This window comes from Vigna umbellata, chromosome 7 (assembly GCF_029865625.1).
Source record: "Vigna umbellata cultivar VRB3 chromosome 7, Vumbellata_1.0, whole genome shotgun sequence".
In the NCBI taxonomy this organism is placed as follows: domain Eukaryota; kingdom Viridiplantae; phylum Streptophyta; class Magnoliopsida; order Fabales; family Fabaceae; genus Vigna; species Vigna umbellata.
Genome location: NC_142171.1, coordinates 20,570,185 through 20,642,273, shown reverse-complemented (window position 1 = coordinate 20,642,273; position 72,089 = coordinate 20,570,185). Strand labels below are relative to the sequence as shown.

Sequence of the window (72,089 nt, the reverse complement as noted above, 5' to 3'; positions counted from 1 at the left end):
AACTTTTCCCAGAAGATGAATATGTCAATGACTCAACTCTTTACAAGAGCAAATTGTTTTAACGAGAAGTGTTTCTGATTTTTTCAATTAAGGCTACAGTAAGGATGACAGAGAGAGAAAATGTTGGAGTGTGAGATATGAAACAGAAGGGTTGAGAGGAATGAGAAAGGTGAGCAAGAGTTTGGGGGTTTCTTTTATTTTTTTTTAAGTTTTGAGAATGAAAATTATTAAAATACCTTTAACCTTAAAACTTAGAATTCATGATATATAAGGATATTTTTGTCAACTAAAACCCGGTACACATTGCTAAAATGTACTAACTGAAAAATAGGCGTACACGCGTTAGCAAACCCCTATATATATTATCTGTATATTATTTTTAAAAAATTTCCAATGGTAAGAAGATTATATAGGTTGAAAGAAAAATGTGTAATGACATTCAATTATCCAGAAAACAATTTCTCAATAAATACTTATTTTCATCTATAATAGCTTCTGTAATAAATGTGTACAGGTACATTTTCCAAAAGGAACAAATACAATATGACACATTAAATTCATCATTTTTACTTAAAAGACCGTTTGATTTGCACCTCCAAACATTTAGGCTTTGTTCTCTTGAGATGATTTGGGAGAAATGATTTGGGGGAGAATGATTGAATAAATTTGAGTGTAAATTTTTTTGTTGTTTGTTTAAGTGTATTTGGAGGTAATTGAGAGTGGATTTGGAAGTAAAGTTTATAAGAATTAGTGTAAAATTTGATTGATGTAACAGATAAAAAAAATTGTTTAATTGATAAAAATTGAAGATTACCAAAATACCCATAGTCATTAATGTAACGTAAAATAATAATTGTTAATATTATATTTAATTGTAAAAGAGTTTATAAAAAGTAAAAAATTAATATTAGTTATTAAAATTAATTTTAATATTGTACAAAAGTTTTATTTTAGTAAAATTAATTTATTTTTAATTGTAATTTAATAATAGTCAAAACCAACCATTGCCTAAAGCCATTTAAAAGAATTGGAGATTAATGTCACGGGAAATACCTTGTCTTTATAATTGTGGAGATGTTTTTGTTAGTATTTTGAAGGTTGTGAAAGGAGTAGTTGATGTGGTAGAGAAAATGTAGAGATAGTAGAATGTAGAAGTAGTAGTTGAAAGAAGTGTTGTAGTTGTCTTTAGTTGTAGTAGATGTTAGCTCATACAAATGGTAGATGTTGGCTTCATACAAAATGATAGATGTTGGCTACATACATCAAATGGTAGAGTTCATGGGTATTTATAGACCCATAGATTATTCTAGAACATACTAGCCACAACTTATGTGGAATGTTCTAGATTTTTACCTATGTAGAATATTCTTGATTTTTCTTCCTATCTTAGGTTTTCCTAGAATATTCTAGAACTTGTATTACATTTCAATTCTTCTATTTAAGGAGCTTCTACATTCTTCTAGAATTTGCATTACACTTTAATACTCCTCCTTAATGCAAATTCGGTAACTCCAAGCATTGTGTGCAGTAGTTCAAATCTTTGTCTTGGTAACATATCTTCAATTTGATCTTCTTCCTCCATTTCCTTGACCATACTTCTTGCTTTGATGTTTCTTCATAACAGTTAGGCTCAATCATAGCCATATTGCAAGTTTCATATATGTCTACCAAAGATCTTACTCTTCTTGGACTAGATTCAGGTGAAGAATCTTGTTGTGCAGGTGGAGAAAGCGTACCTGAATTTTCTTCCTCTTCTTGAGTTTCTTCTTGAGATTGTTGCACTGGAAGTAAAATGTTACTTTTAACAACTTTTTCTTCTTCCCAATTCCAAGAAGCATTTTCATCAACTTCAACATCGCGACTGATGATGAGCTTTTTAGTTTGTAGGTTGTAAACTCGATAGCCTTTTGACTGTGTGCTATATCCCAAAAATATTCCTCGTATAGTTTTGTCTTCAAGCTTGTGCCTCCTTTGATCAGGAACATGTATGTAGCAGATAGATCCAAATACTCGTAGGTGTTTAGCCGATGGCTTTCTCCCACTCCAAGCTTCAATAGGAGTCTTGTCTTGGACTGCTTTAGTTGGACATCTGTTTAGAATATAAACTGCAGTGTAAACTGCTTCAGCCCAAAAAGTATTAGGCATACTTTTCTCTTTCAGCATTGATCTTGCCATCTCCATAACTGTGCGATTCTTTCTCTCTGACACGCCATTTTGTTGTGGAGTATATGCGACTGTAAGTTGTCGCTCTATGCCTTCATCTTCACAGAATTTGTCAAACTCATGAGATGTGTACTCCTTGCCACGATCACTTCTAAGTACTTTTAGCTGTTTTCCACTTTGCTTCTCAACAAGGGCCTTGAATTTCTTGAATACTCCAAAAACTTCTGACTTTGCCTTTAAGAAATAGACCCATGTCATTCTAGAGAAATCATCGATGAAGAGGATGAAATACCTGTTGTTATGATGTGAAGGTGTTCTCATCGGTCCGCAAACATCGGTATGAATCAACTCCAATAAGTCTTTTGCTCTCCATGCTTTGTCTGTCGAGAATGGTAATCGATGTTGTTTTCCGAGGAGACATCCTTCACATGATTCATTATTCTCCTTCAAGCATGGAAGATCTCTCATCATGTTTTTCGTATATAGAAGCTTTAAGGCATGTGTGTTGAAGTGGCCAAATCTCCTATGCCAAAGCCATGAGTCATCAACTTCTACCTTCATGGCAATATTAGTTCCAGGTTTGAAGCTTATAGGAAAGCTTCTATTTCTCTTCTCCATTTTTACTTGGCCAATTTCTATCATTTTATTGTCATAAATTTTGCATGTATCTTTCTCAAAATGAAGAGAATATCCATTCTCCATCATTTGGCCAATACTTAAAAGATTTTCTTTAAGATTTGGAACTAGTAAAACATCCTTGATGAATTTCGTACCTTTCTTTGTCTCCACCATGACAGTTCCTTTGCCTCGAGACTCCACTGTGGTGCCATTTCCTAGCCGAACTTTGACATTGACAGATTTATCAATGTCTTTGAAGATGCTTTGATCTTTCGCCATGTGATTGCTGCATCCACTATCCAAGTACCAACTTCCTTCTCTACCAGAAGATTCTTGATTGGCGTAGAATAAGAGTTTCTCTTGATTATCTTCTTCCGCAAAGTTTGCTTGATACTTATTTTTATTACGACAATACTTTTCTACGTGACCAAATTTCTTGCAATAGTGGCATTGAGGTTTTCCATGATGCCAACAATCTTTTTCCAAGTGACTTGTCTTTTTACATATGCCACATGGAGGATATTTTTCTTGACGAGTCTTCGAGAAGCTTCTAGGATTTTCTTTATTTCTAGAAATTTCTTCTCTACTTTTATTTCCTTCATATTCTTTATTCTGAGACCGTAATTTTAGTTTTGATTGAAAGGCATTTTCAACCGAGTCTTCTTCATGCCTTTTCAATCTTTGTTCATAAGCTTCAAGAGAGCCCATTAGTTGTGTGACTGACAATGTAGCCAAATCTTTTGTTTGTTCAATCGCGGTTGCGATTGCATCATACTTTTGGGGAATAGAAATTAAAATTTTCTCAACGATCTTTTTGTCAAGAATATTTTCCCCATAGGCTCTCATCTGACTAACTATTTCTTTTATTCTAGAATAGTAGTCTTTAATGGTCTCAGATTCTTTCATTCTTAATAATTCAAACTCTCGTCTTAGAGAATGAAGTTTAATATTGCGTACCTCGTCACTTCCTTGAAACTCCTCTTGTATTGTATTCCAAGCTTGTTTTGCACTTGTGGCACCAATTATTCTTGGAAAAATTGTCTCATCAACTGCTTGTTGAAGAACAAATAAAGCCCTTGAATCCTTCTGCTTGTTTTCTTTCAACTCCTTCTTTTGAGCTGCAGTAAGAGTAGAGGTGTCTTCTGGAATAGTGAATCCCTCTTCTATGATATCCCATAAATCTTGAGAGCGGAAGAATGTCTTCATTTTGACACTCCAAAAATCATAATTTTCTCCTTTGAAAATAGGTACTGGAATTGATGATGTTTGATTAGTAGTAGCCATGTGTTGAGAATATATTTGGAAGTAGTAGAATGAGTTATAGTTTTGTTTGAGGTAGTTGAAAATTTTATCTACGCCCAGTAGATGACCGAACGTAGCTCTGGTACCACTGTTAGTATTTTGAAGGTTGTGAAAGGAGTAGTTGATGTGGTAGAGAAAATGTAGAGATAGTAGAATGTAGAAGTAGTAGTTGAAAGAAGTGTTGTAGTTGTCTTTAGTTGTAGTAGATGTTAGCTCATACAAATGGTAGATGTTGGCTTCATACAAAATGATAGATGTTGGCTACATACATCAAATGGTAGAGTTCATGGGTATTTATAGACCCATAGATTATTCTAGAACATACTAGCCACAACTTATGTGGAATGTTCTAGATTTTTACCTATGTAGAATATTCTTGATTTTTCTTCCTATCTTAGGTTTTCCTAGAATATTCTAGAACTTGTATTACATTTCAATTCTTCTATTTAAGGAGCTTCTACATTCTTCTAGAATTTGCATTACACTTTAATAGTTTTAAAATAGCCTTCCAGTATTCAACCACCTTTGCTGTACCAGAACGCATTTCTGATTCAATGTGAACCTATAAAGCCTCCAATTCTGCACGTGTCTTCCCATGCAAAGGCCTCTTTACATCTGGCTCAACACTGGAATGCAATCCCCTTTCTTCTGCAAGCAGCTCAGCAGGAGGTTCTTCTCCTCTCACTCTAGCTCGCTCAAACGCATCCTTTTTTCGCACTTCTGCTAGCTCCCAATCACACACCAGAAGGAGTGTCTACGTGAAGACGACATTACCTCCAACCAATGAACACCTGCATCTCAAACAAACTGTCAGAGGTGTTCATCTTTCACCCACCTCCATGGACTCCAATGCATGCACTGGAAATGTTTGACTCCTCTCTGCATTCTGTTGCTTTGTCTCGTTCTCCACCTTCGTCGAGTGCTTGAAGGAACATGGGATAAAGCTGCATCCTTCACCTTTGTCAAACATCACGGTGCCTTCACCTCCACGCCAACCTTGCTGCTTGGAACCGAATACACAGCTTGGAACCCAATACACCTGTTCGAAGTTTGGTTCTGCATAAAGGGAACCGAATACCACTGTTGGGTAACCGAATACATTTGTTTTTATCAATTTTTCACAGGCCTGGAACCGGATACCCTGTTAGCGAACCGAATACAACGTGTTTTGTGAATTCTTTGTAGGGGTGGAACGAAATACCACTCTACTGGAACCGAATACGCCTTAGTCAAAGTTCATTCCAAGCACTGTTCATCATCTTCTTTCGCTCTCAAACCCGCGCATTCATCTTCAACCCTTTTCTTCTTCATGCCATCAACCTGCAGAAGCTCCTTCTTTTTCCCCAAAGTGCACTTTCATGAATCTCTGTAAGCACACCAAGCGAAAATAACTCTAGTTACTCGTGAATCCACAGTAAAAGGCTGTTCAAGAATCGATTATGTTTTAATTAGAATCGATTATGTATGTTAAGGTGATATATACATATGGAATTATATAATATGTTAAGGGCACATGAGATTTTTTTCTATAAATCCCTCTGAATCTCTTCACTTTTGCGGGTGCTCCAAAACCTCTCCATCCCGCAAATCCGTCTACGACCTTCTTTCCCTTTCTTTTCAAACGAACACGCAATTCATCACAAATCATTCTTCACAAATTCATTTGAAGAATATCATCCATAGAAGTGAACACATTGACTTGCAATTTCCAAAAAGTAGTTTTATTAGGAGTTGTATTTTTTCATCTAATTTTAAAATTGAATAATTTTTTTTTCTTCATCAAATTTCAATGATAAAAAAATTTTTAAAATTTTTATCAAATTTTAAAATTCAATAAAAAGAATAAAAAAAATTCATCAAATTTTGAAATTTGATGAAACACGACAAGACGAATGTAGAGTTTTTTGAATTATTGAGAAATTTTTTAAATTCAATTTGTTTTTTAAAGATATATAATGAAATGATGGGACAGAGTGAAAAGAACCTTACTTCAAATAACATTAAAGTTATTCGATGAGCTTTCTTGTTACACCTCCAAACATTTGTAAATTCCTGAATTGACCATCTGACTAGAGTAAAAAAAAACATTCTCTCCTATCCACCCACTTTTCTTACTCGCACTTTCTTCTATAGCGTCGCACCATCACTCAAAAACAAGTCTTCTTTCTCTTTCTCAACCCGTGTCCTAGGCACTACATACACAACACACATCCCTCTCACCACAGTGCATCCCACAGTCCACCTTCAAGTAAGTCCTGCTACGAAAACTAAACAAGATACATATTCATTTACTTCGAAATTTGTAAATGTTTAGTAGAAATTCATAGTTGAATGTAAATGTTTAGTCTAAATTTGTAAATACAAAAGAAATTTTGAAATTCTAAATTAAGAATAAAGAAATTGGACGATATCAAATTTCAAAAACCGATTAAAAAAAATATCAAATTTAGATTGAATATCAGATTTTAAAATTCAATATTATAATTCAATAATTCTGGATTTCGAAATCTAATTAATATATATATATATATATATATATATATATATATATATATATATATTTATTGTATTAATTTAAAATTTAAAATTTAATTGTATTTTATTTTTCTTAACTTTTCTTTTAATTTATTTTTAATTGTTTATTGTTTTATTATTATTTTTATTTATATTTTATGATTTTTTTTAGAGTTTAAGGTTTATAGTGTAAGGGTTAGAAATTAAAGTTTATGAGTTAGGATTTAGGGTTTAAATATATATATTTTTTATTTTTTAATTATTAATTTTTTTAAAAAATATTAGTTTTAATTTTTTTAAAATTAGTTTTAATATTTGTAATGACTTATGATTTTGTTAATTTTTTTTTAATTTTATTAATTTTTTGTGTTCTTTATTAGTGTTTATGTTTTACAGTATAGAGTTTATGTGTTGTAGTTTTGTTTATTTGTTTCCTTTAAATTTAGTATTTGTTATGTGTATTAATTTTAATTTTTTTTCAATTTTTTTGTTATAGAAATGGAAAATATATGAGGTGGTCTACATATTGGGTGAAGTCACTGTAAGAAAAAAAAAACGTATATTTTCCTACAACTAAAATCTATACATAAACCCAAAAATTCGTAGGTAATATAATGTTAATCCATGAATTACCTTAGTAATAGGAAAGATTACCTATGAATTTATTTGTATGTAATTACATCGTTTCTCTGACAACAATGGAGATTTAGTTCACCATAGACATGATGAAAATAATGAAAAAAATGAAAGATAAAACCCTAAAAGTTGGAGATCGGAGCTTCCGCATCCAAAATTCGCCTCCGAGGGATGAAAATAATGTTTTTGCTCCTCTTTCTTTCAATAGATGTGAACCCTAGAACGTCCAAGTCCTTAAATAGAACATAAAAATAACATAAAACAGGTCCAAGCCAACGTTGTCGGCGCTCAGCGTCCCAAAAGGGCGTCCAGCGGTATCTACGACACTAAATTAACGCTTGGCGCTCAGCGCCCTTTTTCTGCTCTCAGTGGCCTTTTTCTGCACCCTAGTTGATTTTTTTGCACTCTGGTTGACTTTTAATTGTGATTGACTTTTCTGCACTCTGGTTGACTTGTTTGCATTCTGGTTAACTTTTCTGCATGTCAACTATTTGGTACTTTAACTCTTCTTTCAAATCATTCCAATAGCCTACAAAATCAAGAGAAATTAGTGATAAAATCATCAAGCATAACCTCAACTCTCTTATTCACAAAACTAAAGCAAAAACATGAGTTCAGACAAGTTTCTAAGTCAAAAAGGGTGTTTTTAGTATCAAAATTAAGTAAATTCAACTGTTATCACAACCCCAAACTTAGAACTTTGCTTGTCCTCAAACAAACAAAATGTAGCTTTCAACCAATCCATACAATGGTTTCAACACATTTCAAAACCTTTTCTTTCAAAACAAGTAATTGCTCAAATAAGTTTATCATAAAGAATATCAATCAAGAAGGATAAATGCCTTGATTCAATTAAGCTCATTGTGGTGCTCATATAATCATAGAATATTCAATAGATGCTATGCTCATGAATGATCAACCAAGCAAAGATGAAATCATGCATACATGGAACTATTCCTCACCAAGAAAAGTGTTTCTCTCAAACACACAACTGTATATAGAGGTGACTCATTCATTCTACTATCACAATGTCACATGAATCAACTTTGCCTTTCATTTAACCACAATCAAACACACTCACAAGCAAGTATCATCACAAGGGCTTTTCTATGGCTTGTAATGTGGCTGGGCTAAGAAGAAAGTTGGCTTTTCCGGATCACAAAATCCTTGAGTTAAAAGAGTCATTCATGATTTCACCATTTAAACACAACCTCTCTTTTCAAGAAACCATTCTCACTTATTCCCAACTTTCCCTTGCATTGAGCTTTTCTTTTATTTCTTTTCTTTTCTTTTTCAATTACTTTTTTCATTTGCTCAACACTTAGCTCAATGCTTATTCTTTTCCAAATTTCCCAACAACCCCAAACTTGAACCTTTATCAATACCACACAAAATATTCTCAACTTAGCTCAACGTAAAGATTTTCAAAAAGGGTTTTCTTTCATGATTTAAAGTTAAAGGTTCAAAGGGTAGAACACATTGTGCTCTCTTTTATTGGGCTAAAAATCATGCATTGGCTAGAAAGGGATAACAACAGATGACCTTTATCATATAACACATACAAGCAAGTGATTCAATCATAGAAAACTGGGCAAAGTCATTCATGCTTTCATAGAAATAGCAATCATTCACACAAACTCTAGAGTTCAATCCTTACACAGGCTAATTCAAGTTCCAACATTCAGATAAACATCCTGCTAAGTAACACAATCACAAATCATCATGCATTTGTTTCACAATATTATGAGCAACCACCTGTATCTCAACATCACACATCATCTCAACATCAATCAATGTAATCAACATCATGGAGCAATACTCATCACAAACATCATAGCATCATCAAATCATTACATCACAGATTAAGTTTTAAGCCAAGTAAATCACACAATAAAAGCAAATATAGTTTAGCAAAATGTAAAAGACAAGTTTAGAAAACTGGGTTGTCTCCCAGCAAGTGCTTCTTTAACGTCACTAGCTTGACCCAATAAACTCAAGTTTGATTTTCAATGTTGATGTGCTTCTTCCTTTCATGACACCAACATAATCTCAACATCATTCATGTCACCAACTTGACTCTCCTAAAGTAAGGAGCCCCAATCTTAGGAACTCCATTTGCCTTTATATCCTTGATAACCCATAACTTGTTCTTGAATTTCACTGTTTGCCAAGGTAGGGTTCATTATTTTCCATCACAAAGTCATGGTGAACGAGTTTTTTTTCCTTATCTTCATCATCTTCCTTCAACCTTGGAAAGCAACAACTATGATTCCTCTTGACCGTCTTGGCAATTTTATCAGGTAGACTAGTCACTGATAAAACTTCATCTTTAGCTTTAGGACTAGTATTGTTACTTGTATTGGCTTCCCAGCTTCAAAGACATTGAAAGTCAACTCTTCATCTTGATCTTTCAACATTATAACTCCATCATCCACATGAATGACAACCTTAGTTGTCTTCATGAATGGCCTTCCAATGATGAGCGGTATCTCTACATTCTCCTCCATCACCATCACTACAAAATCCACTAAAAATTTGAGTTTATTAATTTTCACCACCACGTCTTCTACCACACCATAACGATGCTTAATGGACCTATCTACCATTTGCAAGATTGCTTTTGTAGGTTTGACCTTCATACCACCAATCTTCTTAAGCATAAATAAGGGCATTAGATTGATACTAGCTCTTAAGTCAACTAAAGCCTTCCCTATATCATGATTCCCAATGGTGCAAGGGATGATGAAACTCCCTGGATCTTTGAATTTAGGAGGTAGTGTCTTCTGCAATATGGCACTACAATTACCCTCCACTTCAATTTTTTCCTCACCTATATCTTTCTTCTCTTTTAGGAATTGCTTCATGTGCTTCGCATAAGCAGGGATTTGTTCCAGTGCTTCGGTCAAGGGCATAGTAATCTCCAATTGCTTGAAAATCTCCATGAAACGCCCATATTGCTTCTCTTTTTCATTCTTTGAAAAGCTCTTTGGATAAGGAAGGGGCTTCTCAAATATTTTTTCTTTTTTTCTTTCTTCTCTCTCTTTTTCTTTTTCCTTCCCCTCATCTTTCTCTTTTCTTGCCCTTTCTTTTCTCTCTCTATTCTCTTCTTCTACTTCACTCAACTTAGCTTTTTCTTTTCTCTCAACTTTTCTTTCATCTAACATCTTGCCACTTCTAATCATAATGGCATTGCACTCCTCCTTAGTGTTAACTGCAATATTAACCCCAAAACTCCTGTCAAACATCTCCTACAACTTTTTAGCTAGTTGACCAACTTGTATCTTCAAGTTTCTAATGGCATATTCAGTGCTCTTTTGAGTATAGACAAACAATTGCATGAATTTTTGAAGGGTGACTTCTAGTTTTGTCATCCTTTCAAAAGAAGAGGATTGTGGTTGCCATTGCTGTGTTGGTGATCTATTAAATTGCTCAACTTGCCCTTGACCCATGCTTGGATGAGGTTTCCACCCTTGGTTGAAATTACTTGGGTGGTCTTGATTACCCATATAATTTACTTTTTCCTGGGTACTATCTTGCATGGCACACTTTCCATTCACATGATCTCCACCACATATCTCACAAAATTGATGTTGAGCTTGAGAGACACACTGCAACTCCTTCGGTAGTTAAGAGATTTTCCTCATTAGGGTCTTTAATTATTGAGTCATCATCTTGTTTTGAGCCCACAAAGCATCTTGAGATTGTAACTGAAGAACTCCTTTCTGTTAAAATTGAGCTCTTTCGTTCTACATCTCATTATCATTAGTAGCCACGTTTTCAATAAATTCATATGCTTCCTCTAGAGTCTTGTACTTGATATTACCTCCAGTTGAGGCATCTAATTTGGTTTGTGAACCAAGACCTCCAACGAAAGAATGACTACTATGGCTTTATCAAAGCCATGCATGGGCATCTTTCTCAACAAGATTTTGTATCTATCCCATGCTTGACCTAATGTCTCCTCTATGCCCTGTTGAAAAGAAGATATTTCTTGTTTACCATTATTTACCGTTGGCTAAGGGAAGTACTTATTCAAGAATTTTGCTACCACATCTACCCACATAGTGAAACTATTATCAGGGAAAGAATTTACCCATATCTTAGCATTGCCTCCCAAAGAAAGGGGAAACAAACAAAGTTTAATAGCTTCATCTGGTACATCCTGAATCTTCACTATATTGCATATCTTGTCAAATGTGGTCAGAGGCTCATATGGATTTTCATGTACTAATCCATTAAATTGATTCCTCTGCACCAAGTGAATAAGAGCAGGCTTCATCTCCATGTTGGTAGCATTTACCCTTGGCCTGGAAATACTGTTAAAATACAAAGGACCAGTGACTGTTGCGTAATCCTCCAGAGTTCGTCTCACTGGACCCATATTCTGATTGCCAGCCATGTCTCCTATTTCCTGATTTGTAAAGAGAGGTTAGATTTTTCCTTGCTTCTAGTGCGAATTGTATCCTGCATGCACAAAAAAACAAACCCAAGAAAACAATTGGTAGCACAACACAAAAACAAAAACAAAAACAAAATAAAAATAAATATAAAAATTAAAACAATAAAAATTAATAAAATGATAAAAGATGAAAAGATAAAATGATAAAAAGATGAAAAGATGAAAAGATAAAAAGATAAAAAGATAAAAAGATAAAAAAGATAAAAAGATAAAAAAATAAAAAAAAATAAAAATCAAGTCAAAGCTAATCAATAATCACACGAATAGAATAGTTAAACCACGAGTCCCCAGCAACGGCGCTGATGACAAATTTATGAACACCGAAAAACGGCGCCACAAACTTGTTTAACAATCGGCAAGTGTGACCGAATCATATCAAGTAATAAAACAAGGTAAGACCAAGTATCGTTTTCCCAAAGGACTCACGGCCTAGTTTAGCTATATGATTTATTGTTTATTTGAGACTTGAGAACAAATAGATTGTATGTTTAAATGCAAAAGACAGTAATTAAATATGTATGCATGAATTTGATCAATGGAGAAAAACAGAATACAAACACCTCAATGAATTAGATGGATGAGTATGTTGTTGGGGTTATCAATTTCATCTTATCCACTCTCATATACTTTAGGAATTCATCATTCTTTTCATCAATGATAATGCCACTCTCTAAATCACCTTGCAAGAAGGCCTATCCTTAATTACGAGTTCATACAATTCCTAGCATTCCTAGTAATTAATTCTTTAGTGCAGAAGCTTAACGACAACCAATATGCTATTGGGAGAAATTCCCCGAATCTAGATTTCCCCGTATGTTCCCATATCGACAAAATCAATAATCATGGCAATGAATGAGTTAAACAAAGCAAGCTTTACGTAAAGAGGAAAAATCCTAACTAATGATGAAAGAAAGCATAAGTCTTAAAAATAAGATGTTAAAACAAATTCCATATATGAGAGTTTCACAAGACTACATTGATTCCCCAACAACAATACAAGGTTTAGTTCACCATATTCATGGTGAAACTAGATGAACAATAATGAAAGAATGAAAGATAAAACCCTAGAAAGAGGAGGAGGTAGCCTGAGCATCCAAGATCTTCCTTCAAGGGGTGGAAAAGTGAGTGTTTGCTTCGTCTCAGCCAAATATACAAACCCTAGGACGTCCTAAAGCTTATATACTATTCTAAAAATACAGAAAATTAGGCCCAAGCCCATAAAAGTAACAAAATATCGGTCCAAGCCCACTTAGAGTGGAGCTTAGCAGTATTTTACCGCTGAGCGGTAATAGCGCATGATCCATTTTTCCCCCAGCTGTTGTTTTTGCCCCTCAGCGGTGATTTTGGCACCTGAACACCGCTGAGGGGCAAAAACAACAACTGGGGGCAAAATAAATAAGTGTCGCTCAGCGGAACTTTTTCTGTATTCTAGTTGACTTTTCAGCATTCTGGTTGACTGGTTGACTTTTTTGGTTGACTGGTTGACGTTTCTGGTTGACTGGTTGACTTTTCTGGTTTCTGGTTGACTTTTCAGCATCCCAATCATTCGGTACTTCAATTATTCTTTCAAATCATTCAATTCGCCTACAAAATCAAGGGAATCTTGCACAAAACCATTAAATTCACCTTCAACTCTCTTATTCACAAAACTAAAGCAAAAATATGAGTTCAAGCTAATTTCTAAGTCTTAAAGGTTGCTTTTTCAACCGTTATCACAACCCCAAACTTAAAACTTTGCTTGTCCTCATGCAAACAAGATGTAACTCAATCTTCTTCCAATCAATACAATGGTTCACTCAAAATCCTCTTTTCAAGATAAGTAAGTACTCAATTAAGCTCATGACAAAAACTTCAGTCAAGACAAGCACATGCTTTAATGTTCACACAATCACCTAATATCCAACAAATCCTACTTTTCATGAATGATCAATCAACTAAGCATGGATGTTCTTATGTGTTCATGTAATCTTTCCTCACTAGATAAAGTGTTTCACTCGAACACACAAGTGTATAAGAGGTATTCACTCATTCACTCATTCACTCTACTATCACAATGTCACATGAATCAACTTTGCCTTTCATTTAACCACAATAAAAAACACTTACAAGCAAGCATCATCACAATGACTTTTCTATGGCTTATAATGTGGCTGGGCTAACAAGAAAATTGGTTTTTCTGGATCACAAAACCCTTGAGTTAAGAGAATCATCTAAACACAATCATTTTTACACATTCCCAACTTTCCTTTGCATTGAGCTTTGCTTTTTCTTCTCTTTTCTTTCTCTTTCTCTTTTTCTTTTTCTTTTCACATACTTAGATCAATGCTTTTTATTTTCCCTTTTTCTAAATTTCCCAACAACCCTAAACTTGGACATTTATCAATACCACACAATATTTTCTACATAGCTGAAGGTAAAGCTTTTCACAAAGGGTTTTTCAAATCATGTTCAAGGCTAAGGGTTCAAAGGATAGAACACATATTGCTCTCTTTTATTGGGCTAAATTCATGAATTTGGCTAATAAAAAGGTTACCAAGAAATGACCTTGATCATATGATGCAAACAAGCAATTGATTCAATCGTAGAAAACCTGGGCAAAATCATTCATGATTTCAAAGTAATAACATTCAATCACAAAAACTCTGGAACTCAAAACCTCACAAATAAGCTCATTCTCATTCCACATACACATCTTGCTTAGCATCATAATCACAATCACAATATCTTGCATTTGTTCACAAAGCTTGTGAATCACCTGTATAAGCATCTAATGTGCGCATCTCAACATCAATCAATATCAAAGCATCATCAGACATTACTTATCAAACAACAATCATAAGCAAACCATCATAACATACAAACTTTCCAATTGAGTACATTAAATCCTATTCTAAAAACAAAAGTGATTGATAAAACAAATCCTACTCTAATGATTTGAAAAGCTCAGCCCCATTAATGATGCTCTCTCCCAACCCCAAACTTAAATGGAAAACTAGTGAGAAAGTGAGTGGAAGGGAGATTTTCTAAAGAGGAATGAAAGGAAAAATGTGGAGAACCTTTGGAAAGTGTATAGGAGTGTGTGTGCAGAGAAGAATCTGAAAATAGAGGGCAAAGCGTGACTTAGGGTATAAAAATACCCTAATGGGCTCGGGTTCCGCTAAAGGGCAACCTAAGCCCATTCTGCGACACTACCGCTTAGCGACAGTTTGTCGCTCAGAAATTTAATAACACCAGGAACCTGTTGCAGTGTCTCAATCATAGGAACTTTAATCTCCAATTTCTTGAAAATTTCCATAAAGATCTCAAATTCCTTCTTCCTATGATACTTCTTTGGATGAGGATGAGGTTTTTCACATGATTCTTTCTTTTTTTCTCTCGTCCTCTCTTTCTTTTCTCTCACTTTCTTTTTGCTCTTTTTCTTTTTTCTTATTTTCTCAATCTTCACACAAATTTTCTCTTCTTCTTTCTCTTCTCTCTCTTTTCTCTCTTCTCTCTCTTCTTTTTCCAACTCAACTTTTTCAACATTTACACTTACTAGCACTTCACACTCTTCCCTTGGGTTAACCTCAGTATTAGCCCCACAATTCTTGTCAATCCTTTCAGCCAAAGATAAAAACCCTAGGACGTCCTAAAGTTTATATACTATTCTAAAAATACAGAAAATTAGGCCCAAGCCCATAAAAGTAACAGAAAATCGGTTCAAGCCCACTTAGAATGGCGCTCAGCGGTATTTTACTGCTGAGCGGTAATAGCGCATGATCCATTTTGCCCCTAGCTGCTGTTTTTTCCCCTCAGCGGTGATTTTGACACCTGAAAAGTGCCGCTCAGTGGAACTTTTTTTGTATTCTGGTTGACTTTTCACCATTCTGGTTGACTGGTTGACTTTTCTGGTTGACTGGTTGACTTTTCAGCATTCCAATCATTCGGTACTTCAATTCTTCTTTCAAATCATTCAATTAGCCTATAAAATCAATGGAATCTTGCACAAAACCATTAAATTCACCTTCAACTCTCTTATTCACAAAACTAAAGCAAAAATATGTGTTCAAGCTAATTTCTAAGTCTTAAAGGTTGCTTTTGGTATCAATTTTAAGCATAAAAATAACGGTTTTTCAACCGTTATCAAGTCAAAGCTAATCAATAATCACACGAATAGAATATGTAAACCACGAGTCCCCAACAACGGCGCCAAAAACCTTTTAACACTTCGGCAAGTGTACTGAATTCGTATCAAGTAATAATAATTTGTAAGACAAGGTATCGTTTCCCTAGAGACTCACGACCTAGACATTCATACGGTTTCTTGATTAATTAGGACTTGTAAACAAAATCATTGTGTTTATATTGCCAAAAATAAATATGGATGCAAGTGTTGATCAATTGACTTGAAATATGCAAATGTGATTGATATAAAATATGGAATGATTATGTTGTTGGGGTTTCCGACTTATCCTATCCACTCTCATGTATTTATGAATTCATCTTCTTCATTAATGTTAATGCCACTTTCTAATTTACCTTAAACTCGATGTCTCGGTGAAGAAAGCCTACTTTTAATTACTAGTTCACAATGTCTTGTATCCCTAGCAATTAATTATGCATTACATTCACACAGAAGCTTAAAGGCAACCAACCCTCTTATTCCTATGTCTAGGTAATATTGCTTTTGGGAGAATTTCCCTAGTTCTAGATTTTCTCATATCTGTTTATAGTGACAAAATCCATGATCATGCAATTGAATGAGTTAAACAAAGCATGCATAGAGTGTAGAGGAAAAACCCTAACAATTAATTAAGTAAAGCATTTATAATAAGAATCAATTCAATACATGAGAGTTTCAAAGGATTACATCGTTTCTCCAACAACAATGGAGGTTTAGTTCACCATAGACATGGTGAAACTAGATGAAAATAATGAAAAGAATGAAAGATAAAACCCTAAAAGTTAAAGATCGGAGCTTTCGCATCCAAAATCCGCCTATGAGGGATGAAAAGAGTGTTTCTGCGGCTCTTTTCGTCAAAAGATGTGAACCCTAGAACGTCCAAGTTCTTAAATAAAACATAAAAATAACAGAAAACAGGTCCAAGCCCACGTCGTCGGCTCTCAGCGGTGGCGCTCAAGCGTGAGACAGAAGAAATTGGCGCTCAACGCCCCTTTTTTGCTCTCAACACCCTTTTTCTGCACTCTGGTTGACTTTTCTACATCTGGTTGACTTTTCTGTATTCTGGTTGACTTTTCTGCAATCCAACTATTTGGTACTTTAACTCTTCTTCCAAATCATTCCAATAGCCTACAAAATTAAGAGACATTAGTGATAAAATCATCAAGTATACCTCAACTCTCTTATTCACAAAACTTAAGCAAAAGCATGAGTTTAAGCAAGTTTCTAAGTCAAAAAGGGTGTTTTTAGTATCAAAATTAAGTATCAAATAACGGAAAATTCAACCGTTATCATGAACTCACCAAGGTAGTGGTCAGTTTCGTGTCTTTCGGAGATGATTCCATTGTGGCTATAAAAGGACGTAGAAGAATCCAACACATACAAAAAATGGAGAGGTTGGAGAAATTAGAGAAGTTTACTATGTTCTCGAGTTGAAGAGCAATATTTTAAGCATGAGTCAGTTGTCTGAAAAAGGTAACTCAATTTTAATAAAGGATGAGATACTATATTTGTTGGATAAGAATGGTCGTCTTGTAGCCCAGGTAAAAATGAAGAAAAATTGGATTTATAAATTGGAGTTGGAGATTTTGTAGGAAAAGTGTTTGAAGTTGGACATGAAGCAATGATATGACATTTTCAGTTTGGACACCTTAACTTTGGAAGCTTGGTTGAGTTGTCAAGGAGAGAACTAGTACTCAGACTATTCGATATAGAATTTGAGAAGAAATTGTTTGAAGAATGCGTGCTTGGGAAATAGTCAAGAATGAAGTTTCCAAACTCGACCATGTATAAGGAAAAATAACAACTCGAATTGGTACACACTAACCTATGTGGACCTATAACTCCTAGCTCATTTAGTGGTAAGAGGTATTTCATCTCTTTCATAGATGATTTCTCTAGAAAAGCTCGGGTGTATTTTTATAGAAGAAGTCAAAAGCACTAAGCATTTAAGATATTTAAGTTGATGGTAGAAAAGGAAATTGACAAGCAAGTTAAAGCATTATGGTCTGACATGGAATGCGTGAGTTCACACAAGCAAACTTTAAGGACTTTTGTGAAGAGTAGGGGATAAGACATTTTCTTACAGCTCCATATTCACCACAACAGAATGGCGTGGCTCAGAAAGAATAGGACTATCCTTGATATGGTTAGTGTGCAGAAGTTGTGCACTATGCTATATATGTACAAAACAGGTGTCCATGTTTGAAGCTAGACAAAATGATACCATAGAAAGCATGGAGTGGAAGAAAGTCAAGTGTCAAGCATTTTAAAGTCTTTGGAAGCATGACTTATGGACATGTCCCAGGTCAACTCAGAATCAAACTTGACGACAAAAGAAAAATGCACGTTTTCATTTGTTATGACGAACAGACAAAAGCCTACAAGCTATACAACCCAATTTCAAGCAAACATTTTGTAAGCCAGGATGTCTAGGTAGATGAAAACAATGAATGGAACTGGGTTAACTCGCAAGAAAAGTCTTCAAAAAGCATGATTTTAGGGGGAGTGAACAAAAAAATGGTTAACAGAAGCATTGATGACTATATTAAATGCCCAGAGGTCATAGATGGGATGAACTGTGATAACAGTTGAAAAACTGTTATTTTCATGCTTAAAATTGACACAAAAAGCAACCTTTACACTTAGAAACTAGCTTGAAATCATGCTTTTATCCATATTTTCATAAATAAGAGAGCTGGACAAGTTTATGCTTGATTTCAGTGTTTTTGTGCAGGTTTTAAGGTGAATTTAGTGAAAGAAGTGAAGAAGGAGAGAGATGGAATCAGAAAAGTCAACCAGAAACCAGAAAAGTCAACCAGTTAACCAGAAAAGTCAACCAGTCAACCAGTATACGAAAAAAGTCAACCAGACGAGTTTTGGGCCAGTTTTATGCGATTTTATGATCTGTTTGGGCCTGGACCCATTTTCTATTATTTTTATGTCCTATTTAAAGACCTAGATGTCTTAGGGTTGGTATCTTTGGCAAAGACGAAGCAAACACTCTCTCTTCCACCCCTTTGAAGGAGGATCTTGGATGCTCAGGCTACCTCTTCACCTTTCTAGGGTTTTATCTTTCATTCTTTCATTATTGTTCATCTAGGTTCACCATGAATATGGTGAACTAAACCTTGTATGTTTGTTGGGGAATCAATGTAATCTTTTGAAGCTCTCATATATGGAATTTGTGCTTGCATCTTAATCTAAGACTTAGGCTTTCTTTCATCATTAGTTAGGGTTTTTCCTCTTTGCTCAAGGCTTGCTTTGTTTAACTCATTCAATGCATGATTATTGATTTTGTCGATACGGGAACGTACGGGGAAGTCTAGATCCGGGGAATCTCTTCCAATATTATATTGGTTGTTGTTAAGCTCCTGTGCTAAAAGAACTAATTACTAGGAATGCTAGGAATTGTATGAACTCGTAATTGGGGATAGGCCTTCTTGACAAGGTAATTTAGAGAGTGGCATTAACAATGATGATTTGAATGTCGAATTCCTAAAATATATAAGAGTGGATAAGATGAAATTGACCCCCAACAACATATTCATAGATATATTTCATTCAAAGTGCTTGTCTTTTGCTTTTGCCATTGATCAACCTCATGCATACATGTTTATTTTCTGTTTTGCATATTAAACTTCAAATATTTCGTTCTTAAGTCTTAGCTAATCAACAAATCACATAACTAAACTAGCCGTGAGTCCTTTGGGAGAACGATACTTGGTCTTACCGAGTTTATTACTTGAAACGATTCGGTCATACTTGTCGATTGTAAAACAAGTTTGTGACATCATATTTTGGTGATCATAAATTTGTCCATCAAACTGTTAAAGAGAAAATCATCTATGCATCTAAATGCTTTCATGATTTGAAGTTTAATCCAATAACATTAAAATGGGATATTAATCAGAAAATAAGACTTAGAGCCTAAATCCCAAATAGAAAACCTAGAACTAGAATCCCCAACATAGAAAAACTTAGGAAAACACTTAGGTTCTTAGGAACTCGAAAAGCATATAAGTTAAAACACTCAGACGCATGACTTAACGATGTTATGTCTAAAACGTCTAAGAGAGTTAAAAGTTAAATGCTTGATGCTTATAATACCTAAAAAGGTATTCAATATAGCTTTCGAAAACAAAACAGGTCGAAACAATGTCTCTGACAAAACATCTTAAAAGACGTAAAAATAAAAATATAAAAGAAAGGTTATACAAGGTAAACATTATTTGTCTAAAAAAGACAAAACCAAAAGAAGCGTTTACTTGACTAAACGATACCATGAGCTTAACTAGTACCTCATCTCACGATGAAGTATCTATACTATGGTTGGTATCTTTAGAGAAAAACGCTTAGTTTCAAAGTGCTACCTAACGGTAGAAAATCAAAAAACACTTTGTTGTTTTGAGCAAACATTAATGACATTAAATGCTCAACATTCAAAAACAACGAAAGTGATAAGAAAAGACGTATCTACTACATGCACAATTTACTCTATTCTTGTAGATACACTATTATAAACGCATCCTTAGAGCTACAAATCATATATAAAGAAGTAAACGTTAGAGACAAAGGAGATATTAAGAAAATATTCTTCACTTGAAATCATACCTAAAAAGATCGTACAACCTACTTCAAACAAAGTTTCGAAAAATAATGACTTCTCTGATAAGTTGACTTACCCAACGATTGTTGTACGAAGAAGAAAGAGAAAGCACGAGTATCAAGCCCAAAAACTTAGTCTAATGAACAAATATCCATGAAGCCTTTAAATTGAAGATCTCTTAAAAGGAAAACCAAGAGGATAGATTAAGAGGATAGTCAAGAGAGAAGCTCACAACATAATATCCATCCTGAGAAACTAAAGAGAAAAAGCTTAAGAAAAACAACATATCGAAGTTGAATAAAAAAAAGAGAAGAGAAAAAGAGAAAATAAATACTCTTATGCTTCATTTTCATATTGCTTACTATTGCAAGAGAAAAGAGAGAAACACTGATAACAGTTGAAAAACTGTTATTTTCATGCGTAAAATTGATACTAAAAGCAACCTTTAACACTTAGAAACTAGCTTGAAATCATGCTTTTGTTCATATTTTCAGAAATAAGAGAGCTGGACAGGTTTATGCTTGATTTCAGTGTTTTTGTGCAGGTTTTAAGGTGAATTTGGTGAAATAAGTGAAGAAGGAGAGAGATGGAATCAGAAAAGACATCAAAAAGTGCAAAAGAAGAAGCCGCAACTATCGCTCAGCGGCAGTTTACCGCTGAGCGGCACTCAAGAGATCACGGTGGATCCGCTGAGGGGCAAAATGGCTGCTGAGGGGAAGAAACCAACTCACGCACTTACCGCTGAGCGGCAGTTTACCGCTGAGCGGCACTCTTATGGGCTTGGGCCTAAATTTTCTGTATTTTTAGAATAGTATATAAGCTTTAGGACGTCCTAGGGTTTGTATCTTTGGCAGAAACGAAGCAAATACTCTCTCTTCCACCCCTTTGAAGGAGGATCTTGGATGCTCAGGCTACCTCTTCACCTTTCTAGGGTTTTATCTTTCATTCTTCCATTATTATTCATCTAGTTTCACCATGAATATGGTGAACTAAACCTTGTATTGTTGTTAAGGAATCAATGTAGTCTTGTGAAACTCTCATATATGGAATTTGTTTTTACATCTTATTTTAAGACCTATGCTTTCTTTCATCATTAGTTAGGGTTTTTCCTTTTTGCTTAATGGTTGCTTTGTTTAACTCATTCAATGCATGATTATTGATTTAGTCGATACGGGAACGTACGGGGAAATCTAGATCCGGGGAATTTCTCCCAATAGTATATTGGTTGCCGTTAAGCTCCTACGCTTAAGAAGTAATTACTAGGAATGCTAGGAATTGTATGAACTCGTAATTAAGGATAGGCCTTCTTGCAAGGTGATTTAGAGAGTGGCATTAACAATGATGAAAAGAATGTTGAATTCCTAAAGTATATAAGAGTGGATAAGATGAAATTGACAACCCCAACAACATACTCATCCATATATTCCATTGAAGTGTTTGTATTTGTTTTAGCCATAGATCACATTCATGCATACATGTTTATTTTCTGTCTTTTGCATATTAAATTCCAATTATTTTGTTCTTAAGTCTTAAATAATCAACGAATCACATAACTAAACTAGGCCGTGAGTCCTTTGGGAGAACGATGTTACCAATAAGGAGTATTGGTAAAACCTGAAGATGTGTTTTGATGATGCTGCAACTTATAGATTTTGGATGTAGTAGGAAAATATTTAAAAAAGCAACTTGTAGATTTTGAATGTAGTAGGAATATAAGGGCCATTTTGTACAACTTCCCAGATACCTCTATCAACAGACCCCATAAAAATCTCCATTCTCACTTTCCAAAAAGCATAGTTATCACCAGTAAATAATGGAGGTCTGTTAATGGAAGCACCCTCAGCATATACATGGTTTTGATTGTGACCGGCCATTTTCGCAAATTTTGAAAAACTATCAAAGCAAGCTCTGATACCAATTGATGGTATCGGAGGGGGTATTTTTCGAAGATTATAGCGCAGCGGAATTAAAACTCAGAGAGCGGGAAGCGTATTCGATCACAATTAAAATTAATTTTGTCCTTTTAGTAAAAATAATTTGCTTTCAGAAAATTAATCAAACAGTTGATATACGTAAAATAATATGAGTGTAGGGAATAAGAAGATCAACACAGAATTTTTATCCTGGTTCGAATCAAAAGATTCTACGTCCAGTCGTTAATCACTATAAATAGTGATTAACCTTTTTCACTAAAAATGGTTTAACAGATTACAAGATAATGAACAGGAATAAAATGAAAAGAACCACTCTACCAACTTGAAGAGAACCGCTCCAGCAATCGACCAACGATTCACAAGCTTCTCCTTTCACAAGAGCAGGCAGAGCACCTTGCTAACTTGAAGAGAGTCTGCTCCGACTATCGACACACGATACGCGAGCCTCTCCTCTTACAAGACCAAGCAAGGGAACAATGAACAAAAAGCTCTCTAAGAACGCTCCTCTGACACACAGTGTTCTAAGCTTTCTCAGTTCAAAAAACGTTACCTTCTGATTTCTCCAAATCAAATTATATAGCCAAGTACACTGAGTGCCAAAGGTCAACTCTCAACTGCCATGAATAATCGATTATTGTAAGTGATAATCGATTATTCAAGTCCGTTACAAGTTTTCAAAAATGTGATAATCGATTATATGAAGTGATAATCGATTATTCAAGTATGACTTGTGATAATCGATTATTGCTTAACCATAATCGATTATACTAGTAAAAATTACAATGTTTAACATTTTCCTACTACATTCAAAATCTACAAGTTGCTTTTTTAAATATTTTCCTACTACATCCAAAATCTATAAGTTGCAGCATCATCAAAACACATCTTCAGGTTTTACCAATACTCCTTATTGGTAACAATCTCCCCCTTTTTGATAATGATCAAAAACTCTCTTTTTAAAAGCAACTCAGGTTTACCTGCAACATATATAAACTAATGGACAACCACAGTTAGCAGTACCTGTACAATTAAAAACTATTTTTTTTCTTTAATCCTCCCCTTATTTGTCAGTCATAAGCCAAAAAGTAACCCCTTTTTTAATTCTTTTTACTTTTTTCTTTTAAACCCCTGTGAGGCGAGGTTGCGACAAGACGACATGGTGGCTGACGGTGGCCTATGGTTGTCCATGGTGTTGGCAGCACAAGGAAGCTAGGGTTTGGGAATTAGGGTTGCCATGCAGTCAGATAAACTGTACACGTCATTAACTTTTATCCAGCGTGGCATCTGCACCGTTAAAAATTTGACGCCATAACCAAAAAGGATTAAGTTTTGAACATTTTAAAAAAGATAGGACGATTCTGAACATTCCCCCTCTTTCGAGGGACCAAAAGAGGTATTAAACCTTTTCTTTATATACTCCCCTTTGCTTAAGCGTTTATACCCCTGATTTATATGTCTCTTTTATCTTTATTTTTTCTTTCTACTTTTCCCCATGTTTTATATTTGTTCAAGTTCTACTTCTTCCATTTTTATTTATTCTTTTTGTTTCATTTCTACTTCTCCCTTTTTTGTCAATCATAACAAAATGGTAACGAGTAAGGATAGAATGTGAGAACAAGATTCTTTAAAAAGATTTGTCATTGATAGAACATAATTACATTGGTAGAGAATACAATGACAAATTACAATCAGGATTGAGAGGAGGGGGACGAAGAGGATTATATTAAGATGAATCATTTATTTAGAATTTTCAAGATTTTCATTGGGATGGTCTTCACCTGTTCTACTGAAAACATTTCATTCAATCACTCTTGCCTCATTTCATTCATTTTCTTTGTAACAGCAGCGCCTACAATAGTTTTGACGCTTCCTCTTGAATTGATGATACTCAATTTGAAGTACGTGATGCTCCTCTTCAAAGTTGATTGTCTATTTCTTGTGAACCTGTTGGTGCATAGTTTTTTTATTTCAACGTACTATGCACAACGTTTTTTCCTTTCTTCCTTAGCTCAATTTTGTCTAGTATAGAAAAGAATTGTTTAAGACAAAAATAGTAGATTGTCATTTTTCCATGACATTTTCTTATAACTGATTCCTTTGACCCTGTAATATCCATTAACTTCCTTGGGTATACGATGCAACATTGAAATTTTTGTCCTAAACTAGTAGTGATGAATGGATCTTGTGAAAAGTTTAACAAACTACTAGAACAACCAACTTTAGGAGAATGTAGTAAAAATAATGAAAATAAGGTTGTTAAAAATAAGTATGTTCCTAAAATTAAAAATAAACATAATAATACAGGTGTAGAACACCAGCTTACAACCCCTTATTCACCTCAGCAAAATGGAACTATAGAAAGGAAAAATCGGACAATTATGGAGATGGCTAGGTGCTTACTTCATGACAAAGACTTGCCTAAAACATTATGGGCAGAGGCTGTAAATACATCAGTATTTTTACAACAAATAACGCATTTTGAAGCATGGTACGGTTACAAACATGAGTTATTTAATTTAAATATATTTGATTGCTTATGTTTCTCTTATATTCCTCATATTAAGATAGATAAATTGGATAAGAAAGCATAACCTAGAATTTTTGTAGGCTATAGCTTGATTTCAAAGGCCTACATGATCTATCTCCCACACAACAACAAAGTCATTGTTAGTAGGAATGTGAAATTCTTGGAGTTTGATTATTGGAGCTGGAAAAACAACAAAGACCTTGAACAATTTTATTCTTTGAGCTGGAAAGGCAACAATGACCTTGGATTGGAGGAGGAGAATGAAGATGTGGATGACGAACCTGTCAGAGGAACAAGATTGCTTTTTGACATCTATCAAAGGTGTAATGTTGCGGTCATAAAACCTAGTGCATATGAAGAGGTTGTTACGGACAAGATGTGGATAAGTGCTATGGAATAAGAGCTCAAAATGATTGAAAAAAATCATACGTGGGAGTTGGTGGACAAACCTAGTCATAAAAAGGCCATTAGAGTAAAGTGGGTTTATAAAACGAATTTCAATCTTGATGGTTATGTGAACAAGTCCAAGGCAAGACTTGTTGTCAAGGGATATGCTCAGATGTTTGGGGTAGATTTCTCTAAAAACATTTGCCCCAATTGCCAGGCTAGACACAATAAGGTTACTGCTAGCACTAGCTGCACAAAAAGGATGGCTTATACATCAATTGGATGTAAAATCATCCTTTTAGAATGGATATTTGGAGGAAGAAATTTTCTTGGAACAATCAAAAGGTTTTGCTCTTCAAGGACAAGAAGACAAGGTTTATCTACTTAAAAAGGCATTATATGGCTTAAAACAAGCACCAAGGTATTGGTATAGTAGAATTGATGCACATTTAATGAGCTTAGGCTTTGTGAAAAGTCTAAATGAGTATACCTTATATATTAAAAAGGTGAATGAAGATATACTTATGATATCTCTGTATGTTGATGACTTATTTGTAGTGCTGTCAAAATGGGTTTTAACCCGTGAACCAACTCGACCCACCACGGGTTTGAGCTGGGTTGGGTTTGAAAACAATGTAAATTTTTTATGCAGGTTAGTTTTCAACCCGACTCACTTAGAACCCGGCTCATCGGGTTGAACCCGTGGTGAGCCGGGTTGGCTCACCAACCAACCTAATTTAATTTAATTATTTATTATTTTTGTGTTTCAATATTATTAGTTAGTATTTCTTTTATTATATTGTAGATGGTGATAAAGAAAGAAATGTTTCAAGAGAGAAAAATATTATAGATTTATCTATTCAAAACTCTAATATTATAAATGGACAAGTGATACAAAAATTATCAATATTAAAAACTTATTTGTTCGCCTTTTGTACATGTTTTTGGATTACACTTGGATTGTATGATACTATTTTTATTTATTTTGAATTGTCTTTAGAGTTTAATATCATTTTAGTGTGAAATTTATTTAGATATGAATAAAAAATTGCAATTTTTTTTATTTTAAAAAAAACTTATAATTAAATGAGTGAGTGAGCCAACCCATTTAACCCACCAACCCGTGGTGTGTCGGGTCGGGTTCGAATTTTTTCAACTCGTTAATAAATTAGTCGGGTTGGGTTGGTTCACTGAGTGACCCACCCTTGGTGAGTCGGGCCGGGTCAAGTCGGGTTACCCATTTTGATAGCTCTTCTTGTTTGTTACAGGAAATTATAAGGAGATGATTGATAAGTTTAAAGAGAAATGGAAAATGTCTTTGAAGTTCAACATGGAAGAGTGTAAGTCAGCTGCAACTCCAAAGAACCTAAAAGAAAAGTTTTGCAGAGAAGAATGAGCTTAAAAGGTTGATGAAAAACTGTTTGGATCCTTAATAGGATGCTTAATGTATTTAACTGCCACCAGACCAGATATCATGTATTTAGTGAGTTTGTTATCAAGGTACATGCATTGTGCTAGTGAAATTCATTTTCAAGCAGCAAAAATAATTCTTAGATATGTTAAAGACACAATTGATTTGGTATATGGTTCAACAAAGTTGAAAGCTTAAGTTTTCATGGTTATTCAGATAGTGATTGGGCATAATGTGTTGATGATATGAGAAGCACTTCAGGTTACTATTTCTCTCTTGGTTCTTGAGTTTTTTCATGGTGTTCCAAAAAGCAAGAAATTTTAGCCCAATCAATAGTAGAAGCAGAGTATGTCGCTACTACTACTGTGATAAATCAAACTGTCTAGATAAGAAAAATCATGACTGATTTACACATAGAACAAGAAGATAGCACAAAGATTTTTGTGGATAATAAAGCTACAATTTCAATTGCCAATAATCTAGTTTTTCATGGAAAAACAACAGTTCAAGATAAAACTTTCCTTTTTAAGAGAAGTTCAAAGAGAAGGACAAGTGAAACTAGTTTACTGCAAAACAGAAAATCAAGTGGTTGATATCGTAACCAAGGCACTTCCAAAATCTAGATTTGAGTTCTTAAGACAAAAGCTTGGAGTTTGCGGTTCCAAAGTCAAGGAGGAGTGTTGATTAATAAATATTGGAAATTAACAAATTAAAATAATATGTTATGCTATTTTTTAGGAAAATAAAAGTCATATTGATTGGTAGGATTTATTTGTTATTTTCTAGGTACTAGGAGCAATAATTTGTTAGTGGTTATAGATGCCAATATTTTCGTGCATTTACGTTCAGTTATTTGCTTTATAAAAGCAATAACACTCTTCAATAAAATAAATCTATGCAGTTTTATATTCCTTTGTTCCACTCTCTCAAACTTTTTTTCAATAAAATAACCTACATTATTTAGAGTGTCTATAAAGGTTAAGTCATCTAAAGATTGGTCAGAGACAATTTGTATAGGGAGGTCTACTAGAATATCTATAGATTTATCTATAGGAGAAGAAAAACTAATGGATGAAGGAGAGGATACCACAACAATTATGTTTCTTGATGACACACCTTCCTTTAGATAACACTTTATCAAAGTCTTCTTCATCCTTTTCATATAGTTTTACATTTACATTTTGTCTCCATAAAATTTTATTTATCATGGTATAAGGGCATAATAAGTAGAAACCTTTGAATCTTATCCAATTCCTCTAAATGACTTTATCAAGTTCAAATACAGTACATGAGGCAGATTAAAAGGTATACATGCCTGAAGGTTATAAATGGTGAACTTGTTCAATTCGCTGACGTGATCCTTAGAGCCCTTCTTAGGAAGGATGACCTTGTTACAGAGTTGCTACTAGATTTTAGCTATAGGCCAGAGCATTTTGTATATGTCTGTGGAAAGAACTTTCTTGCCATTAAATATTTCCCCAAACATTTTGCATTCAACCTCTCCATTTTTGCGATAGTTCAGGCCCAAGTTAAAGTGGAAACAATTTGCAAACCTCTTAGATTTTGTGGCTTCAACAATGGCTTGTTGATTTAGTACCACCTCACATCCCAAGACATTTGAGACGATGTTTTGTTCATCAAACTTAGAGGCTTCCCAGATTTCACTGATAAGTTCCAGAAGAAAAGAAACTCTCAGCTTCCACACTTCTCAAATGTTTCAGAGAATGTAGACCAAAAACAACCAAGTCTTTTGATCCATTTGAAGGACACATCCATCTGATGGTTTTCAAAATTCTGAACTTTTGATTTCATCAAAAGCTTTAGTGTTTATGTAGGACATCTTTGTGGTGTTAAACAACACTAGATTCTGCATAAAGTGTGATTTTTCACTTCCCTCGTACAGAAGAGGACAAATCTTACTATAAATATAAATATTTATTCAAATATTGAATGTCGATCTCTTTACTAACTGACATAACCTTATGTCGTTGCACAATGTCGACGTTAGGTTTACGTCAGATCTCGATATAATCGACGTGAAATTGTCCTATTGACGTCGCCTCGTGATATTCAACGTAAAAGTTACATCACCCGCTCTGACGTCGGTCTCTAATTCGTCGTTAAAAGCCAAAAATAACTGACGTAATACACTGTTTTTGCACTAGTGGATTTTCATGTAACACTTAGGGACAAACTCCTTGATGGTATATCCTCTTAATAAGGAACTTACACACAAGGTCTTTCGTGAACATATTTCACATATGGGTGTTTCACAGTTTGAGGAATCTTTGTTTTAGTGGGAGTTAGACACTTTTATGTGTTTATGTTCTATGTAAGGTTTTCATGTATGTATACACTCTGGTTTATTATTCAAAACTTATATTATGTACAATAAGGTTATGATGTTGATCTCATTAAGGTAAAGTAAAGACCAGTTGAAAATAGACGTGTACTGGTCATTTTCACGTAACCTTTCATGTTACACATTTCATGATGAATCAATGACATTTGGTTCTATTAGCATTAATGATCATTGTTGGGTTTGGTTGTGATTGTTTCAATTAAGACTGCTTTGGTTCTACATGCTGGTATAATCAATGGACGAGACTTTTGGATATGCTCAAGGTATATAATGATAATTTTTAGCTCATGAAGTTGAACACATTTGTAAGGATTTATGTGGATATATATATATATATATATATATATATATATATATATATATATATGTATGTATGTATGTATGTATGTATATATATATAACAAATCATTAAATGTGTTGGAGTCATTATATTTTATTAGTCAACTTTATAAAGCGATCTAATTAATATGGCTAAGGGTATATTTGTCATGAAAAGTATATTGTGTAAAGACCAACAATAATTTTAATTTTTCGAAGAGGCCAAATTAAAATTATTAAAACTAAAGAAAAGTAACCAAGGTTATATAAGGGGTCATGGTCTCCATTTGTGAGCATATAGTATCATTCCTAGTTTTTTCACTTTATCCCCATTAGGAGAGAAAATAACTTAAGGTGCTCTATAGAGGAAATATATTAAATGATTAAATGTCGGTTAGACGATCGCCACATTAAATACTTTCGGATTTCTTTTCTTTTCTGCCCTCCCGTAGAACGTCGTAGGCTGCTTGGCTGGGACATGAAGGGAATTGAAGTACTTGGGAGCATTAATTGTGTGCTTAATAGAACGTCGTATACAGTGGGGCTTCACCATTTTATTCTTCCGACAATAGCAAAATGTGGCACTCTTATGATTCTTTTTTCTTTAAAATCAGACATGAAACTTTCCTTTTTTACTTCTTCCTTAATCGATTCAAGTTAACAGTGTACTGAAATTTGCACTTTTAAACCTGTGATCAGTTTTTGATCAATATCAGAACAACATAATCTTCTCTTTTCAACTAGATTGAGGGTTAGTCCACATAACAATGCAATTAACATTCACAATTCACATATCATTTACTAAAATAAATCTTAATTTCATTTCAAAATAAAATCGAAGCAGTATATAAAACCAGAGGTGACCTAATGCCATGATTACAAAATATATAAAAAAAATCCACATAGAAAAGTAGTCTCTATTCTTACGAAGAAGATTCCATTCAATCTTCATCAGTTGACTCATCATCAAAATCTTCAGTTTCAAAGCCAATGTCATTCTTGTTTCCCTTCTTCTCCCATCTTATCTTCAACTCTTTCATCCCTTTCAGACTTCTTCCTAAATTGATCAACAACATATTTCTCAAAATCAGTTTGTGGAATGAAGGCAGTATGATCTGTGATGACAAATTTATGAACACCGAAATACGGCGCCACAAACTTGTTGAACAATCGGCAAGTATGACCGAATCGTTTCAAGTAATAAACTCGGTAAGACCAAGTATCGTTCTCCCAAAGGACTCACGGCCTAGTTTAGTTATGTGATTTGTTGATTAGCTAAGACTTAAGAACGAAATAAGTGAAGTTTAATATGTAAAACAGAAAATAAACATGTATGCATGAGTTTTGGTCAATGGCTAAAACAAAATACAAACACTTTCAATGGAATATATGGATGAGTATGTTGTTGGGGTTTATCAATTTCATCTTATCCACTCTCATATATTTTAGGAATTCAACATTCAATTCATCATTGTTAATGCCACTCTCTAAATTACCTTGTCAAGAAGGCCTATCCCTAATTACGAGTTCATACAATTCCTAGCATTCCTAATAATTAGTTCTTTTAGTGCAGGAGCTTAACGACAACCAATATACTATTGGGAGTAATTCCCCGGATCTAGACTTCCCCGTACGTTCCCGTATCGACTAAACCAATAATCATGCATTGAATGAGTTAAACAAAGCAAGCATTGAGCAAAGAGGAAAAACCCTAACTAATGATGAAAGAAAACTTAGGTCTTAAATATAAGATATAAGCACAAATTCCATATATGAGAGTTTCACAATACTACATTGATTCCCCAACAACAATACAAGGTTTAGTTCACCATATTCATGGTGAAACTAGATGAACAATAATGAAAGAATGAAAGATAAAACCCTAGAAAGGTGAAGAGGTAGCCTGAGCATCCAAGATCCTCCTTCAAACGGGTGGAAGAGAGAGTGTTTGCTTCGTTTCTGCCAAAGATACAAACCCTAGGACGTCCTAAAGCTTATATACTATTCTAAAATTACAGAAAATTTAGGCCCAAGCCCATAAGTGTGCCGCTCAGCGGTAAAGTGCCGCTCAGCGGTAAGTGCGTGAGTTGGTTTCTTCCCCTCAGCGGCCATTTTGCCCCTCAGCGGACCTCCCGTGAACTCCTGAGTGTCGCTCAGCGGTAAACTGCCGCTGAGCGGCAGTTGCGGCTTCTCTTTTTGCACTTTTTTGTGTCTTTTTTGATTTCATCTCTCTCCTTCTTCACTTCTTTCACTAAATTCACCTTAAAACCTGCACAAAAACACTGAAATCAAGCATAAACCTGTCCAGCTCTCTTATTTCTGAAAATCTGAATAAAAGCATGATTTCAAACTAGTTTCTAAGTATAAAGGTTGCTTTTAGTATCAATTTTGAACATGAAAATAACAGTTTTTCAACTGTTATCAATCTGCAGCAGGAGTAGGTGTACTTCCAACAGTTAGCTCATCTCTGAAGAACCATCCATTCATAGTTTTTTCCAACCCAATAGAAAATAGACTTAGTATACCAATTTGTTGTGACTTGTTGCACATAAGTCTGACTTCTTGAGATGCATCTACTCCTTGGAGTATTAACACATGGTTGATAAATACTCCATATTGCAATTTGTGTGCATATTTATGACTTGCAACGATCATACGGTCTTTTAGTACCGCAACCCAGTTGGTTGGGATTCTAGTTTTGATAGCATTTAACAGAAATACATCTTCTATTGACATTCTGTCGTCGACAAATCTTCCAGGCAACAGTAGCCAAGTCAGGACATAAGCAATCAATTTCTTCTTCTTGTTTAAGCCATCATATAGGTACTGCTTATCCACCGTGTACCTTCGTGGATATCTTAAGTAGTTTACATATATAGCTCCCTTTGTTAGCCATCTGTTTGACTCAGAATCACAGATATGAGAATCCAAATCTTCATCTTTCAGTCCAATAATATGTGACCAAACATTATCGTCAATAGTAACACCTTTGACCCTTGAGTGAATGACCCTATTTACAACCCTCAGGTTTGTGTAGAAAACCTCTACCAAATCTGGATAGCAATGTCCTTTCATTTGGACAAAATCAGTAAGCCCTTGATATGCGATCCATTCTTTAAAAAGGAACCCTGCTTTCTTGAACAATTGCAAGTTCAAATACTTGTGAGGAACTACATATTTTATAACTCTTCAGAATAAAAACTTTCCTCGGATCTCGTCATCACTTATCCATCCAGATGGGTTTGCGTTTCTTGTAACCCGGGCAACCTTCTCTTTTCTTCTAGATGATGATGTTGAAGAAGCCATGTCTGGATAGAATTCTTGGAACGTCTTTCAAAATCTAGTAGTTTTTAACTTCTCAACTTCGAAGCTTAAAATATACAATGGTTACGTCGAATTTTACTAGGCTTTGACGTACTAACTATCAGGCAGAAGACAAAAAGTTTGACAAAAGACAAAGGTTACGTCGTATTCTACGAATATATGACGTTTTCTTCTTCAGCCTCCCGCCCTTTTCTGTGCTTTTTTCATTTATAAACCTCCCATAACCCACCATTACCTTTATATTTTAAGATAAGATTTACATTTTTTTATTTTAATATTATATAAATTTGTTTAAATATATCTTGTAATATTTACATATTATAAAATATAAGAACAATTTGTCGGTGAAATTTATAGAGAATAAAATTTTATTTGTTTAAAATATTAATTTAATTTCATATGGAAAATAATAATAATAATATTTTATGATAATTGAATTTAGTTATAGATCACAATAATTAAAATCGTAATAAATATTATTATATTATTTAAAGTAATTTGAAATGAATGTTTTAAGTTAAATATAAGTATGATTATACTAAAAGACTTTCATTCACTTTTAAATTATAATACGATAAGTTTGAGAAAAAAATAAGTTGACTGATAAACTAAAGGTGTTAAGATAGAATGTTTTGGACAAAAATGAAGATAGGTCAGTTAGAAAAAAATATTGTTAAAAAAATGTTGTCAAAATATAATTATCCAAAAATATTTAGACAAGTTAACAACAGAGATGCATCATACCAGGTCAAATATCGAGAAGATACTGCGTGTATGGGCAATAGTCAGACAGATCTAGACCAAATATTAAGCAGAATGGGTTGGGTCGGAAATTAAGGCATATTAAGTTTGACGATGGAGACTGGTTGACCCAAAATGAATGTTCGGAGAATAAGACCAAAGGTGCTTTAAAGATTTAGGATTTCTTAGGGACTTGGAAATGTTGGGAGAGGATTCTTTATGTTCTTGGTTCTCTAATTCTTATCAAATATTAACATCTTTGTGGCAAATATTTAATTTAGGGTTTCTTAGGTACCTTAAACATTTATACCTATACTTTGGTGTTTCCATCTTTGTCTTATGAACCATAAGTCAAATTTAAAAAAGAGATTTGTCAGAATTCTAGGAACAACAAAAAATTTCTTAGGGACCAACAATATGTTAACAAAAATAAATTGTATTTTTCTTATCAAAGATTAACATCTTTGTGGCGAATCTTTCTTTTAGGGTTTCTTAGGGTCCTTAAACATTTATACCTATATATAGGGACACGAAATACATATGTAGACATTTTGGAAGTCATAAATTTGCACTTGCAATGTTGATAGAGGATTCTTTTGGTTCTTGGTTCTCTGATTCTTATTAAAGATTAACATCTTTGTGGAAAATATTTCTTTTAGGGTTGCTTAATTAGGTGCCTTAAACATTTATACCTATACTGTGGCGTTTCCATCTTTGTCTTATGAACCATAAGTTAAATTTAAAAAAGTCGAGATGGACAAGCAAGGTCATGAAAGAGATTTGTTAGAATTCTAGGAGAAACAAAAAATTTTTTAGGAACCAACTATATGTTAACAACTTTTTTAACAATATACTATGTCACTATTTTATTGATCTGTACATTTGAAACTGAGTGATCACGACTACCACATAAGCATTTATAAATAAAATCGAATTTAAAAAGTCAACGACGATCAAAGATAAAAGGAATTGTCAGAACAAGTTTTATTTGCCACATTGAGATAAATTATTTTGAATAATTTAATAATTATAATTAGTTATTAGTATAAATGATTATGAAATAAAAAAATAGTATGAATAACATTATTAGGAAAATACTATGAATAACATTCTTTGCAATTCTTAATTTATATTGCTTTGAATCGATTCTTTATTACTGATGAGTCAATATTTTATTCACTTCACTTAGTTTATTGTACCGAATTTAATCGGGGAATTGTGCTTAATTGTCCGATATTTTCCCGTTTTTGCTAATTGTGCTTAATTTGACCAAAAATTCTTATTTTAATTAGTTTGAATTATTTGGACTAATTATTTGCATTATTAATTGTAGGGAAATTGTTGGATATTATTTGGGACATTTGGAGGTCAAAAGAAAATGCCACATCAATTTTATTTTAAACTAAAATGAGTGAGGAGGTGTGGATTTAAATTATGGGAGTGCACATGGAGATTGGCTTGATTGGAGAAGCTAGGAAGTGGTGCTGGAAGAAAAAGAGGCTCACGGCCTGCACCCAACAGAAGCAAGTCCAGCACCTTGATTCCAGCAGCTTCAGCACACAGGACGAGCGTCCGCACACATCCAGGACGAGCGTCCGCACACATCCAGAACGAGCGTCCTGATTTGGCTTCTCGCGGATAGCACGCACGTCCAGCACGTCCGCACACTTCCAGAACGAGCGTCTAGCAGAGTGGAAGACAACGCACGTCCAGCACACTCCACACGCATCCAACAATGTAGGGGTGCACTGTCCAGTGAGGCCCACCACGGCCCAAGGCCTGGGAAGCAGTTTTGGGGGTGCATCCAGCACTGATCCAGAAACGTGAGCGTCCATGGCAGCTTTCTTAGGTGGTGCGTGAAGAAAGAAGAAGCACACAGCAGATGTTGCGTTGAAAAGAGGGAGGTGCACGAAGAAGCCAAATGAAAGTTGGTCCAGAGGAATGGGCGAGAAAAGGGCACAAGTCATCTTTCATTTTTGGGGAAGTTAAGACCCAGCCGCCACCTTGGGGGGGGATCATCATCTTCACTGAGAAAAAAAAAAAGACACGGAGACATGGAGAGTGATGTAAGGTAGAGAAAGAAAAAGAGGAGACCTGGAGGTGGGTAGCCGCCAACCTTAGGGAGCAAATGCGGAGAATGGTCGAGGTGTGCCCCAGCCGCCATGGATATTGAGAGATGAGTGGTAGACACGGTGATGCTGCAGTAGTGTAGAAGACTTTATATTTCTTTCCTGTGTTGGAACCGAGAAGAATTTTAAAGAGCATGTGGTCTTGTTTTTATTTTCATGTTTGAACCAGATTTCTATTTTTAAATTCTATGAGATTACAGTGTTATTTGCTGTGAAGAAGTGTGCGTGCTGGCAGCCGTTATCACTTTCCTTTGATGATTTAATGCTTTGGAGATTTCTTTTCTTTGTGAAATGAAGAAGTATATTAGGTGGGAGTAGGTAGTGAGAGTAAATTGATTTATTGGAAGCACACAAGGTTCCAGCGCCACCTTAGACTAAATTTTGTTTCTTCTTGGATTTCGGCTTTGAACACTGTTTTCACGGGAACTTGAGCTTGGAAAAATGCATTTCATATTATGTATATTAATTTGTCGTCAGCATTGTTTTCTTTGCTTCAATCCCAACCGTACATTTCATTTTTTTTCGCAAATGTGGATGCTTTTAATTGAACTCCCTGCATTTAAAATTTTATTCCCTCTGCTATGTGAAATGTATTGACGCTTTCCAACTTAGGTGCTTGCTCATTTTACTGCTGCATTATGTGCAATTGAGGTTCTAGTTTAAGTGTCGCGTTCGAATTGTGTTTAGATATTTATATGTTGCAGTGTTTAGTTGAATGTTTCATGTACTTTAATGCTTTCAATTCTGGTTACGGTTTTATTTAATTTCCAGTCATGTTTAATTTTATCCGCACAAAAACACCATTAAAACCCCCCCACTACGTGTGTTGATCTGAGACTGAACCGCAATATTGGTCCTTGTGAGACGACCTAGGAGTCACTTCCTAGTCTATACTGCATTCTTTTATGCACAACTTTTGTTGGGAGGTGCGACCCTATCATCAAAATGGCGCCGTTGCCGGGGACCAACGGTTCAGTTTTAGGTCTTTTGTGTTGTTTGTGTGTGTGTTTTGTCTTGTATGTTTGAGTGTGTGTGATTTGTTTGTTTGTTTAGGTTGTTTTGTGTGTTCAAAATTTTTGTGATATCGTTTCATGATTTTAGGGTGTTGTGACTTAGTGCATGACTAGGGGAAATCCTGGACCTATACCACCCTTTGATCCTGAGATTGATAGAACTTTTCATAGGTTAGCTAGGCATTCTAGAAATTTATCTTTAGAGTCTGTTTTTGAGTCTGTTCCATTGGATACTGTGCATCCCACTGCTGAGTACTTTGTGCATACTGCATCTACTGCATCTGTTGCATCTGCACGTGATTCTGATTCTGATTCTGTTGTTTTTCACACTGAGAACAATATGGCACAACCTCCACCTCGTGGGAGGACTTTTAGGGAGATGGCTGCACCTGATTTCGATATCGAAAGCTTGTGCATCCAATATCCTGATGAGGGTGTTCCATTTGTTCTCAAGACTGGACTGATCCATTTGTTGCCCAAGTTTCATGGTCTTGCAGGTGAGAGTCCTCATAAGCATTTGAAGGAATTCCACATTGTCTGTTCTAGTATGAAACCACATGATGTTCCTGAAGAGCACATCTTCTTGAAGGCATTCCCTCATTCATTGGAAAATGTTGCTAAGGATTGGTTGTATGGTTTGGCGCCTAGATCCGTCACTAGCTGGGATGATCTGAAGAGGTTGTTCTTAGATAAATTTTTTCCAGCAGCCCGGACCACAGCTATCAGAAAAGACATAACTGGGATTAGGCAGCTTGGTGGAGAGAACTTATATGAGTATTGGGAGAGATTCAAGACACTTTGTGCTAGTTGTCCCCACCATCAGATACCTGAGCATCTCCTTGTCCAGTATTTCTATGAGGGTTTGAACAACATGGACCGTGGTATGATTGATGCTGCCAGTGGTGGAGCTCTTGGAGACACCACACCTGCTGAGGCCAGGCAATTGATTGAGAAGATGGCCTCCAACTCCCAGCAGTTTAGCACCAGGAATGATGCCATTGTGGTGAGGGGCGTACATGATGTTGTTGCCCAGTCTTTATCAGCTGTTGAAAGCAAGTTGGAAGGAAAGATTGACTCTCTTACGAAGATGGTGACACAGTTGACTACCAACCAGAGATCTGCAGCTCCATCTGCATCTGTTGCACGACTATGTGCTATTTGTCCTTCCAGTGACCACTATACAGATGCTTGTCCTTCTTTGCAGCACTCTGCTGCCTCTGATGCGCCTCAGGCTTATGCTACGAACATCTACAACAACAGGCAGCAACACCAGCAAAATCATGACTTATCCAGCAACAGGTACAACCCAGGGTGGAGGAATCACCCCAATCTGAGATGGAACAATGCGCCACAGCATCAACAGCAGGCACCACCTTTCCAGAATGCTGGAGCACCTAACAGATATGTGCCTCCACCAATGCAACAACACCAGAGGCAACAACAACAGCAGCAACAAGAGGCACCTACCCAGCCAGTTGCCCAACCTTCCACTTCGTCTGAACCTTCATTGGAAGAGTTAGTGAGACAGATGACTACGCAAAACCTGCAGTTTCAGCAGGAGACTAGAGCTTCCATACAGAGTCTCACTAACCAGATGGGTCAGATGGCTACTCAGATAAACCAGGCGCAGTCTCAGAATTCGGATAAGTTACCATCCCAGACTGTGCAGAACCCAAGGAATGTGAGTGCCATAACCCTTAGATCAGGGAAGCAGATTTTTGTGCCTTTAGAGCCCGCTTCTACACCTACACCCATGCCTGCTACTTGTCCTAGAAAGAACGACCATGACGGTCCGAGCAAGGCATTTGAGGTGGGTGAATCTTCTTCTCCAGCCGGTGGTTCTTCTTCAAGTGGATCTTCTCCCTCTTCCACCACCACCGCTGCCGCACCTTCTCCATTGGTTGACCGACCTATCCCTCTACCATTCCCTTCACGGGCACTTCCTAGCAAAAAGATGGAAGATGTGGATAAGGAAATTCTGGAGACCTTCAGGAAGGTAGAGGTGAACATACCTCTACTTGATGCCATCAAGCAGGTACCGAAGTATGCCAAATTCTTGAAGGAGCTGTGCACACACAAGAGGAAGATGAAGGGAAATGAGAGAATTAGCATGGGAAGGAATGTATCTGCGCTTATTGGTAAGTCGGTCCCGCACATCCCTGAAAAGTGCAAGGACCCAGGTATATTTTGCATTCCTTGTGTGATTGGAAACAATAAATTTGAAAATGCCATGCTTGATTTGGGTGCTTCTGTTAATGTCATGCCTTTATCTATATATGCATCTTTGTCTTTGGGTCCTTTGCAAACCACGGGTGTGGTCATTCAGTTGGCTAATAGGAGTGTTACCCACCCAACAGGTTTCATAGAGGATGTCTTGGTTAGGGTTGGTGAATTGATTTTTCCTGCTGACTTTTATGTTTTGGAAATGGAGGAGGGATTCTCTCATGGATCCGCTCCCATTATCTTAGGCAGGCCATTCTTGAAAACTGCCCGAACTAAGATTGATGTGTATGCTGGAACTTTGTCTATGGAATTTGCTGATATTGTTGTTCATTTTAATATCCTTGATGCAATGAAATTTCCAGCTGAGGACCATTCTCTGTTTAGGATCGATGCATTGGATGACATTATTGATAGATATGTTGTTGATGATTTTGATTCTTTGCATAAGAAAGAGCATTCTTTTCTATCTTCTCTACATACATGCACTGAATCTGAATTTGAGAATGAGGTTGATTTTGAAGAGAATTTTGATATCCATGATGTTGATGATGTTTTTGATATGGATGATGTTGATAATGTAATTGTCATGGATATGGATTTGGAGCGTGATGAGATAGGTGTTCCGCCTTTACCTGTGAATTCTTTGGAGTCAGAATGCACTAACCACTTTGTAGGAAGTACAAATGAATCTGACTTGCAGGCACCTACTCTTGAGTTGAAACAGCTCCCAGATAACCTCAAGTACGTGTACTTGGAGGATGATGAGAAGAAACCGGTGATCATTTCCACCTCCCTTGATTCTGTTCAAGAGGAGAAGTTGCTTGGTGTGTTGAGGAAGCACAAGAAGGCCATTGGTTGGAGTTTGGCTGACATACCTGGTATTAGCCCTTCCACATGCATGCATAGAATTCTTTTGGAAGATGGGGCAAGGCCAGTGAGACAGCCACAAAGAAGGCAAAACCCCGTGATCATGGACGTCATCAAGAAGGAGGTGACCAAGCTTTTGCAAGCTGGGATCATCTACCCTATTTCAGACAGTCAGTGGGTTAGCCCCATCCATGTTGTGCCCAAGAAAACTGGCCTCACTGTGGTGAAGAATGAGAGGGATGAGCTTATCCCAGCTAGAGTGCAGAACAGTTGGAGAGTCTGCATTGACTATAGGAGGCTCAACCAAGCAACCAGGAAGGATCATTTCCCCCTGCCATTCATTGATCAGATGCTGGAGCGCCTGGCAGGTAAATCTCATTATTGTTTTCTTGATGGTTTTTCTGGTTACTTTCAAATAAATATTGCGCCTGAGGATCAAGAAAAAACCACATTCACCTGCCCCTTTGGCACTTTTGCCTATAGGAGGATGCCCTTTGGTCTATGCAACGCCCCTGGTACCTTCCAGCGGTGCATGCTTAGCATTTTTAGCGACTTTCTTGAGAATTGCATAGAGGTGTTTATGGATGATTTTACTGTGTATGGATCCTCCTTTGATGCATGTTTAGACAGTTTGGAAAAAGTTTTGAAAAGATGCATAGAAACAAACCTTGTTCTCAATTTTGAGAAATGTCACTTCATGGTTGGACAAGGTTTGGTTCTAGGGCATATCATTTTTGAAAAGGGAATAGAGGTAGACCCTGCTAAGATATCTGTGATTTCGCAGTTGCCTTACCCCTCTTGCGTGCGAGAGGTGCGATCTTTTCTTGGACATGCAGGTTTCTACAGGCGCTTCATCAAAGATTTCAGCAAGAAGGCACTTCCCTTGTCCAGACTGCTGCAAAAAGATATTGACTTTTCTTTTGATGACAGATGTAAGCAGGCGTTTGATTGCCTGAAGGAAGCTTTGACCACCGCCCCTATCATTCAGGCATCGATGCGTCTAATTATGCATTAGGGGTTGTCTTGACACAGAAAATTGACAAGCTGCCGAGAGTGATCTATTATGCTTCACGCACTTTGGATGTTGCCCAGGCAAATTATACCACCACTGAAAAAGAGTTGTTGGCAATTGTTTTTGCCCTTGATAAGTTTAGGTCATATTTGCTTGGATCACCTGTTATTGTGTATACTGACCATGCAGCTCTAAAGTTTCTGTTGAAAAAGGCGGAGTCAAAGCCTAGATTGATCAGGTGGATGCTACTGCTCCAGGAGTTTGACTTGCAAATTGAAGACCGGAGTGGAGCACGAAATTTGGTTGCAGACCACCTAAGCCGGATTGAAAAAGTTGGGAATGAAGCTGATGTGTTGCCCATACAAGATACCTTTCCTGACGAGAGTTTGTTGATGATTTCTTACTCTCACCCCACTCCTTGGTTTGCACACATTGTAAATTATTTGGTTGCTTCTGTTTTTCCTCCCTTAGCATCACCTGCTCAGATTGCTAAAATTAAGAGTGATGCTAAGTATTATGTTTGGGATGACCCATATCTGTGGAAGTTGTGCAGTGACCAGGTTACTAGGAGATGCATTCCGGACCATGAGATTGACTCGGTCCTGCAGTTTTGTCATGCCTCCTCACCTGGTGGTCATCTAGGGATACAGAGAACAGCTCGCAGAGTGCTTGATTGTGGTTTCTATTGGCCTTCCATCTTCAAAGATGCGGAGAAGATTTGCAGCACTTGTGAACCTTGTCAGAGAGCAGGAGGATCAATCTCATAGAGACAAGAGATGCCTCAACAACCTATGTTGTTCTGTGAGGTGTTTGATGTATGGGGTATAGATTTCATGGGTCCTTTTCCTGTTTCTTTTGGTTTCTTTTATATTCTCCTTGCTGTGGATTATGTTTCAAAATGGGTGGAAGCTAGAGCCACCAGGACTAATGATGCTCGGGTTGTTGTAGATTTTGTTAGATCTCACCTCTTTTGCAGGTTTGGAGTGCCTAGAGCAATTGTTAGTGATCAAGGAACCCATTTTTGCAACAGATCCATGCAAGCTTTGCTCAAGAAATATGGGGTGACGCACAGAGTTTCTACACCTTACCACCCCCAAACAAATGGGCAGGCTGAGATATCCAACAGGGAGATTAAGAGGATTTTGGAGAAGATTGTCCAGCCCAACAGGAAAGATTGGAGCAATAGATTGGACGATGCTCTTTGGGCTCACAGGACAGCTTACAAAGCACCGATAGGGATGTCTCCTTACCGGGTTGTCTTCGGAAAAGCATGTCACCTACCCGTCGAGATTGAGCATCGGGCATATTGGGCTGTGAAGATTTGGAACTTCTCCATGGACCAAGCTGGAGAGGAAAGAAAGTTGCAACTGAATGAATTGGATGAGATCCGATTTGAGGCATATGAGAACTCGAAGTTCTACAAGGAAAGGACAAAGAAGTTCCATGATAGTTCTATTGTTAGAAAGGACTTCGAGGTTGGCCAACAGGTTTTGTTGTATAACTCTAGACTCGGCCTCATGGGTGGTAAGTTGAGATCAAAATGGACTGGACCTTTTGTTGTGACTAATGTTTACCCTTATGGTGCAGTAGAGATCCAAGGTCCATCTACAGCTAAAAGCTTCAAGGTGAACGGGCATAGACTGAAGCCTTTCCTCAGCAACCCTTCTTTAGTGGATGTAGTGGTGGAGGAGACGTCTTTGGTCCACCCCACCTATCCTCCCATCTGACTCAGGGAGTTTCTTTTCTCCTTCCCTCCTCACTTTTATTGCACTTTGTCGATATCTGATGATTGTTCTGATTGTTTGATCTATTGATTGTGACACATTGAGGACATTGTGTCGTTTAAGTGTGGTCTATTAGGGGAGGTTGTTTCTTTGTTCATGTTTCAATTAGGGGAGGTTGTTTCTTTGTTCATGTTTCGGTTTTTATGTAGTTTGTTGTGTCTTGTGTACAGTTTTCCATGCTTTTCATGAATTCTGGATTGTGGTTAGGTTGTCAGTTTTCCTTCACTTCATTGATACTCTGAGATGTTGGATTCTGTGCTTTTCTTTGCTTGGAAGATGATCATGATGTTTGAGAGTTGAATTGATTGTGACACAAATGCCCTGTGTGAGAAATTGAGCCACTTTATGTTCTTTCTTGTGTGTGATATGTCTCTTGATTGCTTGCACATATGACTTGGCTTGACTCTTGTTGATAATTCTTGATTGATATGCATGTTTGGAAGTGATAAAGGCAGTTTTGTTCTTGAGCCTCTCTAGCCAAATAAGCTCACCTTGTTCTAATCCTTTGAAAACCCTTTTTGAGCCTATACTTTCCCCCATTTCTTTGTTTTGAATGCTTATACACTAGCCCTAAGTGAAAAACCATGATTACCTTAACCTTAGGGAATTTTGGAGCTTTGGAAGTGTTTTGGGAACAAGTGTGGTCTTCTTGGGGATTCTTATGAGTTGGCTAGTTGGTTCCTATTATTGTTTTGTTTTTGTAAATCTTGTCTTTTACAGTTTTGTTTTGAAAAGAGAGAAAAGAAAAGAGACAGGATGAAAAAAAAAAGAGCAGAAAAATAGAAAAAAAAATGTGAATAATTGTGAATAATGGAGTCAAGAAGAGGATGGAATTAGAGGTTGTGGGTGTGTTTGAATGTGTTTACACTTGTTCCCCATTGCTCCTCTGTTCCTTATGGTTTGTAGCTTCTTATCCAGATATATCCTCCCTTGTCCTTGGCCCCATTACAACCATGAAAAGACCTTTTGATTTGAACATGCGTATGTGCTTGAGTGTTGATATTAGAGGCTTGCCAAGTCTGTTTGTGATTGCTTTCTTGAGTGCATTGAGTGACATTGATTTACCTTAAACACTTGAGAGAAACACTGATTGTGTGCATCTGTGAGGCTCTGTTGCTTTTGATTCATCTCTTGAACTGATTGAATGTTTTCCTTGTACTGAACTGTTTGGATGATTCTTTGAGTATTTGCGTTCATTGACTCTGTGTGGGATTCTGCCTATACTTTTTACCGTCCAGATTTTGTGAGAATTGTGCAACTGTGTTTCTGTTTTGGAGTCTTTGTTGTCTGTCTTTCGAGTCTGTGTCAGCTTCCTGATGTTTGAGTAGTTCCCTGGTTTTCGTTTTGGTTTTGCCCAGGAGTGCAAAAGACTAAGTGTGGTCTATTTTGATGAGTCGTTATTTCTTGAATTATATTTAGTTTATTGCACTTAAATAAACCAGGGAATTGTGTTTAATTGTTTGTTATTTCCCCGTTTTCTGAATTCTGCTTAATTTGGTCGGAAATTTGTAATTGTGCTAATTTGGATTTTCTGAGCTGATTAAGTGCATTTTTGAAGTGCAGGAAAATCTCGGAAATACATTTTGGGACATCAGGAAGAATGCCGAATAAATTCAAGACTCCCACACAGACATTTTTGAATTAATTAAATTGTAATTCAGTAGTTTAGAATTTTTGAATCAACTCTATATTTTGGGTCAATTTTTGGTAAAGTAGATTAGGCCCAAGAGTAGAGATTAGTGACTTAGACTCTAGGGTTTTTGTGTGGACCCCACCCTCATTAAAGGGAGACACACGGCCCTTAGGTTGAGCCGCCACTTGTTTTTCTTGGGGGGGTCTCGGTTTTTGAATGTTTTGCACGGGAAATGGAGAGCTAGCTGCCGACTGCACGGTTTTCTTTTCTTTGAACGTTTTATTTTTATTTCTTTTTCAATGGTAGAAATTGTGCAAACTGTTACGTGATGGAGGAATGAAATTCTAATTTTTATTCCAACCTCACGCATAAGGATTTAGTTTTTCTTCCTTCAGACAATGCTTTTATTTTGCTTCCAGCGTTGCTTTTAATCATGGATGGGTTCGGTTTCGTTTTTTTTTTCTTCTTCATGCTTGAATTAGAATTCCATTTTCATATTCTATAATTTAAGTTGCTATTTCATTTGAAAAGAAGTGTGTGGTCTCACGGAAGGGGAAACACACGCTACTGCTGCCACATCCAGCTTCAAGAATTGGAACGCTGCTTTCATAGTGAGCACGGTGCACACAAACGGTGATTTTTATTTTGGAAGAAGATGCGCGGGACCGTGGAAGCATAGAGGAGAAATGGCGCGGTCAAGCAAAGTAGAAGCAGCTGTCACGGCTTGGCTGTGAGAAATCATTTTTTTTTATGGATGTTGGAACAACCACCGAGAGGGAGAGAATGGGGTGCACGTGAATGTGACTTGCAAGCTGCTGGAATGGAGTTCGAAAGGAGGTGTCATGGTTTGGCTGGAGAGAAGCAAGCTGTTGAACACGTCTAGCTTGGTTGGAGCGGTGCAGCCACCACCCCTTAGAAATTCAATTTAATTGATTTGCTTTTAGGAAATGGAAAACGCTGATTTCAATTTGGAGTGCACGTGATTTTATTTTGAGATGCAGCACGGGGCAGAGTGCACATGGTGACGTGTTGGAATGGAGAGTTTCAAAAGCAAAAGCAAGAGTTTATTTTAGCTGCATGGTGACGTCCTCGCATGGAAGATGTGCTGATGTAGATGTTGGAAGTGAAGGTGGAAGGAAGAAGCATTTCAATTAATTAAGTGGTTTTGGTTCCAATTCATGGAATTGTTACGGCAAGAGAAACCAAGAAGAAGAGTTACCATTATTTTAATTTCCTTTGGATGCACCTCATGAAATTCTCACGGTCAAAGGCAAACAAGGAGAAGCATTTAACTTATTTTAATTCTCTTTGCATGCACACCAAAATGTCACGGCTGAGAGTCATCAAGGGAACTCATGAAGTGTCATGGCCAAGGAGTGATTTTAAGAAGCATTTACAGATTCCAATTTCTCTTGGTAGATGTGTGGGTCATGGTTAATGGTAGAAAAGTTTTATTTTCTTTTATTTCTTTTGCCTTTAAATATTTTATATTGTATGTTTAAATGCTTTTCTTCTTTTTGATGGTGAATGTGTAGGATAGATGACAATATTGTGCATTTAACGTTTTAGTGTAATCGTTGCATTTTTACAGCTTGAATTGTGTTTGGATATTTATCTGTTGTAGTTTCATTTTAATGCTCTTATTTATATTCGGTTGTGTTTAATTTTCATTTTTTTAGTTCAATTGCATTCACAAAAACATTTTCAAAACCCCCCACTATGTGTTTGACCTGATTCCTGAACCGCAATTTGTTCCTTGAGAGACGACCTAGGAGTCACTTCCTAGTCTGTACTGCATTCTTTAATGCACAACTTTTGTTGGGAGGTGTGATAACAGTTGAAAAACTGTTATTTTCATGCTTAAAGTTGATACTAAAAGCAACCTTTAGACTTAGAAACTAGCTTGAAATCATGCCTTTTGTTTATATTTTCAGAAATAAGAGAGCTGGACAGGTTTATGCTTGATTTAAGTGTTTTTGTGCAGGTTTTGAGGTGAATTTGGTAAAAGAAGTGAAGAATAAGAGAGAGGACATTAGAAAAGACAAGAAAGAGTGCAAAAAGGAGAAGTCGAAGGCACCGCTCAGCGGCAAACTACCGCTGAGCGGCACTCAAGAGGTGACGTTGGAACCGCTAAGGGGCAAAATGGCCGCTGAGGGGAAGAAAGAAGACGCGCAATCACCGCTGAGCGGTAAATACCGCTGAGCGGCACTTTTTGGGCTTGGACTTTTGTAATCTTTTGTAACTCTAGATTAGTATATAAGGGCTTGCACGTCCTATAGTTAGGCATCTTTGGCAGAAACGAGGCAAACACTCTCTCTTTCACCCCTTTGAAGGAGGATCTTGGATGCTCAGGCTACCTCTTCACCTTTATTGGGTTTATTCTTTCATACTTTCATTGTAATTCATCTAGGTTCACCATGAATATGGTGAACTAAACCTTGTATGTTTGTTGGGGAATCAAAGTAATCTCTTGAAGCTCTCATATATGGATTTGTTGAGTACATCTTTGAATTAAGACATATGCTTTCTTTCATCATTAGTTAGGGTTTTTCCTCTTTGCTCAATGCTTGCATTGTTTAACTCATTCTAATGCATGATTATTGGTTTTGTTGATATGGACACGTACGGGGAAATCTAGATCCGGGGAATTTCTCCCAATATTATACTGACAATATTATATTGGTTGCCTTTAAGCTCCTGCACTCATGAACTAATCATTAGGAATGCTAGGAATTGTATGAACTATTTGATTAGGGAGAAGCCATCTAGAATGGTACATTAGAGAGTGGCATTAACAATGATGATTTGAATGTTGAATTCCTAAAATATATGAGAGTGGATGAGATGAAATTGACCCCCAACAACATATTCATTCATATATTTCCTTGAAAGTGTTTATCTTTTGTCTTTGTCATTGATCAATTCATGCATACATATTTAATTTTCGTCTTTGCATATTAAACTTCAATTATTGTGTTCTTAAGTCTTAGCTAATCAACAAATCACATAACTAAACTAGGCCGTGAGTCCTTTGGGAGAACGATACTTGGTCTTACCAAGTTTATTACTTGAAACGATTCGGTCATACTTGCCGATTGTGAAACAAGTTTGTGACATCATATTTTGGTGCTTACAAATTTGTCCATCAAGTTTTTGGCGCCGTTGCCGGGGGTTCATGGTTTAACTGGTTAATTTGTGTGATTATTGATTATCTTTGACTTATTTTTTTTTTTATTATTTTATTTTAAATTTCGAATTTTTATTTTTATTTTATTTTTCTGTTTATATTTTTCAGTTTGTATTTTATTTGATTTTATTTTATTTTTTCTGTTTTCTGTTTTTCTGTTTTCTGTTTTTATTTTCTGTTTTTTATTTTTCGGTTTTTATTTGATTTTATTTTATTTGATTAGATTATATTTTATTTTATTTTATTTTATTTTCTGTTTGTATTTTATTTTATTTTAGTTTATTTTATGTTTTTATTTTTCTGTTTTTATTTCCTATCTTCTTATCTTTTCAATTATATCCTTTGATTTTTTTTCTTTTCTCTATCTTTTTGTGCTAACAATTGTTTTTAGGGTTTTGTGCCTAATGTCTGCAGAATGCAATTTGGTCAAGAGTTTAACTATAGGGGCACTCAATTCTACCAAAGTAATCTCAACCAATGGTGGGAACCTCACTCAAGCATGGATCAAAGCCAATTTTGGCAAGCTGCTGGACAATTTGAGAACCAACCACAACAACAATGGCAGCAACAACCCTTTCTATCAGGAAGTTTGGATAGGTTGGAGGACACCCTTCAACGATTTTTGAAAAATTCCGACTCTACTCAGAAAAGCATTGAAGAATCATGTAAAAGAATGGAGATGCAACTTCGTCACATTAGTCAGATATTAAATGATGATGTTAATACTGATGTTAACCTTAAGGAGGAAGGGCAAGTCATTATCACTGAAAGTGACAAGATTCTTGATGAGGAAAAATTAGAGGGAGATGAGGAAAGGGTAGAGAGAAAAGAGAAAGAAGAGTTGAGTGAGAAAGATAAAGATGAAGAAAAAGAAAAAGAATTGGTTGAGAGAGAAGAGAGAAAGAAAATTTGTGTGAAGATAAAGAAGTTGAGGAGAAAAAGAGAAAGGAAGAAAAAAATAAAAGAAGAGAAAAAGAGAAAATTTAGGGAGAGCAAAAGGAAGAAAAAGAAGATGAGAGGAAAGAAGAAGAAATCACATGAAAAATCACATCCTCATCTAAAGAAGAATCATAGGAAGGAAAAGAAATTTAAGTGCTTCATGGAAATCTTCAAGAAATTGGAGATTAAAGTTCCTATGATTGAGACACTGCAATAGGTTCCTGGTTTGATCAAATTTCTGAAGAAGTTCAGTAGGAAGAAGAAGAAAAAGAAGAAGGAACTTGAGCTTTACTGGGTCAAGCTAATGACATTAAAGAAGCGCTTGCTGGGAGGCAACCCAGTAGATTTACAAACTTTTGATTTGGTTTTATAATTTGTAATTTGTGAACATTATTCTGGACATTATTTTGTTGGATTTAGCATCTACTGAAGGATGCTAGGTGGTTAAGTATCTACTGAAGGATACTAAGTTTGTAACACCTACTGATGGGTGTTGGTGAGAAGATTTTGCACCTACTGATGGGTGCTGGTAAGTTTGAAACACCTACTGATGGGTGTTGGTGGATTTTGGGTCAGGCTCGTGACGTTAAACAAGCGCTACCTGGGAGGCAACCCAGTTGATTGATTGTTTTCTGTTTGTTTATTTTTAGGATTTGCATAAGCATTTTTAACATTGAATTGCAGGGAACCTATGAGGGGTATGCTAGGAAGGCACGTAGGTCAAGAAAAGAAGGAGAAGGGCACATCACGAAAGTGCCGCTGAGCGGCAATTACCGCTGAGCGGTACTATCGCAGATGGGCTTAAGTTCCCCTTAGCGGAACCCGAGCCCATTGGGGTATTTTTAAACCCTAAGCTGCGCGTTTGTATATTCTTTCAAGCTCTTCTCTGCATTAAGACTCCCACATATCTCCTCTTAGGTTTCCCACATCTTTTTACTCTTCCCTCTTTAGAAAATTTCTCTTCCACTCACTTTTACACTAGTGTGCTATCAAAGTTTGGGGTTGGAAGAGAGCATTCTAGTTTGGAAGCATTCTCATATCATCTAGCATCTCCACCCAAGTAAGTAAAATGCATTTTGTTCATTCTAGGGTTCTTGAAATTGACTGTGATTGTCAAAGCATGAATATTTAGGGGTTTTGATTTCTATGCATGATTTGATGATATATTTGATGTTTGAACCGATTAAACTGCTTGATTATGAACTGGAAAACTGAAAATTGCATTTGGGTGGAGTTAGGACAGTTTAAAAACGAGATTTGCAAAAATCTGCAGATCACCGCTGAGCGGCATTTACCGCTGAGCGGCACTCTGCCAGATTTGCTTTTTCTGGTTTGTTGCGTGTTTGAATGTGGCACTGGTGGCGCTGAGGGGAAATTCTGGCCCTCAGCGGTGGTTTAGCTTCAAAAGGAGTTTTGTTTTGTGTTTACTAATGATTAACATCATGTTTTGTGGTTTTGGATTTATGTTTGAATGCAGGAATGACATCCTCTTCAGGAAAGAGATTGAAAACCATGGCAACCAAGAGAAAGGAAAAGGAACCAGAGCAGCCCCATAATGGCAGGTTCCTCTCTAGGAAACATGAGAAGCACTTTAGGGTGGTTCAGGACAGGAGACTTCTAATGGAGAGAAAGGTTGGAATGATACCTAACTTTGCTCCTCAATTTGGAGAGCAAGTGTTAGGGAATGATTGGGGGAAGCTAGCCACTTATCCATCACCTGCCAACATAGCTGTGGTGAAAGAATTCTACACCAATGCAAAGAAGATTGGTGATTATCCAGCTGAGAATTATTTGGGCTATGTTAGAGGCCATGCTATCAGGTATGATCCTGACTCCATCAATAACTTTCTGGATACTGTGTGGGCTGGTGAGCAATGCCAGTTTGCTCTTAGCATGGAGGAAGGTGCTGACTTTGAGGATGTTGAGAGAGTATTGTGCATACCTGGAGGACACTTCCAAAAGAATAGATCTGGCTCAGTGGTTAATATTAGGAGGACAGATTTGACTCCTCTTGCAAAGTATTGGATGGCATTTTCTCATGCCAACATTCAGCCATGTTCACATGTGTCAGATATTACTCTCAGCAGGGCACTCTTCATCTACTGTGCTATCAGAAACTTGAATGTTAATATTGGGCAGATGATAGCTGATGAGATTAGTGTGTGTGCTAACACCTCAAACAACAAAGCACCACTGGGACATCCTTCTTTGATCACTCACCTTTGCAAGCTAGCTGGGGTGGACACTTCTGTTCCACCATTTGAGAGGCCAAGAAAAGCTATAGATGAGGCCTATTACAGACAGTACTGTGGAGGTGAGGAGGCAGCCCAGCCAGTGCCACCACGCCAGGCTCGTAGAGAGAGAAGGCCAGCACAGAGCAGGACTTCTGCTGATACTCATGAGGCAGAACCATTCCAGATGAGGGACATGTATATGTCTCTTATAGGTGCTCAGTTGCAGTCCATCCACAGAGGGCAGGTGGCCACGGGTGAGATGATAGTGGGGATGTATGATACCCCTCCAGCACACAGGTGGACTATGGATGAATTCCATAATGTGGTAGCTTGGCCAGAAGAACCATGGCATGGAGGAGCTGAAGCAGCTGAAGCTTCAGCCCGAGACATGGATGAAGATGAAGCTGAGGAGGAGGATGCATTTGATGAAGATGATGATGAAGAGGAAGAGGAAGATACAGAGAGCTCGGACTGATGAGGAGCTGAGATAGCATTTACTGATGAATGCTATCATATGATTATGCTTTTGTGGTTTAAGTTTTCTGAACTTATTTGTTTTTGTTTTTGTTTTTAGATTAGGGTTTGATGTACTCTATTGAACACCTGGTTTGTTATGATGGTTTGCTATTAACTGTGATTGTGTGATAAGTAATGCTGAATGATGCTTATGATTGATTGATGTTGAGATGATGTGCACATTAAAATGCTTATACAGGTGATTCACAAGCTTTGTGAACAAATGCATAATATCATGATTGTGATTGTGAAATTAAGCAGGATGTGTAGGTCAAATGTGAATGAGCTTATATGTGAGGTTTTGAGCTCCAGAGTTGTTATTGTTGAATGCTATTACTTTGAAAGCATGAATGACTTTGCCCAGGTTTTCTATGATTGAATCAATTGCTTGTTTTGCATCATATGATCAAAGGCCGTGTTTTTGAAACCCTTTTTATTGGCCAAATTCATAAAGTTAGCCTTCTAAAAGAGAACTCGTTGTGTTCTATCCGTTGAACCCTTAGCCTTAAATATACACTGAACACCCTTGATTGAAAATCTTTACCTTGAGTTAAGTAGAAGATCTTGTGTGGTATTGTTAAATGTTCAAGTTTGGGGTTATTGGGGAAACATGAAAAAGGAAAAAGCATTGAGCTAAGAGCTAAAAAGTAAGAATATGCAAAGAAAAGAAAAGAAAAAGAAGCAAAGCTCAATGCAAATGCAAAAGCAAAGGCAAAAGAAAGTTGGGAATGAATAAGAAGATTGTGTTGTTATGATTCTCTTAACTCAAGGATTTTGTGATCCAGAAAAACCAATTTTCTTGTTAGCCCAACCACATTATAAGCCATTGAAAAGTCCTTGTGATGATGCATGCTTGTGAATGTATTTGATTGTGGTTAAATGAAAGGCAAAGTTGATTCATGTGACATTGTGATAGTGGAGTGAATGAGTGAAACACTTTACCTCTTATACACTTGTGTGTTGAGTGAAACACTTTACCTAGTGAGGAAATATTCCATAAGCACATGAACATCCATGCTTAATTGATTGATCATTCATGAAAAATAGCATTTGTTGGAATTTAAATGACTTTGTGAACACTAAAGCATGTGCACATCTTGATTGAACTCTTGGTCTTAAGTTTGAGTGAAGTTATTACTTATCTTGAAAAGAGGATTTTGAATGAGTGAACCATCATATGAATTGGTTGGAGATGGAGTTACATTTTATTTGCTTGAGGACAAGCAAAGTTCTAAGTTTGGGGTTGTGATAACAGTTGAAAAACTGTTATTTTCATGCTTAAAGTTGATACTAAAAGCAACCTTTAGACTTAGAAACTAGCTTGAAATCATGCCTTTTGTTTATATTTTCAGAAATAAGAGAGCTGGACAGGTTTATGCTTGATTTAAGTGTTTTTGTGCAGGTTTTGAGGTGAATTTGGTAAAAGAAGTGAAGAATAAGAGAGAGGACATTAGAAAAGACAAGAAAGAGTGCAAAAAGGAGAAGTCGAAGGCACCGCTCAGCGGCAAACTACCGCTGAGCGGCACTCAAGAGGTGACGTTGGAACCGCTGAGGGGCAAAATGGCCGCTGAGGGGAAGAAAGAAGATGCGCAATCACCGCTGAGCGGCACTTTTTGGGCTTGGACTTTTGTAATCTTTTGTAACTCTAGATTAGTATATAAGGGCTTGCACGTCCTATAGTTAGGCATCTTTGGCAGAAACGAGGCAAACACTCTCTCTTTCACCCCTTTGAAGGAGGATCTTGGATGCTCAGGCTACCTCTTCACCTTTATTGGGTTTATTCTTTCATACTTTCATTGTAATTCATCTAGGTTCACCATGAATATGGTGAACTAAACCTTGTATGTTTGTTGGGGAATCAAAGTAATCTCTTGAAGCTCTCATATATGGATTTGTTGAGTACATCTTTGAATTAAGACATATGCTTTCTTTCATCATTAGTTAGGGTTTTTCCTCTTTGCTCAATGCTTGCATTGTTTAACTCATTCTAATGCATGATTATTGGTTTTGTTGATACGGACACGTACGGGGAAATCTAGATCCGGGGAATTTCTCCCAATATTATACTGACAATATTATATTGGTTGCCTTTAAGCTCCTGCACTCATGAACTAATCATTAGGAATGCTAGGAATTGTATGAACTATTTGATTAGGGAGAAGCCATCTAGAATGGTACATTAGAGAGTGGCATTAACAATGATGATTTGAATGTTGAATTCCTAAAATATATGAGAGTGGATGAGATGAAATTGACCCCCAACAACATATTCATTCATATATTTCCTTGAAAGTGTTTATCTTTTGTCTTTGTCATTGATCAATTCATGCATACATATTTAATTTTCGTCTTTGCATATTAAACTTCAATTATTGTGTTCTTAAGTCTTAGCTAATCAACAAATCACATAACTAAACTAGGCCGTGAGTCCTTTGGGAGAACGATACTTGGTCTTACCAAGTTTATTACTTGAAACGATTCGGTCATACTTGCCGATTGTGAAACAAGTTTGTGACATCATATTTTGGTGCTTACAAATTTGTCCATCAAGGTGCGACCCTCTCATCAAAATGGCGCCGTTGCCGGGGACCAACGGTTCAGTCTTAGGTCTTTATGTTGTGTTTGTGTGTGTTGTGTTTTGTCTTGTGATGTGATGTGATGTGATGTTCTGTTTTGTGTGTGCGTGTTGCATGTATAAATGTGTTGTGTTTTATTTGTTTCGTAATTTTTAGTATTCTTCTTTTTCCATGTCTACCTATTTTGATTTCGTGAACACTGCTTGTTTTGCTAGTGCCTCTGATTATGATTCTCCTTCTGCATGTTACTCTGATTGTAATTCATATTCTGCTGATTTCTATGTTGAGAACAATACGACTCATCCTCTAATTTCTGAGAGTGCTCTTTGTGAGCCGGTTTCACTTAAGGAGAATGATCTTCATTGCGATCTCACCCCTGGACTGATACATTTGCTGCCTAAGTTTCATGGTTTTGCAGGAGAATGCCCACACAGACATTTGGAGGAGCTCCACATCATGTGCTCTTCAATGAAGCCTCCAGATGTCCCTCTTGATTACATTTTCTTGAGCGCATTTCCGCATTCATTACAAGGAGCAGCTAAGGATTGGAAAGACTCTCTTCCTCTGAGATCCGTTACCGATTGGGGATATCTTGAGCATCAGTTTTTGAGCAAATTTTCCCCTGTGCAATATGCTTACAGCAACGGTCTTGGATGGAATGACCCTACCTTGGGATGGTATGATGCTCCACAGCATCAATATCAAGAACCACCATTCCAGAGTACTTTTATGCCTCCACCAGTCCAGCAATACCAAAGTCAGCAATATGATACTCCTGTCCAAATAGCTCATCAGCCTTCTACTTCTGAGCCTACATTGCAGGAGTTGTTGGAGCAGATGACCATGCAGAACCTTCAGTTTCAACAAGAGAACATGCAGTTCCAGCAAGAAATAGGAGCTGCCATTCAGAGTATGACTGATCAGATAGGGCAGATGGCCACTCAACTCACTGAGGAACAGTCTCAAGATTCAGAGTTACCATTTCAGACTGTTCATATCCCAGATGATGTTAGTGGCATCAACATAGAAGATGGGGAGAAGAGTCATGAGCTTACTACTGCGCCACATACTTTCCCACCTTCAGATGGTCCCACTCTTGCACATGAGGAGACCGAGAAAGATTTTGAGGACCAGGCATATATGAGCAACGTTTTTGAGAAAGGTAGACCACCATCATCTTCTACCACTCTTCCAACCTTCAGGGAAGTAGAGGTAAACATACCTAAATTTGATTATGCTGTTGATGAATATGCTTTTCATGATTATGATGTTGATGGGTATGTTATTGATGATTATATTGTTGATGAGAATGCTTTTAATTTTCCCTCTCTGCATGATGAGAAACCACTTTTGCCATCATATCTGAATACTTCTCATCCATGCACTGAACATGAATCTGAGTCTGTGGTTGATAATGTTTCTGAAATTGAAATTGATTCATGTTCTGAGGATGTATCTGAGGTTCAGCCTGTCACACTGGAATTGGGTGTTATACCCCTGCATGTAATTTCTGTAGAGCCACATTGCACTAACCATGTTGCAGGAGGTACACATGAATTTGACCAACATGCACCCATAGTGGAAGGAAAAGGTGCTTACATACACAACAGTTTCAACAGCAATAGGCACCAATTGAACCCGCTCATCAACAATCCCTGCTTCTTAGATCCAGCTGTGGATGATATCTCCCTGCTAGATCAAATATGGAGGATGAAGCAGTTCTTCCTCAAAACTTCTTTGCTGGATTCATTGGTGGAAGACATCTCCCTACAAGTCCAAAATTGGCAACTGCCACCATGATCAGGGGAGTTTTCTTTCTCTCTTCTCCCCCTTTCCCTACTTTTATTGCACTTGTCCATGGTCTGTTGACTGTTATGATTTCTGATCTTATGCTTATGACACATTGAGGACACTGTGTAGTTTAAGTGTGGTCTATTGGGGGAGATTTTTAATTTTCTTCGTTAGTTTTTGTTTTCTTGGATAAATTTTTTCTTTTCTAGGTTGTTTTTGTCGTGTCTTGTGTACAGTTTTACATGTTTCTCTTGATTTCTGGACTTTGTTTAGGTTGTAGATGTATCTTTCACTTCATTGATACTCTGACTTGTTTGAAATCCTTGCTTTTCTCTGCTTGAGAAGATGATTATAGATGTTTGAGAGGTTGATTTGATTGTGACATAAATTACCCTGTGTGAGATTTGAGCCACTTGATGTTCTTTCTTGTGTGTGATATGTCTCTTGATTGCTTGCACATATGCCTTGGCTTGACTCTTGTTGATAATTCTTGATTGATATGCATGTTTGGAAGTGATAAAGGCAGTTTTGTTTTTGAGCCTCTCTAGCCAAATAAGCCTACCGTGTTCTAAACCTTTGATAACCCCTTTTGAGCCTATACTTTCCTCATTTCTTTGTTTTGAAGCTCATACACTACCCCTAAGTGAAAAACCATGATTACCTTAACCTTAGGGAATTTTGGAGCTTTGGAAGTGTTTTGGGAACAAGTGTGGTCTCCTTGGGGATTCTTATGAGTTGGCTAGTTGGTTCCTCTTCTTGTTTTGTTTTGGTAAATATGTTGTGTATCTTGTCTCTTCAAGTTGTGTCCTAAAGAGTGAGAAAAGAAAAAAAAAAGAGACAGGATGAAAAAAAAATGATGAAAAAAAAAAAAAAATTTGAATAATGGAGTCAAGAAGAGGATGGAATTAGAGGTTGTGGGTGTGTTTGATTGTGTTTACACTTGTTCTCCATTGCTCCTCTATTTCTTTTGGTTTGTAGCTTCTCATCCATATTTATCCTACCTTGTCCTTGGCCCCATTTCACCCATAAAAGACCTTTTGATTTGAACATGCATATGTTTTGAGTGTTGATATTAGAGGCTTGCCAAGTCTATTTGTGATTGCTTTCTTGAGTGCATTGAGTGACATTCTTTACCCTAGACACTTGAAAGAAACACTGTTAGTGCATCTGCGAGGTTTTGGTTCCTTTTGATTCACCTCTTGAGCTGATTAATCATTTTGCCATGTCTTGAATTGCTTGGATGATTTCATGAGTATCTGCTTTCTCTGATTCATTATGTGTTGGAATTGTCTACTTCTTTTCTCTGTCCAGATTTCTTGAGGACTGTGTAAATTTTGTTTCTGTCCTTGTTAGTCTTTGTTTTCTGTATGCTGAGTCTGTGTCACCTTCCTAAAAGTCCTTTGAACTATTCCTTGATCTGCGTCTTGATTTTGCCCAGGAGTGCAAAAGACTAAGTGTGGTCTATTTTGATGAGTCAATATTTTATTCACTTCACTTAGTTTATTGTACCGAATTTAATCGGGGAATTGTGCTTAATTGTCCGGTATTTTCCGGTTTTTGCTAATTGTGCTTAATTTGACCAAAAATTCTTATTTTAATTAGTTTGAATTATTTGGACTAATTATTTGCATTATTAATTGTAGGGAAATTGTTGGATATTATTTGGGACATTTGGAGGTCAAAAGAAAATGCCACATCAATTTTATTTTAAACTAAAATGAGTGAGGAGGTGTGGATTTAAATTATGGGAGTGCACATGGAGATTGGCTTGATTGGAGAAGCTAGGAAGTGGTGCTGGAAGAAAAAGAGGCTCACGGCCTGCACCCAACAGAAGCAAGTCCAGCACCTTGATTCCAGCAGCTTCAGCACACAGGACGAGCGTCCGCACACATCTAGGACGAGCGTCCGCACACATCCAGAACGAGCGTCCTGATTTGGCTTCTCGCGGATAGCACGCACGTCCAGCACGTCCGCACACTTCCAGAACGAGCGTCTAGCAGAGTGGAAGACAACGCACGTCCAGCACACTCCACACGCATCCAACAATGTAGGGGTGCACTGTCCAGTGAGGCCCACCACGGCCCAAGGCCTGGGAAGCAGTTTTGGGGGTGCATCCAGCACTGATCCAGAAACGTGAGCGTCCATGGCAGCTTTCTTAGGTGGTGCGTGAAGAAAGAAGAAGCACACAGCAGCAGATGTTGCGTTGAAAAGAGGGAGGTGCACGAAGAAGCCAAATGAAAGTTGGTCCAGAGGAATGGGCGAGAAAAGGGCACAAGTCATCTTTCATTTTTGGGGAAGTTAAGACCCAGCCGCCACCTTGGGGGGGGATCATCATCTTCACTGAGAAAAAAAAAAAAAGACACGGAGACATGGAGAGTGATGTAAGGTAGAGAAAGAAAAAGAGGAGACCTGGAGGTGGGTAGCCGCCAACCTTAGGGAGCAGATGCGGAGAATGGTCGAGGTGTGCCCCAGCCGCCATGGATATTGAGAGATGAGTGGTAGACACGGTGATGCTGCAGTAGTGTAGAAGACTTTATATTTCTTTCCTGTGTTGGAACCGAGAAGAATTTTAAAGAGCATGTGGTCTTGTTTTTATTTTCATGTTTGAACCAGATTTCTATTTTTAAATTCTATGAGATTACAGTGTTATTTGCTGTGAAGAAGTGTGCGTGCTGGCAGCCGTTATCACTTTCCTTTGATGATTTAATGCTTTGGAGATTTCTTTTCTTTGTGAAATGAAGAAGTAGATTAGGTGGGAGTAGGTAGTGAGAGTAAATTGATTTATTGGAAGCACACAAGGTTCCAGCGCCACCTTAGAGTAAATTTTGTTTCTTCTTGGATTTCGGCTTTGAACACTGTTTTCACGGGAACTTGAGCTTGGAAAAATGCATTTCATATTATGTATATTAATTTGCCGTCAGCATTGTTTTCTTTGCTTCAATCCCAACCGTACATTTCATTTTTTTTCGCAAATGTGGATGCTTTTAATTGAACTCCCGTGCATTTAAAATTTTATTCCCTCTGCTATGTGAAATGTATTGACGCTTTCCAACTTAGGTGCTTGCTCATTTTACTGCTGCATTATGTGCAATTGAGGTTCTAGTTTAAGTGTCGCGTTCGAATTGTGTTTAGATATTTATATGTTGCAGTGTTTAGTTGAATGTTTCATGTACTTTAATGCTTTCAATTCTGGTTACGGTTTTATTTAATTTCCAGTCATGTTTAATTTTATCCGCACAAAAACACCATTAAAACCCCCCCACTACGTGTGTTGATCTGAGACTGAACCGCAATATTGGTCCTTGTGAGACGACCTAGGAGTCACTTCCTAGTCTATACTGCATTCTTTTATGCACAACTTTTGTTGGGAGGTGCGACCCTATCATCAATTACTTAGAATCAATTATATGAACTTAGCAAAATCGAGAGTGAAATTATATGAATATAGAGGGGCACATCAAACTTTTCAACTTCAAGCCCTCCAAATCTCACCTTCTTCGCGAGTGATTCAAAAGTAGACAATTTTTGGGGAGTGGGACGTCATTTTGTTTTTAAATGAATCAAACGAAATTTATTGAATGATATTTGAGCATCGAATTCAGCGGGGCTTCGACGTTCATACAAGAAGGTGGAGTGTGGTAGTTACTATGCATAATTACACGATGTAAGTCATCAGTTCATCTATAAATATACCTTGCATTTAACATAATCCATGCCTTCTGTTTTCGTATTTGACATATTAGGATTCATGTTTTTTATCTCCTTTGCATTTTCTTTTCCTTAGATATCTAAACATGTCTGTTCTTTAAATTGCAATTTGCTCGGTTGAATGTCAAAGTGCCTCATTCATGTCTCAGTTCATATGAAGGTGGCCTTTGATATTCAAGTGAACAAAATGCTTTTTACAGTAAAGAAATGATTAAGTTATCTTACTAAAAGGAAAGTGCTTGGGAAAAAGAAATATGGTTCACAATATGTTTAATGTTGAAACAATTTTATGATCTAAAATAATTATATAAACAAGATGTTCAACTTCAACATTCAACTATGTATGAATCGTTTTTTAAATTGTCTTGGAGTTGTCTTCTACCATTAGATTTAAGAGCTATTTGATTTCTTATCGTGGAAACAACTCCAAAAAAATTAAATTTATAATGTTGACGTCATTTGTTAAGTGCATTCGATGCGAAAGATGGTTGATGTTTGAACATCGGATTGGAAGGTGCCTCGACGTTCAGACAAGATAGTCAGTAAGCATAATTACACGATGTACGTCATCGTTCATCTATAAATATTGCATCCATCATGTAATCCCCTTCTTCCTGTTTTCGTATTGAACATATTAGGATTCATGTTTTTTATCTTCTTGGCATTTTCCTTTCCTTAGATTTCGAAACATGTCTGTTCTTTAAATTGTAATTTGCTCGCTTGAATGTCAAAGTGCCTCATTCATGTCTCAGTTCATATGAAGGTGGCCTTTGATATTCAAGTGAACAAAATGCTTTTTACAATAAAGAAATGATTAAATTATCTTACTGAAGGGAAAATGCTTGGGAAAAAGAAATATGGTTCACAATATGTTTAATGCTGAAACAATTTTATGATCTAAAATAATTATATAAAGAAGATTTTCAACTTCAGCATTCAACTATGTATGAATCTTTTTTTAAATTGTCTTGGAGTTGTCTTCTACCATTAGATTTTAGAGCTATTTGATTTCTTATGGTGGAAACAACTCCAAGACAAATTAAATTTATAAATTTGACGTCGAATGTTGAGTGCATTGGATGCGAAAGACTGATCAATGACATATCTATGTTTAGGCAGCAAGGAGTTTAGAACAATCCAAAGAGATTTTTTACTTATTAAGTGAATGATGATTGAACGTCGAATTCGGAGGGGCTTCGATGTTCAAAAAGTTAATGTCAAATATTTGTGCTCGACAACATCCTATACCATTATTCATCATAGAAATATCTACGTTTAGTCAGCAAGGAGTTCTTAAGAATCCAAAGAGATTTTTTACTTTTTCAGTGAATGATGTTTGCACGTCGAATTGTGTGGGGCTTCGACGTTCAAGATATTGATGTCAATTATTTGTGCTCGAGGACGTCCTATATCATTATTCATCATAGTAATTTATATGTTTAGTCAGCAAGGAGTTCTTAAGAATCCAAAGTGATTTTTTACTTTTTCAGTGATGTTTGAACGTCGAATTGTGCGGGGCTTCGACGTTCAGGATATTAATAATGTGTAATGCTTTTAAAATAATTTAATTTTGCTATGCGGATCATCTAGTTTTTAGTATTTTTTCTTTTTAATTTTTAATCATTCAATGGAACGTCCGACTCTGTGGAGCAGTGGAACATTAATGGTGTGCATTTTCCAACGATATTTTTAACGTCTTTTGTTGGGGGTTGGACGTCAATTAGTTCTTATGGTGGAAACAACTGCAATGTAAATTAAATTTATACAATTGACGTCGAGTATTGACTGCAAACGATGCAAAGGTATGGAGATTGGGTCAAATATTTGTGATCAATGACGTCCTATATCATTATTTATCAGAGAATGTCTTTGATTAGTAAGTAAGGAGATAATATCGAATCCAAAGAGATTTTTTACTTTTTCAGTGAATGATGTTTGAACGTCAAATTTGGCAGGGCTTCGACGTTCTTAAAATATCAGAATCCAAAGAAATTTTTTACTTTTTCATTGAATGATGTTTGAACGTCGAATTGTGCGGGGCTTCGACGTTCTACAATGTGGCAGTTTCTAATCATAATTACACGATGCACTATTTTTATAATGATTTAATTTTCGTCAGCGGATCATCTTGTTTTTAATATTTTTTTCTTTTTATTTTTAATCATTCAATAATATTTTTTTCTTTTGTTGGGGGCTGGACGTCAATTAGTTCTTAGTTGAATCAAAAGAGATGTATTACTTTCCACTAAATGATGTTTGAATGTCGTCATTTCATCTATAAATATAGCTTAAATTTCGTGCAATACCTGCCATCCTGTTTCTCTGTTGAACATTTAGGATTGATGGTTTTTATATCCTTTGTGTTTTCTTTTCCTTAGATTTCGAAGCATTTCTGTTCCTCAACTTACAATCTGCTCACTTGAATTTCAAAGTGCCGCATTCAGGTCTTAATTCATATGAAGGTGGCCTTTGAAATTCAAGTCAACAAAATGCTTTTTATAGTACAAAAATGATGAAGTTATCTTACTGAAAGGAAAGTGCTTGGGAAAAAGAAATATGGTTCACAATATGTTTAATGCTGAAACAATTTTATGATCTAAAATAATTATATAAAGATGTTCAACTTCATCATTCAACAATGTATGAATCGTTTTTTAAATTGTCTTGGAGTTGTCTTCTACCATTAGATTTTAGTGCTATTTGATTTCCTATGGTGGAAACAACTCCAAGACAAGTTAAATTTATAAAGTTGACGACGAATATTGGGTGCATTGGATGCAAAGGCCTGGTGATTGACGTCTTCTTTTTGGGATCATTGACGTCCTATAACTTAGAGGATTTCAGAAGGAAATCTCCTCTTACAAAACACTTAATATAAAATGAAGACCAAAGATGATGGAAGACATTATAACCAAAACCAGGAAGTAAAAAAAAAACAAAAGAAAAAGTTAACATGAATTTGGTTGCGGAAGTAATGTAGGATAGGTTTTGAAAGGGCCTACTTGAAATTCATAAGTGTTAATGTTTTCCTGTGTTTTCCCCCATGCCTTCATGGTTAACAAAGAAATGTCTTCGTTTAGTAAAGGAAAAGAAGGAAAACACAAGAGAAAAGTTAACATGAATTTGATTACCGAAGTTATGTGGGGAGGTTTTCAATGGGTTTACTTATTTATCAACGTGAAGGGCATTGGAGTGGTTGGGAAGATTAATTGTGTGACAAGAATGTTACGTCAAATTCGCTCCATTTTTTATGGGTTTACTTATTTATCAACGTGATGGTATTAACGTTTTAATCTTCATCCAAAAGCCAAAATTCGCTCCATTTTTATTACTCTTTCTTTTTCCTTTTAAACTCTCACTTTAACATCCAAGCTTTGTACATCTTTGACATTTTTTTCGTCAGAAGCACTAGAGATTCTTTTAATTTTTCACTGAATTTATTTATGACAATGCCACCGGTTATTGTTTACGTTGCCTGTTATTTTATTTGACGTTGAACGCGTGACGTTGCACACCCTTATATACATTGAATTTGAAAATCGTATGTACACTGAGTTGTTTCTATATTGGTAAACCCTAATACTGAGGAAAATTATCTGGTATCCAAATTCAAATGGCTTCTTCATCACATCCTTCAACAAACAGAGGAAAGGCTGCTGTGGCTGCAAGAAATGCTGATCTCTCCAAGTGGATTAGTGATGAGGAGACTCGTCTAGAGTTTTTGAGGTGGACAAAGTTTAAACATATTGTTCCTCAGAAATATATGAACCTCGAGTTATTTGAAAAGGAGGGATTTCACTTCCAAGAATGGATTGAAACTCAAGGTCTCTCTACACTTGTCCAGATGAAGGGTGATTGGTACCCTGACTTAGTAAGGGTCTTCTAACCCAATATGAGAAAAAGAGATGGTGTCCTTCATTCTCGAGTAAAAGGGGTAAATGTTCACATTGACAATGATGTCTGGTTTCAACTTGCAGGGTTAAAAGTCGAAGGGTTATTCTCTCACTTACGGTACTTAAAAAACAAAAAGATGGCTGAAGAAAAAGGACGTGTGTAGTAACTGGTTAAGGTTTCCTGGGAGATACACAATTGAAAGATTATATGTGCATGAGGGACTGAATAAAGAAGAAACGATAACAACACACATTCTTGCTTGGATGATTTTACCTGCTAGACTTGTTCAAGTACAAGACAGAATGCCAACTGAAGAAGTTTTTCTGTTGTATGCCATCAAGAATGATGTTCCTACCAATTGGGTGGAAGTTATAAAAGATCATATGATTGATGTAGGAACCAAATATGTACGACATCTATCATATGTTGTGTTTATCAACAACATCCTGACCCTTCAAGGTTTAGATGTTAGTGGTGAAAAGAAACGCTCTTGTAACTGCTCAAATGTTATAAATCGAAACACCTTGACTTCCATTGGCCTTGTGAAGACCACAAAGGGATGGTGCTTCAAGGATGAAGAGAAAATGGTTCAAAGTTCTGGAACCACACCTGCACTAAATGAAGATCGCACCAACTTCGTCCCTTAAACCAATTTTGAAAGATTTGTTGTTGAAAAACTCAGGAGACTCAAACAGAAGATAGACACTCTGCATGAGAAAAAGAATAAAAATGATTCTCCAACTGAAGATTCAAGTGAAGAGTCTAGTGAGGAGGATTCAATGGAAATATTCTGAATTAGAATAGAGGCTTAGAATTTTAATATGGAGTCGGTTTTGTGTTTATGTTCTGTGTTTGTTTTTCTTCTAATCTGATTGTAATCACTATGAATATGAATGAAATTGTACTACTTGAAACGAAATCCAAATTCTTAACTTATTTCTTATGTTTTCTATAGCTCTTCCTTTCGTCACCCTAACTTTTGTGATGACCTAGGAAGAGCTATGAGGAAACATAAAAAATATGATATTAGAGTGACAAGTCACGACTAAATTTTATAAGTGGAGGACTAGATCAAGGATGCGCAAGTGTATTTATAAAAATGGACTTGATCTTTAAGGTCGGCTTTTACAATATACGACGTAACATTCATTTTTTCCTATTTTTTTTAAAAAAAACCATAATAACATTAAATAAAGGAAAAATATGAAAATATAACCACGAAAAGTATATATTAAAATTTCAAACAGAGTTCAAGCATACAAAAATATACTAAAATATATTAAAATATTACATTAATTTTAGAAAAATAAACTAAAATGGACTTTTGTTCCTAATCTGAGTCAGATGTCTCCATAGACTCAACTTCTGTTGTGTCGTCTTCATCATCAGATTCACTTGCTGAGGGAGTTATGAGAGCATTGTCTTCATCTGATTTCTTGTGAATTCTGACCACATATTTTTCAACTTTTGAAATTCTTGTTGAAAGCATTCGAAGTTGATCCACAATAAATCTTTCAAACTCAATCTGTGGACTGAAGATAGAAGGAGTTTCGTCAACATCCTTGAACACCCAGGCATCTTTTGTTTTCTTTAGACCATTATGTCTTAAAGCTGCTTTTCCTATTTCATTTGATTCGGTGCACCAAATGTTTTTTTCACCAGTAAGATCAACTTGATGATGCTTCAATACACGACTGATAAAAACACCATATGGCAAAATATGTCCATGACTACATGCAATTCAATCATGTGCTCACTCCATTTTGAAACCATCAAGTACATACAGCTTGTATACCTTTAGCCTTGTTGGACTTCTCAGATATTCCTTATAAATTTTCTTCTTGTTGGTCCATTGGTTGAGTTCATAATTTCTTTCATGAGACATGAAGCCTTCTACTTTGAGACAAGTAAAAGATAACCATATCTCGTCATTAATTTTAATATCGACGCCTTTTACCTGAGAGCATATAACACCATCGACAACCTTCAGATTGTGGTAGAAGACCTGTACCAAGTCAGGATAGCAATCACCGGTAATTTCTACAAATTTTAGAAGACCAACATCTACAAGCCATTCTTGAAAGATAAACCCCTCCCTTCTGAATAATTCCACATCCAAGAACTTGTGAGGGACCACCTTGAAGAGCTTTCTATAACATCCAAATTTGTATCGTTCTTCGTCATCACTGATCCACCCATTTGGACTAGCATTTCTTAGAAGGTGTGCAGCCTTCTTCCTACGCCGTGAAGATGAATAAGCCATCTGAGAACAAGATTTAGACATTTACAGGAAGGGTTTAAGAATTTTGTTTCTGACAATGATACATGATAGATTTAATCAAACTATATGACGCTTTATTTACCGGCAGAAGTATTCATTTTTAAACCTTGAAGTTTATTAACTTTTAATTTCCCTGTTAAAAAAAACTACATAACTGTTAAAAAACACAGGAATTAAATTAAAAAAACCAAAAAACCAATGGAGAATGTTTTTGAAATTTATAACTGTTAACATTTTCCTCAAGATTTTACATGAACAAGAAACAACATTAAAAAAACACAAGAATTAAATAAAAAACAGAAAAAGAATGGAGAATGTTTTTGAAATTCATAAGTGTTAACATTTTCCTTAGGATTTCCACCGTGCCTTCATCGTTAACAAAGAAATATCTTCGTTTAGTAGAGGAACTGATGGCAATCCTAAGGAAAAAGTTAACATGAATTTGGTTATGGAAGCTCTATAGTGTAGGTTTTCAAAGGGTAGTTCCAAAGGATCTGTATTTATAGAAAATGCTGGGAGCCACTGATGCGCCCAACTACTCCAGTGCCCATCAAGTTAATCCTTACATTGTTAGAGAATAAAACGTCAAACCCTGTAGAAATTCGTCGTTGCTGAAATTATTTTATTGGGATATATAAGATTGAAAATTATATTGTCAGAGTTCCGCATAATAAAACGTCAAACCCTTTAGAAATTCGCCGTTGCTAAAATTATTTTATTGGGATATATAATAAGATTGAAAATTATATTGTCAGAGTTCCACATAATAAAACGACGAACTCTTTATAAATTCGTCGCCCATCAAGTCAATCCTTACATTGTCATAGTTCAACTTCAACCGCATAATAAAACGTCGAACCCTTTATAAATTCTTCGTTGCTTTAATTATTTTATTGGGATATATAAGATTGAAAAATTTAGTTAGGCCTGAAACTGATAAGATTTGATGCACAACTTTATAAATACTAGATTTGAAAACGCACTCAGTGTTTTCTAAACTGAAGAGTTACAAACCCTAAAAATGTCGTTCCAGAATCTAATAAAAAATGGCTTCTTCATCATCATCAAGAAGAAAATGGAAGGTTGCCCGGATTGCAAGGAATGCTAATCCTACAGGTTGGATTAGTGATGAAGACATTCGACGGAAGCTTTTTAGTCTATGGAAGATTAAAACCGTGGTTTCTCACAAATATCTGAAACTGGTGAGCATGTTCTACTCCAACTTAAAGATGAGTGATGAAACATTTTGTAACAAAGTCAAGGGGGTTGATATGAAGCTGATCAAAGAGGTTTGGATTGGGATTGTCGTTTATCAACCAATCAACAAAGAAGGCTTTCTCTTTCATATTTGGATTGGATATCAAGGACTTATTGATTCACCAAGAGAAAAAATGATGATCATCAGCAAGTCTATCCCATATCTGATTCTTAGAGTGCAAACAAAACAAATTCGACAAAAACTAAGAAGATGAGTGGGCTAGATGGTTATGCGGTGAAAATAGATTATACGTCAGAATCAACTAAAAAAGATTCTTAGGTCTCAAGTAAATTGAAAGCTGAATGCAATAGAAGAATATGGATTTTCGTTGTTTGATTTTAATTTTGTAATCAGTGGCTTCTTAAGCCATCTTTTGTTTTGTTGGTTGTAATCATTTTTTGTATGTCAGAATCACTAAAAAAATTCTTGGGGCTCAAGTAAATTGACAGTTGACAATCATTGACAAAAGACTCTAAGGATTGAAAAATCACCGACAAAATGGAAAGGAAGATGATGTGAACAACCAGAAAGTGATCAACAATAATTCTGCAACAGAAGAATATGGATTTTCGTTGTTTAATTTTAATTTTGTAATCAGTTACTTCTTAAGCCATCTTTTGTTTTGCTGGTTGTAATCAATCATCTTTTGAATATTAAAAAAATTCTCTTTTGGCACTAACATTAGTGAATGGTGATTGAATTGTTTAAATTGATTAAATCACTTGTATGATTGTAATTGAAATTTTTAATGTTACATCATTACATTGAATATACCATTGCACTCTTTTCATTTTTTTTCTTTTAGAACACCAATAGTACGTCGATTAGTAAAGCTAATCGACATAATATTAATAGAAACACTACAGGAAAATCAATTAATACCGACGGTTAATTACCGAAGGCCTTTTGGCCTTCGGTAAATGTAATTTACCGAAGGCTTTTCCGAGGGCTTGTGTTACATCACTTTACCGAGGGCTTTTGGCCGTCTGTAATGGGCCTGAGTGATTATCGAAGGCAAACGACCGTCGGTAAGTGGGTAACGTTCATCAAATTAGAAAGTCAGATATTTGGGAAGCATTTCACGAAAACTCCGTTTTCCCTCCAATCTTCACATTCTCTGCCCTAACTTCATCGACGAACTCAGTGGGTGGCTTGTGCAGACTGCTTCCCACCCTAAGCACAATCTTGGTACGGTTCTTCTCCACTCCGAACTTATAGGTGAAGTGTCCCATTCTCCCATCTCATTTTGTGTTCCTGTTACTGTTTTGGATTACGCGTCAATGGTGTAACCTTTTTCCTTGTAGCGTTTTGCAGTGTTCTGAGCTGAGGAAGGTGGTGGGTGGCTGAGTTGAAGGCTACCATTGTCGACGGAGGATATCGGACGACGTGGCATGGACGAGGCGGCGTAACCAGGGCAGTGTCGCTGGGTGACAAGGTCTTCCACTACTGCTTCAGAGGCTATCGAAGGGGCTACCGTCGAGGTAAGTTGTTATTTGCATTGATGAACTATGAAAGCTAAGAAGCATTTCTTCTGACTTTGTTAAATGTATGGTCTGAATTATTTTGTGCAATATGATTTGGTATAGATAAATTGTTCATAGTTGGCATTTTGATTGGTAATGCATTTTTTAGAATTAGGCATTTTAAAACTAAAGCAAGCTAATATGAGTAGATTATGAAAACTGAAAAGAGTTACTCACTGAGAGTAAAAAGGTACTGGTACACCTAAAAAGCCAATTTGATATAGCATAAGTACCGAAATACTCAAGATATCTCTGTCCCATAACTATAGAAGGTGTTATATTCCTGTCAAGGTTAATGTATAGACCTAAGGAAGGTAAGCATGTCCTACATGGACACTGATATCTCTGTCCTGTAGCTAATACCTATAACCTTATAAGTAAGTTGCACTGCATATAGTGCATTAAAACTTGATTTCAGTGACAACCTTTTTTTAGTGTCAATTAATTAAAATGTAGATCAATCAAAACAAGGATTGATGGTAGACATATTCTCCATCCTTGATGGAGGACTTATTCTCTCTTAAAAATAGTATATTCAGGATATCCTCCATTGAGCAAAGATGGATAATTCTAAGCCTGAACCCAGTCGTATGATTTGAGGTTTAAAGCTCACTACCAAAGGTTTTTAAATCTGTTTTTCAACCTTCTTTATCTAAATCTAATATTGGATCTTTACAATATATTATTACCAAACAAATATTATCCTTTTCAATTAACAATACAGAACAAAATCAAACACTGAGTTCTACTTTCTTTATACCCAAAGACATTAGCTTTAATCACTGCTGGGTATAAAAATAAGATATTTTTCTGAAAGTTGACATTTTCTTTACGTTTAAAACAACCTTTCCTAGGAAAAAGACATAACAACAGCAGAAGCATCTTCTCCACTGGAAGATGTGTAGGCTAAGTTTTCCATCCCAAGGGTGTTTTGGGATGCATGCTAGTCAGAGACATAACTGCCTCTGATTTTGAAACCATCTAGGAAAAACAGTCTTCTGCCACCATCCCATTCAGATCAAACCAACAACTTTCTTCGTACATGTTTGGACCCCCACTGATTTTGATGTTTGCCTCTACAAAGAAAAGGTCTAATTAATATAACACAGGAACTAATGCAGCTTATAGAAAACAAAAGGGTCAATAAATTACTGATTTGTAATCTTCCAAATGTTTCACAAAATTACATACAATTGATAGAAGTTTTTCTATAAGAGTGGCTGTGTGGGAGAGGTGTAATTCTCTTGGTGGTTTTGAGGTTACACAGACTGTGAAGGCTTTTTCAAGTGTACTGAGCAGATACCATACATGGAATGGTGTGAGTGAGCCAAATGACCATAAGGGGTGTCATTCTGTTACTTGTTCTGCAGATTCCCGTGATGTGGACCCCACCAAGTTATCTCCTCGTTATTGTTTCAGATGGAGACAGCACCAGCGTGCATATGTACTCCTAATGGGAAAGATGCTTCAGCCTTTGTATTATTCTAATATGAAATCAATGTTTACATGGAATGTATGATATTAATATTGCAATATTAAAAAGAACAATCCCTTTCCTAGGCAATGCCTTATGCATGAGGTACCTACAACAAAGCAAGAATGTGACACTGTTTTGCCAATCTGCATAATGAGGCAGAGTGTTTTACTTGCAAAATTATAGGAGAAAATTGGGATTGCTCTTGAGTTTAATTGTATGATGTGAGTTGCACTGAAACAATAATAACTGCATAATTTGAATATAGGTAGTTGCATGTGTTGGTCATGAATCTTGTTGTACTAGACTTAGGTTCAACAGTAAGTTGAAAGTAATACTCACATGAACAAGACTGTTAGAATGTTTCAGCTGTGTCTGCCAATTTAAACTGGTAATTGTTCCACTGCTTTGATTTGGTTTGGAAAGTGATGCCTAATCTTTGTTTAGGGGAAGTAATTTCTGTAAAATATGATCTAGAAATGAAATCATTGCTTGGAGTTGAATGTTGGTGCTGTTCAGTCCAGCAAACATGTTATAATTATTTATTATTTGGTGGCCACAGGTGGAACTGTATTAGCAGCAATTAGAGCTGTAGGTGATATCCTCTTGCAGCCTTTTACGATTGAAGGTACTCATTTGTCCTAAATTATCTTTTGTAAGAATAAATGTCTTATTAAGTGAATGTATTTCTGTGGTGAGTAAGTAAAGATGCATTCAGCTTTGATTTGTCATGATTGTAGACCATGGTTCACTTTAAATAAAAGTTTCATACATGTAACTGTCTAAAATGGTTAAGTTTGCTTTCAATTGTAGAAGTTGGTGTTGCTAAAGTACTGGACTGTGCTGCTGTGATTGGTCTCTCTGATCTCAAGGTAATGGCTGAACTCAATCATTGTTTTTGTATGTTCTGTTTTAGTATGTAGTGTTACAAAATTCCATATTGTTCTTCACATGCTCAAGCAAAGTATGATGCCCAAATTCATTACTGAACTTAGGATTGATTTATCTTTAATCTTACTACTTGATGTAGAAGGATGTATTGATGTAGAAGGATTAAATTCCCCTGAATTGTTAATGTTGAGCTAATCCAGAGTTTGAACATAGTTTTGAACTCTTCTTAAGTTGACAGAAAATATTTCACTAACATTAGAACTACAATTGCTCTGTAAAATACATCTCAGTATGTGCCATGACCTGAATTTTCCTCTTTAATTTGACATCCCCTTCAACCATTATACCATCTACTTTAAGCAATTGATTCAGCAATTATAAGTGAATCAGATTAAGCACATCTGTTTGTGCAAATCTTCCACCTCTGTTTGTGCACATCTCAACTTTCAGAATAATATAATTATCCTACTTCCAGACTGATGAGCAATAACTTTAAACTTAGTAAAGCTAGGTATTTCCCCCAACGACCCCGACTTATAGATTTAGGCCAGAGTTGTCAAAATTTGGTGGTTCAAGACAGCAAATGTCATAGCAGTGGTTGTAGGTCAAAACTAATCACTCCAACAACTTAATTTAGTGATTTTAAAGTTGTTATAACTATGAATTCGGTCAAATCCATACTGTTACTCAAGAACACCTTGTCACTTCCCAATTTTGACTCCAAATTGATGGTTTAGTATACTATTATGCACTCACCCCATTATATCAGTAATTGAACTCTTCTAGCAACTTTTAAACAACATTTTAAACTTGTTGAAACTGTCACACAACATAGAAACTTCTAGCATTCGAAATATGACTTTATTATGGCCAAAAAAATGTGGTTAAATCACTCCATCACACCACCAAAACTGAGTTTAAAATATTATTTCAACCACTGTCAGTGGTTGGAAAATCTATCACCCAAGGTTCACTTTAACATACCCCTTCTGATATTTGTATACTTTAAATGCACTTGATTGAATATGATTGCTAGTTTTTGTCAACCTTGGTTGACCATATGTTTCATTTGAAGTTTGATCATGATGCGTGATGAATGATCAAACTCTTCCTCATATGGAATTCACTATTCCTCCTTTTTTTCCAGTAATAATAAACACAAAAGAAAACCGAATTAACTAATTCACCACTGAACACAGCTAGCTAGCAAGAGAGCCAGAGAAAAAGGGAAAGTCATTTCACCACTCACCAGCATGAAGCATATATCAAATCCAAAGGCCTAGTAATGAGTAGTGACCCACTTTATTAAGTTGAGGCAGTGGCAGCCTAGCTCACAACCACTTTGGCTGGGTAAATGTGGCAAGGTAACTTAGCTTCACACCCAAAATGGACAATGTATCCAAATCAAACCAAAAGCCAACCTTCATTTTAGGAGCAACCCCACCACGTAGTGAAAACTATTCCATTTCAATTCTCATCCATTGATAACACTCCCTACAATTATTGAACTTTTGTTTTGGTAGGATATATATCAAACAAAATAGCAGCCAAAATAAATCTGGGGATTTGATTAAGAGTAAAAGTACAGAACTTGTGTAAATAAAAAAATGTAAATTGAAGCTATTACAAATGGAACAAAATTGATTATGATAACACAATACATGATTCTAGATCCTCCCAACCATGACGAGA

The 72,089-nt window shown here is 36.2% G+C and overlaps 2 protein-coding genes across 2 annotated transcripts; one reads left to right on the top strand and one right to left on the bottom strand.

Annotated features, from left to right (window-relative positions):
- Positions 1 to 11,248: 11,248 nt before the first annotated feature.
- LOC148195378 (uncharacterized) lies at positions 11,249 to 11,632 on the bottom strand. Its single transcript, XM_088095183.1, has one exon. The coding sequence runs from the start codon at positions 11,630 to 11,632 to the stop codon at positions 11,249 to 11,251; it is 384 nt and encodes a 127-aa protein (XP_087951309.1).
- Positions 11,633 to 36,985: 25,353 nt separating this feature from the next.
- LOC148195377 (uncharacterized) lies at positions 36,986 to 63,114 on the top strand. Its single transcript, XM_088095182.1, has 5 exons — positions 36,986 to 38,101; positions 38,183 to 38,361; positions 38,458 to 39,282; positions 62,722 to 62,934; positions 63,054 to 63,114. The coding sequence occupies exons 1-5, from the start codon at positions 36,986 to 36,988 to the stop codon at positions 63,112 to 63,114; spliced, it is 2,394 nt and encodes a 797-aa protein (XP_087951308.1).
- The last annotated feature ends 8,975 nt before the right edge of the window (positions 63,115 to 72,089 follow it).

What these genes read in the sequence shown, in the direction of transcription:
- LOC148195378 (XM_088095183.1), bottom strand. Translation starts at nt 11,632, where the DNA reads ATGGCTGGCAATCAGAATATGGGTCCAGTGAGACGAACTCTGGAGGAT.
- LOC148195377 (XM_088095182.1), top strand. Translation starts at nt 36,986, where the DNA reads ATGGCTGCACCTGATTTCGATATCGAAAGCTTGTGCATCCAATATCCT. An exon ending in GATTCTTTGCATAAGAAAGA is followed by an intron (nt 39,283 to 62,721) that starts GCATTCTTTTCT and finishes TTCAACAAACAG; the next exon opens with AGGAAAGGCTGCTGTGGCTG. An exon ending in GTCCAGATGAAGGGTGATTG is followed by an intron (nt 62,935 to 63,053) that starts GTACCCTGACTT and finishes TTCAACTTGCAG; the next exon opens with GGTTAAAAGTCGAAGGGTTA.